A 72,089-nucleotide genomic window follows, 5' to 3' on the forward strand; every position below is an offset into this window, starting at 1 on the left:
AAGAAAGGTTCGGTGAGCCTTCTGTGGAAATGTTTAGAAATTGAAGTTTTATAAATACGGTTATAGGCGATATTTGTTGTCGGTACGGTAAGAGATAGGTCGTTTTGGGGCTGCCCTAGATCGATTAAAAAAAAAAAGATCTAAATCGATCACCCGTCTGCCCAATTTTTCGAAATCGAAGTTCCAAAAACGTAGTTACAGACAAATTTTGATGATGTTTCGAGTAAGGGGTTCTGGGACTCTCCCCAAAAAAATATTTCGAAACTTAAGTTCTAGAAAACCAAGTTTTTAAACAATATTCAGTGATGAAGGATTTAAACGCTATCCCCCTTGAATTTTTCGGACCTTTTACTTTTTTTCATTTTCAGGTTTTTACGGGAACATTTGTACAAATGTCCGGAAATTTTTCGTAATCGACGTCTTAGAAACGTGACTGTAGACCATGTTTAGGGTAACGGCAGGGGTTCGGCAACTTTTTAAAATTGAAGCTCCAAAAAAGCAATCTTAATCGATTCTTGATGTTGTTAGAGTGCGAGGTGTTAAGTAGTTCTCCCGTGGAAATTTTTCGAAATTGAAGCCCTGAAAACGAGATTTGCGACGCTCATTAAAGCTTTTGCGGGGGAAGGGGACTTCCGAAGAGTAGCATTATGAAGACTTTCTAATTTTTAGATCAACTAGGAAGAAGGGGGAAAATGCGGCGGGGGGGGGGGGGAATGTAATTAACTGATCAATAATCCGTCACGATTTATTTCTAAGTTTTTTTTAAAGCGATTTAGATTTTCTCGCGACATTCTTTTTTTCCGCTCATTAAAATAACTTCGTTTTTCGAAGGTGCTTTCTTTTCTTCTCTTGAATTATAAGAAATGTTTTTGAAAAACATTCTATTGAGCCTTCTGGGGGCAAAGGCCATATGCCCCCCCCCCCCGTTGCGCCACTGAATTGCAAAAGCTTTAAATGTTGTGGATCAATTCTACACCGAATAAATACAAAAGACAGTTTAAACAGGTTTGTGTTCAAAAACAATTATTTTAAAAGATTACTGGAAAACGAATAAAATAGCAAAAACAAAAATTTATGAGACTAAAAATGATCCTAAAGTGGGTAAATTGAACTACGAATGGAAAGCTGTATAGTGGCATATCGTTGAGCTTTTAAAGTAAGTACGATGAAAAATATTTACTCAGTCCCCGAACTCGAATTTTGATGTTCTTAACTTCTTGGAGTCTTATAACTTAGCATAATTTATAACCTATGATGGAGCATTTAATTTTTGTATTTTTCTATAGTTATCTTTATATTCCCGCAGAAACGGATCTTTGATTTTTCAGAACCGGACCCAAACCTAAAGCCTGCCACCATTACCCATCTTCCTTTAAATTTTATATCGAGGTCTAACGAAAAAACAACAGAAATAGGGTAAATTCACCTCCCTCCCGAAGTCGCTACCCTGGAAACTAGTGGTTGGGGTGCAAAGGATATCAGCTATGTACAAAAGGCTTGCTGCCGGGTGTATCCGGCAGTGCGATTCCTGCATTCATACTAAGTAGGCATGATTTCAATTATTAAGCACTAGCAGTACCCGCACAGCGATGCCCGTGCTAAAAATTCAATAGAAGTCCGTTGAATAAAAAAAATTGACGTCCCTCCCCCTCTCATGTGAAATGATAATTTTTCTTCGTATAAAATGCGTACAAACCTTTTCAAAAAAAATAAATAAATAAATAAATAAATAAATAAATAAAATAAATAAAAAAAAAAAAAAACTATTTAAGTTTCGTTGGAATTTAAAACTTTTCGTCAAATTATTAAATTAGATTTACAGTTGCTTTAAAACTCTATTTAGCGAGTGAAGCGTGGTTTTTACTGAAATTTAAAATATTTCGCCAAATAAACAAAAAAAAAAGACATCAAATAATATCTTTCAAATGTAAAAATAGTTCCGCAACTCTATTGTTTATCGCCAAACTCGCCCGGTAACCACGCCCTCATAATCCATCTGTCTAACGAAAAAAAAAAAAAAACATCCAGCGGAACATTCAAAACTCATCATCAGGAAAAAAAAAAAAAAGAAGAAAATGTCGTACATTTCACTCGGATAAAAACAAACCAAAAATTTCTTTTATTTAAAAGCAAATCGCCAAAACAATGAATTATATTTACGGTTGCTTTAAAACAATAATCGTAGACTGAACTGCTCAGCGCCTAACGCGCCAAGCGACCACGCTACCGGAACCCAGCCCTTTTGCGAGTGAAGCGGATGTTTTTTCTTTGGCAATAATAAATGTTTCGCCAAACAAACAAAAAAGTATAAAATCACATTAACAGTAGCTTTCAAATCTTTATATATTAAGAGCTGCGTTGCCCGGTCTACCTTCAGAATAAAAATTGTGTCAAGTGACATATATTCAACAATCAGGCCTTAATAAAAGAAAAAAAAAAAAAAACACCATGCAAAATTACCCTTCCAAACAATGACGACAGATATTAAAATACTTTTAAGAATTTAAAATGCGAAAGATGGATTTTAAAAGCGTAACCATGGAAACACGAAATAAAATAAGTTTAAGAAATTAAATGCAAAATAAGGAAAGAAACAACGGATTCAAAAAGCGTAACCGTGAAAACGCGAAAATAAAATGGTTGACAACCTGAATCAAAATGACAATTTTCGAATTTGATTTAAAAACGCTTGTAACTAGAGGTGTGATATCGATGGCAAAACATCGATCTTTCAAAACATCGATGTTAGAAATTAAAACATCGATGGTATGATACATCGACCAAAAAACATCGATGTTTTAAAACATCGATCTTTTTGTCAGTGCATAACATACATTTTTGAATCTACTACATTAAGTTAAGCAATACAAAAGAATACGTACACGACGAATATATTGAAAATACTGAACCTCAAATCATGAATATAAGTTAATAGGAATAATTTCGCAACATCTTGGTATTATAGTAGGACAAAAATTGATAATAAGACAAGCACCGATTAATACAAACTAGTTATAGTAATAAGGAAATATTTTCAAACTTAATGAAACTAAAAGTAAATTTACATCAAAAAAGAATCTAAGAAGAAATGGTATCATAGCACTCACCACCAGTTTAATGTTTACTTTGTCCCCCAAGAAGCGCATTTCTCTTTTCGCAGGCTATCCCGCCAGTCAGAGTAACATCTCTTTCCGATGGAACAGAAGTTCCCATCACTATCAAATACTTTAAAGCAACTTTTACCAGCCTTAAATTTTTAATGTTATAATTTTCACCGTAGTAACGTATAGCATTTTCCCTTAGTTTAAGAACTGGAGCCTTGAAATAGACTGCAAGTTCTGGCACTAAACTACTAGTGTCAGGTTCTTCCAATAGCTTTGACCTCTTCCTCACTCTCTAGTTAATCTACTATCTTGTAGTGACCTTCCCAAAAATCATCCTCTACACAGAAAAATTGATCTTAATAAAATGGGTGCAAAAAAAAATGATTTTTTTTTTAGCAACTCCATAAGTAAACTTAATTACCTAGCGAGAAAATTGGAGCAAATTTTATGATAATTTTAAATTAAAATTCAAAAACATCAACATCGAAAAAGCATTGAAACCAAAACATCAATGGTTCAAAAACATCGAAAGTGAAACATCGATGCTAAAAACATCGATGTTTTAACAAAAACATCGATGTTTCCAAAACATCGACATCGATGTCGCACCCCTACTTGTAACTTTTTTTTCCTTTGAAGATAGAAGCTAAGTTTTTCGACCATAGGTCGAGAGAGATATGGAGTAAAAAATGTCGCTTTTTCAAATGGTGTCAAAAAGAAAACTATGGGACAGTTCCTTCACTTTTAATTGATAGATTTAATAAAGAAAGTAGTGCTTTAATTTCAGCCAAGCCTAAAAAAGTTCGAGCTAAAAACGCAAATTACTCCCGCCGTAGTTAAGTTAGAGCATTGAAACAAATTGTTTAGAACCCGGAAAATTCTACAATTTTTAACGATACATAATATTAATATGTGCAAGTAATTTTTCACCCCTTTAATAGCCAATAATAGGCAATTTAAGTGAAATTTGGGCCTTCATTGGAATAAAAAAAGAATTATTTATCATATTTTTTTTTTCGAATTATAGCCTATGTTACTCAGTAAGAAAGCACCTTTCATATAGTGAAGGAATTTTTCGAATAGGTGCAGTGGTTCCGGAGATTACCTCGAATATATAAACACACAAAAATCCGCCCTCTCTCTTCATAATATTAGTATAGTGCCTAGAAGGAGGCCCTTTTTAGGCACTATAATATTAGTATAGATTATAGATTGCCTGTTTTTCTATTTCAAAGCATGTATCAAGTACTGAAAATAAATTGTGTCAACTATTGGATGGTCTCGTTTTAGTTTGGTGTGAACTCTGACCCAATGTTTTTTTTTTTATTAAAACAAACACACACACACAAAATTTTTGCATTTTTTTTTTTTTATTAATCTAATTTTTTCGTTGCATTATAAGAGGGGGCTAGCTGGTGCAGTCATCATTTATTAAAAGTTTCCCCTTTTATGAATTTAGCTAGGTTAACAAACAGAAAAAAATCATCTTAAAAGCATCAACTACTGGTGGTTTTACCTTACTCTGCTTTCTGAACAGTTTTAGGTTTACTTCGGATTTTGTGCTTTGGAGAAGAACATTCATCTAGTTCCTCTCTTTGAATCCGCTTTTGTCATCATCTCCTCGCTTTTACCTGCGCCTTTCTTCAAGTTCCAAGTTTTATAAAACAAAAGAATTTTCCTGCACTTTGTTTCAAAATTTTTTTAATACACATGAGATTTTGGGGGGAGAGGAACGTCCTCCCAAATAACCTCCATGGATCCGCCTCTGCTATTGTCTGATCCAGTGGTTGGAAAAACTAAATTTTTTTTGTAGCGAACTACAACTACAACTACTTTAGCACAAATGTAGTTAACTACAACTATAACTACTTTTTTCAAAATGTAGCAACTACAAACTACTTTTGAAATGTAATCGCTACTTCGCTACTTTTTAAAAATTAAATAAATAAATAACATACACATACACACCGTTTGAGATTGAATGAAAAAATTAACAAAATTTTCAGATTAATATATTGGTTCATTTGAACATGGAATATTGCTATAAATTATTTATTCTTTCTTCCTTTACTGAAACGATTCGTCAATCGAAACATTTTTTACCAATTGCACGAATATTCCCTGCAAGAAAGGATTTAAAAGTGGAAGGAGTTCAACCTTCAAATTTTTAATCCTTTCCTGACAGCAAGGCCGTATCCAGAAATTTTTTTCGGGAGGGGCCCGGATTAGCACATTGCCCAACACACACACCATATAGTATATAGAGACACACCAAACGCATAAAAATGTTAACATAGAAGACTTTTTGTTTCGATTTTTAACGATTCCACTGTTTGGACTGTTGTTATTTTATTTTAATTTCTTATTATTTTTCTTATTCACCTTGTAGTGGTTAGGATAACGCGAGGGTGTCCCTTTAAGTCGGATGTAGAACATCCATAATTTCAGGGGGTCCGGGGGTTTCTTCCCCCGAGAAATTTTTGAAAAAAAAAAAGTCTGTATTTTGAGGCCTTATATTAGGTAATTGAAACAACGAAAATATGAAAAAAAAAATAGGCAAACAAAGTTTTTTAAAAGTTATACATTCTTTTTCCAATCAAGATCAAACAAAATAAAAATTGCTTGCTCGACAAATCATGGAAATTAATGGACAGAGAGGAAAAACGAGAGAGGAGAAAAGAGAAGCACCCCGTCATCTGCTCATATCGACTTTTAGTGAAGCTTGTTTTTGATCACTCCCCCTATCCCCACTTTTTTTCATTAACTGCCCTACAGTATGAAAATTGTACAAAATAGTTTAAAAGAAATAGTGTAGACATGCAGAAAATAAGAACGGAAGGGTAATATTCTGGTCATTTGGACAATTCATACTTTATTTTCTTGATGAGATACAAAATTGAAGAACTTTTCAAGGAATTTCAAAAACTTAAATAATTTTCAGACTCTCGAACAGTTGAAATTATTTGAAGGTCTTATAACTTTGTACGACACACCCGTTTTAAGTTAATTAATGCAACGAAATATTTCTCGAAACAAACTTTTTTTTTTCAATTACAAGTAGTGCAGAAAATGAAAAAGAGTAGAGTAAGTGTTATTTTTTTTCTCATACTTAAGGTATTAACAGTATGCCGTAGAAGTAAGAAATTAAAAAAAAAAAAAACAAGCAATAACAAAAGAACTTCCATGATACTGAATTCGGCATTAAATAAATGCAAGACATGAAACATATCAGTCACAAAAATGATCTTGAAAATTATGCTACAAAAACGCGAGAATCGTGATTTTTGCATTTTTTACGCAGGGTGTATCAAGGAGCTGAATTTGGAACATCTTGGTAACAAGATACTCGCCTAATTGGAAACTAGGGGCCTAGTCTTTGGGGAGTCCCCGGCTCGAAATCAGTACAGTGTAAGTTTTATAAGAGTTTTAGGGGGAGGAGGGCAGGGTCGTGTACAGAGGGGAGAAGGGACACCTGTTAGTCCGGGCTCGAGCTTAAATGGGGCCCAATATCTTTAAACCTGGGGTTCAAAATATAGGTTAATAATATGGAGGGGGCCCAAAAAAGGTATTTGTAACAGCCCCAAAATTTCTGTGCACGCCCCTGGAGGAGGAAGTGCACAGAAGTCAGTTCGGCAGACTTTTCAAGTCTGCCGAACCAGACTTTACCAAAACTGACAAAGGGCCTGCCTTGACCTTGGACTGCCCTGAATTGAATTGGGAAAGAGAGCAGGAAATCCTAATTAAAGGTCTAAATTTCAAGTGTGCCTTGCGGCTAATGAGAAATAGAATTGCTTTTTCTGTATTTCTTCAAAATATTATAAATCTTGAATAGTAGCAAAATTAGGAATTAAAAAAATAATTCGTTATTCTCCTTTTCTGACATTAGGAATTAAAAAAAAAAAAAACCTTCTTCTGTTTTACGGTACAAAACATTTCGGGTTTGGGCTGTCAGGCGCCCCTCTGGATACGGCCCTGCCTGACAGTAAATAGTATTTCATTCAAGAAGAGCAACTCGGCTACTTGAAATTGAGATAAATCCAATCGTAATTTAATTTAAATTTTACATAGACTAGACATACCTATACATAAAATTGATTTAGATGATGAAGTGCATCAACAAAAGAGAAAAACTTAAATTTTCATTATATGAGTTAATTTTAAAGGAACTTATATTTCATAGTTAGGGATTCATAGGATAACATTAGTTATTTCATAGGAATTTATTGCTTTTGAGCTTCAAGCTAGGGTTCCAGACCTGGACACCATTTCTTTTCTTACGCCCCTGATAAAATGAAATAACAGCATTTTTCTATTTTGCCAATAACCTCAAAAACTCACAACATTTAATAATTGACTTTTAATATGTTAATATATCAACACTCAATCAGTAAAAAGGACAAAATAAAGAAAAATGAAAAATACCCCAATCGGTACTACTAATTATCCGAAACATGAAACATAACTAAAAATGATTACTTTACTTCAATGTGCAATTTTTAACAACAGTGGACTAGGGCTACAACGCAATTCGACTAACGCGAAATGTCTATATAGAGCGAGTTTTACTCGAGGAACGAATTTTGCAGCTGACACGAATTCCTCACCCGCTACACGAAAATTTTCTTAACGGAAGCGCAGGGCTTATATCACCTTCTTTCTTGGGTACTAAATATTAGTTCGACTGCATGTGCAAATGGCATTAATACCGAAAGCTTTTTGCTTAACGGGCAAAGTTTGCAGGAAACGGGAAAAAAATCGTTTCTTTCTTTTTAAGCCATGCTCTATTCAAGGCGAATATTGGGAAAATGTAAAAGTTTCTATGCCAAATAAAGTAATGGCGTCAAACAGATACAACACATGACGTCAAAATTATATGTTAGAGGTCAGCTCGAATTTTTCAGTCTTACGAATCTGATTGGTGCAACTTTTACTCGCGTAAGACTTGCACCAGTCAGATTCGTTTGAAAACGCGTTTTTTTTAAAACTTGATTCAAAAGTAGTTTCCAGAAATCGCTACAAACTACTTTTTTTTGTAGCGAACTACTCGCTACTCTACTTTTTTAAAAAAGTAGTGCGCTACACTACAAACTACTAAAAAATGTAGCTACTACAGTAGCGTCGCTACTTGTAGCGCGCTACTTCCAACCACTGGTCTGATCGCTTTTCCTGGAGCCTTCCTTCAAGTTCAAGTTCTATAAAAAAGAATTTTGCTGCTGACTGTTCTAAAAATTTTCAGGTACACATGAGATTTTGAGGAGAGGGAAACGTTTCTCCGTCCCCCTCAGTGAATCCACTTCTATTTTATAATTGTTTTTTTGGAGCTTCTGTTCAAGTTCCAAAACAGCAGAATTTTCATGCACTCTGTTGTGAAAATTGCTAGGTGTATATGGGATTTTGGGGGGGGGGGAGGGGAACTTTCCCCAGTTCCCCTGCTGCTGTTGTCTAATTGCTTTTCATGGTGCTTTAGTTGTGGTTCTAAAAAACAAATTTTTCTCCCGTACTTGTTTTCTGAATAGTTTTAGGTACACTTGTTTTTTTTCCTTGGGGGGGGGGGAGACATTCCCGCAGCTTCTCTTTTAAGATCCGCTTTTGCAATTCTCTCCTCGCTTTTCCTGGCGCCTTTCTTCAAGTTCAAGTTTTAAAAAATGGAAGAACTTTCCTGTATTCCATTCTGAAAATTTTTAGGTACACTTTTTTTTTTGAGCTGGGGGACGTTCCCCCTCTGTGGATCCGCGCCTGGTCAAGGGGAGGAGGGTGAATCCGTACAGGTTACTTAAAACTTTCGGGTCGAATGATAGCGGCAAATTTAGAAGTCTACAAGTCCTCATTTACACAATTAGACATATAAGGAGGGTTAAAAATAATGCTAAACCCATAATTATAAATGTCCAAACCGTAGAATCATACAGTAAAGAAAACAAGAGAGTATTATCGAAGAAATTGCAATCGAATTTCGGAATGAATGAAAAATCCGAGACATGTGTAAAAGCGTAAGAAATGGCTAAGATGTGTAAATTTTGAACCTAATTTGTAGAATTCTATAAATATGCATGTTCTTGAACTCAAAATCCATGACCAGATGTCAGTTTCCATGATTTTTGAGCATTTTTTTTGCTGAAAATGACTTTCTGTGACTATTTTCGATCATACTCGAAATCCATGACTCTTCCTGCCTTTTGAGGTGTGCGGACACCCTCTCCAATGAACATGAAACACCAGCTGACCTCCTGGCAGCTGTTCATAGCCTTCCTCCACTGCCTTGTAACCAACTGGCTCATAAAACTCACCCGGATAACATTACATGCCTGCACCATATTCAAGGACCACAGAAACATCAGTTTTTCTCTCGTAAAAAGTTTATTATTTAAATCCAAACTTATGACTGTCTGTTACACTGGACCCTTGTCTGTTACTGGTGACCGTACCCTAAGTTGAGTTTTAAATATTTATTTATTTTTTATTTTCAATAAACACTAAAAGTTCCAAGTAGACAAGAAATTTTCACACCAACTTCCCAAATATATTTAATATTTATGAATCAGTAACAAATACAAATATTTATATTTATGTATCAAATAAATATATATCAGCAACAAATACAAATATATTACACTTCTGAACTTACAAATGAAATAAATAATAAAAATGCATGATGCAAGATCATAAAATAAAATGCACATTTATACATTGATTTTTGTACAAGAAATGGGAAATAATTTCAATGATGATCAATATTACAAATGCAGAATTGCAAAAAATAAAAGATAAAAACAATAAAATAAAATAGTAAAACAAAACATAAATTCTTAAATGACATAAAAATCACTGAGCTTTTTGACTTGTTACTAAGGATTGCTTTCATGTTATCAACATGTAATGCTTTGAGCTTTTAAGCTTTATAAAGCAACATCACATATAAAAATTCTTTCAATAACTCGTTTCTATGAAATACAAAATGCAGTAGAGTTTCAATGTAAATACAACAAAATAGGTTTAGTTAGGTGCTTGCTTAGGCAAATCAAAACAGGAATGCACCAATTGAACAAGTAAAGTTCCTTAAAATTTGTTCTATTGTTAGTGTGCCAACATAGTGTTGAAAAAAAAAGGGAGGGAGGGGGTGGGTAGAGAACAGGGTTCGCTGATATATACATATCAGTCGATATATATATATCCAATATTTATTTCAAAAATATCATGATATTTTGATATTTATTTTTTTAACTGCGGTATTTTCAATATAAAATTATATTAATAATAGTAATATTATTTCTTTATTTTTAAAATCAACCTAAAAGTTTTGTGTTACATTTTTATGATGTATTAATATATCATTAATGTAATAAAGTAATAAAATAATCCTTTTTATTTTATGTTCTTAAAATTATTAGTAATGTAACAATTTTAATTCATATTAAAAGTGCTTAATTATTTACTAGATGTGTTTTTGTCATAAAAAAAAATTGCTTATGACTGTGTGTCGACTAATGCCTATTTTTTACTTCTGAATCATATAACTGTGTAAACGCATTTAACAGAAGAGAAATGAATAAAACAGCTGATGCAAAATTAACTCCATCAAAACTAATAAAAATGTAAAATGAATTATTACATTTTAATAATGAAACACCTTAGTTTTAAGTCTACATATTGAAATAATAATGTAAGAAAATGAGTGATTTGAGGATGCATTCACTATTTTGAAGACTTTAGTTTGTGCTGATTGAAAATATAGGATACATATCAAAATATCCGATGTATATATTTAAAAAAATCGGATATTTTCGATATTTTCAAAGCCTGGGGTTAGTATAACAATATTTTTGCAGACAACATTTTTGAAATAAACATATTTAAACTTGTTCACAGTGATTCTGCCCATGACATATGGATTGATATTTTAACTGAGTGAATTTTTAGCATCTTACTCTATGTTTGACCTTCAGATTGAATCCCTTCATTTTTTTTTCTCTTTAAATATACATAAAAAAAGGTTCATTTTCTTGACAGAAGTAACAAAATATAGTAACTATTTTTTACTTTAGTTAGATAATATTTGCAATAGTTTCAGACAAAATAAATGATGAAATAAACAAAGAATAAAATTTCTATACTCAAAGTATCACTTAATTTCAACTTAAAAACTGAAATACTCATTGGATATAATTTTTTCAATGAACAAGCATTCATTTTTAATTAAAATTTGTAATTAGTTTAAAAAACAACACTGCTCAAACTACTTAATAATTACAATACTAAACTGGATAATAAAGTATGAACTTTATGGGTGTGATTTTGTGACATACATTTTGGGATTTTGTGTGTAAATGACAAAAAAGAATAAATAAAAAAAAGCTGTCCTTTTTTTTTGGGGGGGGGGGCAGTAGCAAATACAAATTAATCTTCATGGCAATCTTATGAGCCAACTAATACATTCAACTTCAAGAAAATTATGTTCAAAAATACCAAATTACTGCTAAAGGCAGCCAAATCATTTTTCATTAACACACAAGTACCTAATCTTGCATATTACTTTTTAAAAAGGCAACATGAAACATCTTCTTCTTCTTTTTTTGCACAACAATACAATTTCATATCTTTCAACATCTCTTTCCAGAGTTTAAGAAGATTTCATGTGATATTATTTTGTACTAATAAAATTAAATCAGTTGTTTAACTAATAAAAATGAAACAAAAAGATACTATTGACTAAGAGTAATTTGATGCACAATTCTGCAGAAAGGAAGAAATTAATTGGCGAATGCAGCACTAGCCAAAGCCAAGATGGCTCATTTTTGCTCTGAAGCAATAATGCCATGCAGCTGTGAGCCTCTGTGACATAGTGCAGCTTTTAAATCTTACTTTAAAAAACAAAGTAAGATTTAAAAGCTGCATAGTGCACTATGTCACGGAGGCTCACAGCTGCATAGCAGTATTGCTTCAGAACAAAAATGAGCCATCCTGGCTTTTGATACTGGTGAATTTATGTATATATTTATTTCAAAGTGGAGAAGAAATTGCAGGAGATATTATCTTATGTGTGGAAGGGTGGAAGATAGGGTTAAAATGCAAAAAGTTTCAGCAAAATGTGAAAGTTTTGGCAGGTGCGTAATTCAGGTGACTGAAATAAATGAGAGAGTAAAATTTGACATAAAAATATAAAATCAGCAAGCAATGAAACTTAACCTCATCATTTACAGCTCAAATATAAACTTCCTCTAAAATTTGATTGCAAGGCAAGTATGCGATAAAAATGTATAAAACATTGATAAAAAAGCAAATTCACAAAAACTTGCAAACATGTGATTTTTGGGACTGCAAGGAATCCTGTTTTTCAATAAAAGAAACACGTGACTAGAAATATTGGAAAACTTCTAGTCAGGTGAGTGACGTGTTTTTTAACAATGTTTCACACATTTTTAATTTTTAGTAAGAAAGAATTTATTTACCTTAGTCTGAGCACTGTTTCTGAACACTGTTACTTGAAACTCTATTAGACATTTTTTATAATGCAGTAAAATCTCAAAGTTTAACAATTGAAGGGCTCGGGGCAGAAAAGTGACAGTCACAAGAAGTGACTTTTCGATCAAAATTCTTGTTTCTCATAACTAAAATTGAAATAAAAATGACAATGGATTATGTTATTTGGAGAAAAACATATCTGATTTTAGTATTGCAGAATATAGAATATATAATACCTTTGAAAAATTCTACAAATATTTTTTTTTTAAGTTGGAAATTGGCCTACTGAAAAATTGACGTCAAGTGGCATATCACATTCTTGACCTGAACCCTTCAATTCAAATAGCATGAAATTATAAAGTCAGAACAAACAACGTAAGTAGAAGCACAAATTTGTAAATTACAGCAGACACGTGTTTCGGCGTTACAGGGAACGCCTTTTTCAATGCAAAAAATAATGAGCTTATGGATGAAAAGACATCCCTGTAACGCCGAAACACGTGTCTGCTGTAATTTACAAATTTGTGCTTCTACTTACGTTGTTTGTTCTGACTTTACTATTCAGCACAAAGGTATTTATTTATCTTAGCATGAAATTAGTTTAAAATAATGACAATAATAATATGAATACAATTAAATAACACATGCCATCAGAATACTTTCCCTCTAAGATTCAATTTGATAAAAGTTTCTATAGCCATATTTTCACTCATGATCTCTGTTTGAAATTTCATTTGAACTAAACAGTTCTGGAGTTAATGAGAGGAGTCATGGAAAAAGGGGTCAATGCAAAGGCCTCGATATTGCCCATAAGCAAGTGCAGAGGCGGCAAATAGGGGGGGGGGCGAGAGGGGGCGGTTGCACCCCCAAATTTTTCACTCAGAATAATAAAAAAATAGAAAATTCAATTAAAATAACTTAGAAAATCATTTGCCTGCATTTTCGGAGCAGAAAAACTGATGGAGAATAATTGTTTTCCTTAACTAAAGAAGTAGTCTTCATATGGGTTAAATTTTTCAAAATTGCATACTCTATGTTATGATGGTGCATTTTATATGAGATGCCCATACAGTGTTGAGACTGCGCAATTTTTGCGAGTAAACTCCATGTCATTTTACGTAAATTTTAATGCTCATATTATAATTTAATGATTAGCTAGTAAGTGTTCAATGATTCCTTGTACTAGAAACACATTGTAGCAACTCGATGTATTATATGCTTTCTTTCAAACTCTTGGGAAAGACATGCTCTTTTTGAAAAACATCCCACATCAAAAAATACTTTCACATCTACAAATATATCTAGAGGCTCTTTACTAGACAGTCTCTGAGTGACACTTGATAGTATTCAAGAGTTAAATCTATAAAAGTCCCCTGGAAGAATTATTGTAAAGCGACGTTTTCAATGATAGGAAATCTGATATCATTTTAATAGGTATAACTTAGTTTGAATTTTTGTTTACTTTGCTTATACTGCAGAGCGTTTTTGAACAACACTACACTCTATCACAAAAGTTTTAATCCGTTAATCTTAATTCTTGGATTGACAATTGAAACTCTTAGTAATTTTCGCACTAATGCATGCTTGAACCAGGTGTGTAACTTTGTGACTGAATTTTCCATAACAGTTTTTACTATGTGCCAATGTACAAGAAGTGACAAAACCCACTTGAAGTTTTAGTCAAAATAGTAAATCAATATTTTGAATAAAATGATCAATTTAGTTTCTTAAAAATTGAGACAGAATTTGATGAGATATATTTATTATTGGTCTTAAGTTCAATATTAGGTAGATCGGTTATAGAAAAAGAAAAATATTACGCTTATAAGTAAAATTTATATCATGAGGGAAGAGGAATTGTTTTGTGAATTGCGATTATACTTTTTAATGATGCAAAGAAAATACTAGCCCAATTTAAAAAGTTTTCTTGGTAACTTTAAAGAGAGGAATCTAAAGGAATTGTGTTTTTTAACATAACTTTCTTGCTTCCATTGTTTTTTGACTGTTTCAATCAGGTCAGTCATTTGAAAGATGACTTTTGTGTCTCAACTTCAATATTGCCTTATTATTCTTAACATTAAAACCATTTTATTATCACTTTCTGTTAACCAATATGTATTTTATACCGTACTGAAGAAATTCATGTTCATCAAATGCGACCCCCCAAACAAAATGCTGAAATGCGGCCCCTGAGCAAGTGTGTGAGTGTGATTGCTCAGTTTCATGTAGCGAAAGTTAAGCCTATTTTCGGTTACAGTTAGGCTATCTGTTCAAAGTTTATTTATGTCCTTAGTATTTCTTTCAGGTCTAATTTCCTCTGACTAAATGGAGGCTACCTGGTACATAGTGGTACATGAGTTCTCTTCCAAGCATTTTTAATAATATTTGACAACTCCATTAAAAATTTATTAAGAGAAGGAAGACAAAACAGTCTTATCAAATGAAATCAAACATTCTGAAATTTTCAGAGGCAGTTTGTTTACATTTCACTGTTGCCATTTGACAATAAGTAATAAGCTCAAATCTTGAGATTAGACATCTTAGAGTTTTATTAATATAGATATGTAACTTTATAAATACTGAATTTAGGTAACAACAAATTCTCTCATACATACTTATGCTGTCCTTTAATAATTAAAGAGTGAGATGCCTTCTAATCATGACTTAGTGGTTTGTAATTTACTTTTGCTGTAGGTCCCCTAGTGCTCCATAAGAACATTATGTGCTATGCCAGTTTAGCTACTTGGAAGTAGAAAATGGTTTGCCATCTACAGTCAAACCTCATTATCGTGATACCCGGATTTCATAACACTCCGGATGTCACGTCACTTTTTCAAAGTCCCGAACTTATGCTGTATTATTTTAATATTAAGTGGCTTCAGATTTTAGGACAGTTTTTTTGGTGCAACTCTGGTTATGACGACACTTTAAGCTGCGCAGACTGAATCAAATATTTTTTATGTACTGAAAAATTTTCAGTAAAATTAATAAAAACAGCTGTTGTTGTTACTTATGTCACTCGGGAACCCGAGCCCGAGTAGTGATGCTACTCGATTTTAAGGCAGAGGGGTTACGGCTTCCGTTTTAATCGAGCGCCTATTTCTAGGTGAAAGTCCGATTTGGCTCAAACAATGCAATAGATGGTGGCACCATCTATGGACAGTTCGATAATTTAAAACCAGACCAGAAGCCGAATAACTTTCTGGTCTAGCACCCCCAGAGGTATCATTTCACTTGGAGGACATTGTGACCACGAGCATATTTAACGTCGCACAGTCACCATTAATGATGACGGTGGATCTTCCACCAGCAAGGATCAAACCCGAGACCCTCTGGTCACAAGTTCAATGCCTTATCGATCAGGCCACCACAGCCCTATGAAAACACCTGGAAATGTTTGTTGTAGGAACTTGGGACTCTGACAAGAGATTTGACCAGGGATGACAACATCTTAAGAATGGCAGAGGGCGAATAGATAAGTTTTGAAAGGGACAGATTTCAGATTTTGACAAGATGAGGGACAATAGAAAGGAATTCAAAGCAAGTGGATTGTAATACTGGATGAGGGAAACAGCAGAAGAAGAGAAAGACCATAGCTATCTGAAGCTGTAGGTGGTCACTACAAGCTTCTCCAATGAGAGAAAAAGAGATAAGAGCTCCTCATTAGATTGGAAAAGGACATACAACTTTAAAGTAGATTAAAGAATTACAAAGGGTTTTTTTCACCTTTGAAAAGTGGGGCTAGCTGTCAAAATCTAATCAAATTGCGGACAAAAGTGAAAAGTCTTAAATTAGTTTCTTTCTTGCTGATAATTTCATGGAAAAAAAGAATGTTAAAAATGTTATTTAAAAGTTTAGCAAACATATTGGAAAGCATTTTAGAATTGGGGTGGGGGGGGGAGAAGAGTGCAGCATTTTTTAAAAAAATAACTTTGTTATGTCTACCAATAATTCAAATTTACATTAGTTAAATATAATTAAATATATATATATGTATATATATATATATATATATACATATAGATACTATTAATTTCTTCATTAAATCTAATTTTAATGTCAACTAAAGTTTAATTATGAATTTTTAAACTATTCCGATTATGACGTCGCTCCGGCTATGACGGCACTTTGTTGACAGTCCCAAAGGTGTCGTGATAACGAGGTTTGACTGTATCTAGTTTAAATCAACCTAGTTCCTTCTGGGTTCAAAAAGTATAGAAAAAAATATTGATGTGGACACCATATCAGGCAATGAAAAGCAAAGGGATATAAGTTTTGTTTTATAGTCAAGTTTAATTTTCAAGTTTTGAGTAAAACACGCTTAAAGATTAGGTTCTAGGTAGGCTGTCATTGAATTTTTTTTCTAAATCATGCTCACCTACCAGAGATACTGTGTACTATCTCTTGCCCCAAGACAGAGGAGAGGTTCACCTTCCATTTGTATTGCACGGTTCCCCTTCCATCTTTCAAATAAAACTTATTTTAATGAGTTCTTACAATATTTTTTGTAAATTAATAAAGTATAGTAAATATAGAGAGTGGCACTTTCAAATTTAATGAAACTTGATGTTTCGTTGGTATCTGCAGGGCTCCCAACACATTTTAGCTTTAGAAAAGGGTAAAAGAGGACCATTTTCAATCAAAAAGAGGACTAAAAAAAGAGGACCTTGGGAGGACCATTCATTTAAACCCAAGGAAGCACCAAAAGGCAAATTAGCTGCATGCTGCTAAATCTGTGAAAATAATTCGTTAATTAACCATAATACTGATTTTTAATGATATAATTCCTTTATCACCTTCTGCAAAACTGATCTTTTTATCCATTGAATAATATTATTTACACAAACATTTGGATGAGAGGGGGGGGGGGAAGCACTTAGCTCAGCACTCAAGGCTCCTTAGAACTAAATAGGCGTAATGATACATTTTGAGTTGAACCAGAGATGCTGGTAGTCTCACTGAAGGATAGTTAGTCTTTAGTTTAAAATTATTTTGTGTTTTTCTGTCTTGTAATGCTTCTTAATAGTGTTATATCCCTTCTCAACCGATATGAATCTATCACACACCAAACAGATCTATTGTATTGAAAATTTTCCTAAAAATGTCTGAAATGCTCAATCACAAAGAGAAGCAGATCACATGAGGCTTAGTTTCGCAATTTTCATATTCAAAGTATATTTTCAAGAATCATATAGCTTACATTAAAAAAAAAATCATGATTGCAGGGCTATGAGTGCTTTGAGCTTTTATGAGGGGAAAAAACCAATTCCCCCCTTTAGCAGATATCATGACAATGAAATGATGTACAGAAATTCAACTTCATAAAATTATATAATTCACTTTGTTTCAAATACAAACGCTATTTTAAAATGTTATGTGCTCAATTGTTTAAATTTAATATCCCCCCACACCCAAAAAAAAAAAAAAAAACAGTAATAACCGAAAATAAGCTAGTAATAATCAAAATTAAGTTTCCAAAACTAAATAAACCTAAATTACACAGCACTAAAATTTTTAATTTTTCAGTTATTTAAATAAAAATTAAATCGAATTAATCTAACGTAGCATGTAAAAATAACTTTTAATTGCCATAAATATAAAAAAATATTTATAAGATGCAAAACGATTGAAAGCTCAGAGAAACAAATTTTCACGAACCAAGTTCAATGTTGGCTTGTTTCCCATAAAATACATTTATTTTCTACTAAATTAAACATAAAACATGCTAATCTAAAGTGGCATATGGAAAAATAATATTGGATTAGGCAAAATATTTTAATTTTTAAATGATTCAAAAAGATTGAAATTTCAAACACTAAAAGCAATTTTTCGCGAAGTCCGAGTAAGTTCAATGTTGCCGTGGTTTCCAAAAATATTCATTCGTTAGTTATTGAAATTAAATGAAAAATAAGCTAATCTAAAGTAGCATTTGTCAAAATTACTTGCAATTGTCAAAAACATCGAAATGTTTACAAGATGCAAAAGGATTGAAATTTCAAACGCGAGATGCAGTTTTCCGCGAAGTCCGAGTATGTTCAATGTTGCCATGGTTTCCAAAATATTTCCTTCGTCAATTATTGAAATTAAACGAAATATGAGCTAAACTAAGGTAGCATATGTTAAAATAACTTCCAATAGTGGAAAACATCAACATATTTACAAGATGCAAAAGGATTGAAATTTAAACGCGAGAAGCATTTTTCCGCGAAGTCCGAGTCAGTTCAATGTTGCCGTGGTTTTCAAAATAATTCCTTTATAATTATTGAAATTAAACGAAAAATAAGCTAAGCTAAGGCAGCACATGTCAAAATCACTTCAGATTGTAAAAAGCATCAAAATATTAACAAGATGCAAAAGGATTAAAACCTCAAACACGAAAGCAATTTTTCGCGACAAATCATATCGAATATCGAATTCAGAAAATTGCACTAATGAAATATTTTTAAAAGAATTACAAGCACAATGCAATGTCAAAGAATTAAAGCAATAAAGAAACTTTTTATACTTTTTCAAGGTTTTCAAGAAATTAAAAATGACCTTTTTTTTCCCCCAAGAACGTTTCAATGGTTTCAAAGGTTTTTCATGGGCGTACAACCTTGTTTAACACTTGCTGCCGTGGCGTGTTTGGGTGTATAGTAACTTTTAACGAAATGAAAAACTTTTAAAATCTGATATTTTAGTAAAAACAATATAAAAGCGGACTAATCGGACCAAAATGTTAAAAAACGGTCTAAAACGGACTCAACCATAAAAAACGGACTTTGGCGGGAAAAGCGGACCATTTGGGAGCCCTGTATCCGACATCTATTATTTCAATAACAATAAGTAAATGTATTATGTAAAATAAAAAACTTAAGTACTGCAGAGGGAAGAGAAGAACTCCAACGCTTAACCCTGTTGCCCCTGTTGTCATTTGTGGTGAATTGATGCAGCAAAGAATTTTAGAGCTTCATAACAGAAATACAAACATTTAATAATAGTTACATGGGAATTTTAATAAATATCGCCAAGTTAACACTGGATTGGGAATTTCCTTTCTAGCCCTAAACTTGTTTCTGATTTCGCAATATATTGCAAATGGTCAACTTTATAATATCCCTTCAGTTTATATTAGGAGAAAAACAACTCAATATTAACATTGATTAGGCAAAAAGACAAGTAAAGAGCACTTTTGGAACATACGATCACAACTAAGAAGAATCGCAAATCGATGCAGGCCCCTAGGAATGAAATTTTAGCATTCTATGGCTAACCATTTTTTAGTTATGCATGATACACAAGCATAAACAAATGCCACAACAAAACATGCTAAAATTGACAAGAATTTTCAGAATGGATATTTTGATTGCCCATATGTTTATTTGCACATGAGTATGTACAAACATGTTGAAAAAGCAAACTTGAACTAGATTCTATATGATTTAATGTTGAAATTGTAGTAGAAACTTTTTGTTAATACAATGCTTGCTTTACTTCATACCACAAGTGAGCCAGATATACCTTCTGCAGGGGGTTTTTTGATCAAAAATACCTTCTGGGGGGATTTTTTAAAAATCAAAACAGCCCCTTGATATGATAAACTACTGTATTAGAATTTACATTTATGTTAAAACCAATGGCTTTGGGGGGTGTTTTCACCCCCCTTTCCTCACTGCGCCACTGCTTCATACAATAAGTAAAAATACAATCTCAAGACAAAACTATTGAGACATGAGGTCTCCTCAGATAATAAATAGTTAATTGAAGATTTAAATAACATAAAAGATTACAATAAAAACTTGGCCAATTTAATTTCAGAGATTTTACTGCATTAACACTAAATGCTGGTACATATTTCAACATATTAAAGGACAGTAAAAAGTTCCAAGAGTTGCTAAAACCTATTTTCATCATATAAAAACATTTTTGAACCATATATATTTAAAAAACTGTACAAAACCATTGTTAATAAAGCTCAACAAGTGAATAAATAAATATATACAATATTATATATGTTGCACAGTTGTAAATATTTGTGTTTCATTCTGGTTACTTATACCAGAGTCAGCTGAAGCCAAAGCTTGTAAAGTTTCTAAGGAAATACCTTGGTCACTAGGCACTTGTACTGATCCATCAGAATTTTGTAAAATAATTAAGTTTCCAGGCATATACCCTTGTACTAGTTGTTCATTTGGAGGTTTGTCTGAATTTCCTAAATGCGACCAAATGCCAATGAGTTGGCCATCAGGCAGCATTACATGTCTTAGAACAGTTGATGATTCCATAGATTTACTACTTTCAGAAGCAATATCACTGGCAGTAGCCTGTAAATCAACAAATTATCTTAAAGACATGGAAGAATTCTATTTAATTAAAAACACTTACAAAATCAAACAGACTGAGGAAACATTAATTCATTCTGAATAAAGTACAAAAAATAGTTAGCAAACTGCATTAAATTACAATATTTAGTTTTGATACTAAAAAAGCAAAATTTCTGAGGAGAAAAATATCTGTAAAACACTACTCCTCTTCAAAAGCATTTTTTAAAGATTGATCATGTTCATTAGATTCCTCCTCCCTTTTAATGTTAAAGAGAAGAAGAGCGGTACAGCTCATTTGAGGATATACATCATTTTTTCCCCTTGCCTTTTTGTTCAAATATCATTATATATCTACACAAAGTTCCAAAGCTAGATTGCCATAGTGATTTTGTGTTATACACAAAGTCAATTTAAAGCACAGAACAAATTCCTTTAAGTTTCCATAAAAAACATTTTATTGTTTGATTGTAATGGATATCCAAGGATGTCCTGACACACTGAAAAGTTTTAAAATCGTCAATTGTCATCCGCCGTAGACCGCTTGTATCCCCCCCCCCCAAATGCTGCACACCTTCAATGACCCCCTATTTTTCAGAAAGGACCCCCTTCATAAGCTGGGTCCGCTCTCGGTTTGGGATGGTTATGAAATAGGATGTGGCATACTTACTAGAAGGGTTTCATCTCAATTTCATACTTTTAACACAGGTTTCTTAAAAAAAGCATGTAATGCAAAGTAGTTTTAAGGCAGTAAAATACAAAAGTTCAGATTGAAAAATTTTTACATAAAGAATCGAATGTGCAACAAAACCATAAACCTTTACCTCAAATGATTGTCTTTCTTCAGCACTGCTTGTAAGACGACCTTCAGACGACACAACTGCAGACATTTCAGTTCCAGAAATAATGCTTGATGAGTTTTGTAAAGAGCTAGAAGCACTTGCTGACATACTTGAAATAATGATATCTGGAGTTCCAGTTCGTAAAGTTAAGCTTCGAGAATTAATTGGCACATTTCCGTTGTGAATGCTATTCACATTTGCAAGTGCAGCATTGGATACAATGAGTTCTGATGTTTGAGGGTTATCAAGAATGACGGTTTGACTTGTAAGTTCTTGGCAGGTGTTAAAAATATCCATATTTGTATCGGCAGGCAAACCTTGGAAAACATTTTTAGGAGTAACATTGCTATCACATACCTCCATTTGCACTTGTTGAATGTCTGTTTCCTTACTCATGACTTGAGTTTGAGAAGGTAGCTCACTTAAGATAGAGTTAGTATTTACAGAGAATGAGCTTACAGCAACAGAAGGATCACTAACTGACAACAGCTGTTGTGTCTGTTCGCATCCAAACTGTATTTTTCTTACTTGCATATTTTGCAAAGGAGAACCCGTATCTGTTAGAAATGTATTGACTGGTTGGTTTTCAGATGAATTAATTGCACTGAGACAACCAGAAGACATTGAGCTAGGAGTTACAGTAGTTGAGCTATTGAGATCAAATATGTGCTTTGAGCTTATAACATTGGAATTATCTCGACATAAGGCTGCACTCAACAAGAAATTTTGCCGTTTTTGAAATTCAGAGTTTCGTGGAAAATTTTCTTCAGGCAAATGTAACTCAAGATTGTCAGTTTCATTAACTGTATCACTCAAAATTTGCTCTGGCAAGCCAGGGGTGATATCTTCAACATTTGGGTCAATCCGTTTCCTTTTTAAGGGACTAATGTCATCTGATTTCTCTAAACCATCTGCTAAGTTTTCCCCAAGGCTCATAAAAACTTTGTCTGTTGCTCTTTTAGCTTCAGACATACGAAGGGTATTTTTAACACTGTATGATCCAGTTTCTAATGACAAGGCTGCAGCTATTTGCTTACTTGAGATCTAAATACAAAAATATAGTATATAAGTGGACAAAATAAGACTGAAAGAAATAATATGTCCTCCACACATTGGAGATACGAAAAATGTTTGCAAAAAAGACAAAGCTCTCAAGAATACAATTTTTCAACATACAATTAGTTATCAATACATCAAAAGGGAAGAACATCAAAGATGTAAAATCAGAGCAAGGGTACCAGCAAAAGCAAAGGGTTGCACCCACATGAAAATCTCCAATTTTTTTGTTTTTTTTTTTTTTTTTGCTATTTTTATTTCTTAAAATCATTTTTTTTTTTCATTTGCTTACTAATTTCATTATGTTTTCTTTGAAAGCAAATACTACCGCATGTTATGAAATTGAGAAAAATAATATATATATATATATATTGTGGTTCACACAAAAAAAGTATGAAATAAAATAAGTGTGTGATTTCTTAATTACATCAGGGGTAGAACTGATTAACTTGTAACAAATAGGACATTTTCCTTGAAAAATAAAGGATATAATATAGGACACATTATACGAATACTTTTTCTACAAAACAAATCAAGAATAAATAGATAACACTCTTCAATAGTTCACCAAACCAATGCCTCACCAAAAGACTTGATTTAGATACTGTTCATTCAATGTTTTTCACAGCGAGAAACTGAATTTTTTTGCAAATTCATCTCTACATAAAATACACTGCCAGCTTAGTTTTTCCATCCGAGGACTCCAGTTTTGTGCTTTTTAGTACTCATCAGCCCGGAATAGGAAGTAACTGAGCTGAAGGCAGAGAACCTCTTAAAGGAGCTAAGAGAGCCAAACAAACTGGTAGCTAATGTAGAATTAGCACACCAGATGAGTGACCACAGCAATGGTGCGGTTCAACTTAAAGATTGAAGGCAAAACTAGGTATTTTGCAGTAAGTTACCGCCCTAAGGCAGGGCTAAGGCAGAAATACATAAAATACACCGCCATCTCAGTTATTTCATCCAAGAACTGCACTCATCTGGTATGTGAATTCTACATTAGCTACCAGTTTGTTTGGCTCCTTTAAGAGATTCTCCGCCTCCAGCTCAGTTGCTTCCTATTCTGGGCTGATGAGTGCTAAAAAGCACGAAACTGCAGTCCTCGGATGGAATAACTGAGCTGGCAATGTATTTTATGTATTTCTGCATTAGCCCTGGCTTAGAGCGGTAACTTACTGCAAAAAAATCATCAGTAATTTGTATTAAAAAGTATGGCCCAAGACAATGAGAAATAGTGTATGACATTTTTCTGTTACTTAGTAGCTGCATACTTTGTGACAAATCTGATTCTGTAAAAAATAAAACATGTACTGACTGACTTGCATTTCAGGTACAGATTTTAGCAGTTTTTTGCTAATCTGATTTTGCTAAATAAATAAGATAAAGATCATCCAAAATTTTGCTAACAATTTTAAGAGAATAAAAATGATCTGAACTGCTAAATCTTAAGATTAAAGAAATAGAAGAAGAAAAAAGGTTTACTGGAAACTAAAATTGGAGCAGGAAAACTAAGAACTTGAAAATAGTTTTGATTTGCTTTAATTTATACTGCTTTGCATAATATTCCTATTCAATCATAGGATATAAAAATAAGAACCATCAACTAAATTCAACTTAAGTGTATTTCAACTGGCTTATGCAACTTCCTCCTCCAAATAAATAAATGTATAAAACAGTGATTAAATTTTTCCAATAGGAAAATAAACAATATACTACAAACGAAAAATTGAGCAATTGAGAACTCATTTACCCAACCAAATAAAAAAAAAAAAAAAAAAAAAAAAATAACTGCAATGATTTAATTTTAAAAAAAATAAATAAATAAATAAAGGTTGAAAAAGAAGGAATTAATAATAATAAAAAAATAAAAAAAAAAAAACAGATTTAAGCTAGCTAGTAGAATGCAGAGCTTGATAATGTAGACAAATCCGCACATGCGGTGCGCGGATACTGTTAGTCCAAATAAATGTGTTTGATTTTAGAGGATTGAATCTGTATTAATTGGTAAAAAAAAAACTCTAGGGTTTATTTTTCATTATGGCTATTCCAGAGTTATCTCTGTTTTATTAGAAGCAAGTTCTTATGCTTTATATAAAGCTAAACCTGCTAACAAGGGTTATGGGCTTCCCAGCAATTGATGAAAATGAACTTTGAGTTTTTGCCAAGAAATGGTTACTCAACAGGTATAACAATCAACTTTGAATTTTTGTCCTTAAATGAAAGTGATAAAAGGCTTAGTGATACTTATCATAATGATCCCTTATCCAGTTATTGCTGATGTTTAGTATAAGTGATAAACTTCGTAAAAATTAATCAGTCTTGAAAATGAGGGAACTTGTGTTAGTTACTGTTGGTAGTCTGGTTCAATATTGATGTTAGGCATTGGATGTCTGTGATTGTTATCCTCGGGGAGGCCGTCCACAAATAAAAAATTGGAGTAGTGTTAGTTATTGAATTTCAATATTGATATTAATTGCTGGAATTCAGTTTTCGTGAGAAAAATAATCAAACTTGAAAAAAAAAAAATGTTGTGAAAAATTGAACTTTGAAATTGTGGACTTGGAAATTTGTTTTGCAGTTGTTGATTTTGGAAGTTTTTGGAATTTTAGACTTAGCGATTTTTTTGAAATGGTGGACTGTGAAATTTTTTGAAGTTGTGAACTTTGAAAATTTTTAAATTATGGACTTCATTTTTTTTTTTTTTTTTTTTTTTTTTTTTTTTTTTTTTTTTGAGGACTTAATATTGTTGAATTAGGATTACGTTTTTTAGTGGATTTTGAACTTAGAGTTATTTATTAACTGGCTTTGGACTTGAGTTTGTTTGTTAAAAATGACTACTCAGGTTATCAATATCTCAATGCTTTGAGGTGATAACTATACCCAATGGTGTTCTGATGTTAAATTTGTATTATTAGAACAAAATGCTTGGGAATAGTCACTGGAGGATTACCCCTAAAAAATGAGAAATCAGAGGTCGCTGATAAAGAAGTAAATGATTTCCTGGCTAGGCTGCTTTTATCAATAATTTACTTGACTATTGAACCAAGATTTTAAAATATAATAGAACGCTGTTATGATCCAGCTGATTCTTTTAAGAGAATTAAAAGACATTTTTACCCTGATAATCGATTAGTGCATATGAGTTTGAGTAATTTTAATACCTTTATATTTAGGTAAATTTTAAACAAGCGAATAAAATTTAAATTAAGAATTGAGAGAGGAAGAAATATAGATGGTATAGTAAAAGCTTTTCATACAAAGCTGCACACCACCTATTTTGGCTCTAAAAAAGTTAACTGTCATTCAACTATTTTGACTGTCCATATGCTCTTAGGTGCACATGGGAATGAGCCAAAAAAAAAAAAAAAAAAAAAAACTCAATATTCATACGGGGGTGAGTAAAATAGAAATTTAGGCTGCAATTTGAAGGACATTTTTCTCTCAATTACAATACTCTATTTACTATGTAAAAAAATAAAAAAGAACAGAAAGAAAAAAAAAACTCTTTTTTTTTGCACATGGCATGCATTTTTTAAAATTTAATCTATTTTTTTGATGCAGAAATTGTTGACACAGTAATTTTATTTCTAATTTAATGAAACGAACATTTGGTTGATGAACAATAAAACAATTGTCAGAAGGAAGTTTCAAAAAATTGTAAATTACTCTAAGTCATGGAAAGATAATGCAGAAAATCAATTTCGAAATTTAAAAAGAGAAATATTTAATTATTGACAAAATTCCAAATAATTACATTGATGATTGTTTTCCTAGGATCTTCTCCAAGAGTTGCAGGTGCCAAACAAATCATACTTATTCTTTGCATTTCTGCCAAAAAGATTTCAAATTCTCTGAGCATTCCAAATAAATTCAAACCATCTGGTTTCTTCTCACACTTCATCAAAAAGAAATCCCATAAAGAAACACTTTCTGAAAATTTTGGAAGTAGTTCTTCAAGTAGCTCTTCATCTGAAAATCCTTTCAAAACCTACAAAACAGTAAGTTTGGATTGTAGAGGATCTATTTATATATCTATTATATTTAACACATAAGATTAAAAAAAAAAACATTAATAATAATAAAATTGCACACATAGCAATCACAATTACATAATTCTGTTTCTGGGTTACAAAAAACTTCTTTTTCAGTGCAAAAATGAAATTATGCATAAAAAGACATTCAAAGTTTTTTTTTTTTTTTTTTTTTTTTTTTTTTTTTTTGTATTCTGGAAAAACATGTCTACAATTCTGAGTGCTGTTTGTGCAATTCTAATATTTTTTATATGTTTTCAGCTTTTCACTTAAAAACAAACATTTTAATTATATCTAAAACATATTTAGATTTTTAATTCATTTAGTAAAATTATGTACTAATGCAGGGGTTGGCAAGTAATTTTAGGAGGGGTCTGGATACTTTTGAAACTTTCCATCGAGGTTCAGAAAAAAATCATGGACCTCATTTTACTTCTTTATTTACATTTTCAGTTAAAATAATATGAAATACAGCAAAAGAACATATTTGGATTCGAAAATTAATGGAAGAATTTAGGTTTCCAGTCTTGAGTCAATTTTTGAAACATATTCAGCAGGGAGTGTTTACATGAAGATGCTTTGAGCATGTTTTCTTCTTCAAAGAATTATTTTTTAAAATGAACTTTAACAAACATATGGGAAGCCAAATATTAGCATGTTAAATGGCTCAATTTTCAGCAATTTTGAGTAATTTTTTGGAACACTTTTACTCTAAAATTCTTCAGCCGATGCACTTGCAATGATATGTCTTTACGGGGGTGAAAGGCACCCGCAATATTTTTAGCTGGATTTTGAAAGAGATAAAAATTAAATGTATTCCCTCGGGAAACATATTTGGAAAATAACTTAATATTTTTTCACAGCTACAATGCAAGTTAATTACTTGAAAGCCAATCCAAGAATACAATGATATGCAGCTTATTGTGCGACCCATGTGTGCAAACCATACATCACCAGAGCAAAAGAAATTGTGTTATTTATAAAGAATAAGAATTTCAAAAATCCATTTGAGAAAAAGACAACAAATAACTACATACATCAAAAACAAAAAATCAATCCTAAATCTCCCTATGCTGATGTAGGGGGAGAGATACTTCAGTATTTTTTTGTTATTTTAGAATGTTAAATGAAGAATTAGTAAAATATGTCCTACTTCCTGCAGTTTTAGTCTCCGTTTGCTCAGAGAGGGACTGACAGTAACAGAAGTTTGCAGAAGTGAAGGACCATCAGACTCCAGTCTCGAAGAGACATTGGGAAATAAACTCGAGTTGTTTTGAACACTTGTATTGCCACCAGAGCTACTCAAAATGGAAGAAGCTAATGAACTGTTGGAATTTTCATCTAAAAAGAAATATTTCTCAATTTAGTTATATATAAATGTACTTAGTGGATAGACATTTTTCAAAATATTAATGCAACTCTTTTTCTCATTTTAGCTTTAAGTATTCTCAAATGTTAGAGGAAAGAACTCAAATCTGCATATCTTAGATTTAAGTGAGGACTTCAAACTCTCGAGTCCAGTGTGATACAGCATTTGTGTCAGAAGTTCTTTTTTTCCTTAAACCAGGATCCAAAACATACTTGTTGGTCTTCGGAGCTAGAGAGCTGTCCAGAATTTGTAGTGGAAAAATTCTGGATTAACTGTCAGTTCAAACTGAAGAATAATCAGGGGTCAGTGTTTCAACTCTTCTGGTAGAAATGCTGTACCAACTTCAGCTGAAAGGTTTAGTGTTCTCTTCGCTATAATAAGAAACTCTCAAATAATAAAACTCCAATCATTTCTCATTCATTTTATTTAACAATTTAAACATACCTTAATTATTTGACATCACTAAATAATGCAAACATAATTCAGACATAAAAGTGAGGAATAGACAAAAAAAAAAAAAAAAAACCTCCAATGATATAAAAATGCTTTTGTACAACAAAAAAAAAAAAAAAAAAAAAAAAAGAAAAAGAAAACAACTCAAGTAGTTTTTTAAATAACATAAACAATATATAAATATTTTCAAAGGTATGCTTAAGTACTTCCTAAAAGAGTTTTACAGCGCAACAAACTTTATAATTCGTCACAACTCTATTAACTAGAGACGCACAATTGAGAGAATTGCATTATCGAAGGTTCAGTTCTGATATCGAGTGAATTTGGCAGTTGAATGATCAGCAATTGTTCAAAGGATTTCAGAATCATTTGAACTTCCAGCACTTTCAAGCAAAATCTCTCAGTTATGCCCATGACTACAAAATATGAAACTGAATATGTTCACTATGGACTGTTTCAATAAGTCAGGGGTGCCCCCCCCCCTCAGAGCAAGGGTGCACCCCTAAAGATCACAAAGACTCCCCCAAAAGTAAGAGCCCCCTCCCCCCCGAAAAATACCCTTTAAAATTTCAATTGTGCCATGAACCTCCCGGTGGGCACCTATGAATAAGTAATTGAAAAGATTGGTCAAATTCATCAACACAATGTTGGAAAAGCATAATTTGTTTGGTGCATTTTTATAGTTACAGGAGAGACAGAACGGGCAATAGCCATAACTTTTTCAAACAATTAAAAATTGAAAACTCTCAGAAATTTAAAAATAGTCAGAGGGATCCCTGATAATCAAAAATATTCAGGCTTCTGTTATTAATATTATAGAAAAGAAAACAAAAGTTATGTAGTTCCTGGTGTCTGGTGATTTCTCTTTTGAATGTTATCAAACTTTCTGAGAAATTTTAGAATAAAAAATGTTTTCCGCCTGATATCAGTGTACGAGAGATTAGAAAATTGAACAGCTTCCAGTTTCGTATTCAAATATGAGTATTATAACATTGCTGCCAACTCTATAGAACGAAAATTCAAAAAAATATTGCCTCTGATATAAGTGAAAAAATCCTTATAAAACTTCTCATAAAAATAAGTAAATTACTTATTGCATATATATTTTGTACATAAGTTAAATACTGAGTTGCTTATATACTTGAATGTGTAAGCGCTTTTAGTTTTCAACAAGTTCTCAAAAGTTCTGATTTTTTAATCCAAGGAAACCAAATACAATCAGCTTTCGATACCTCGACATTGCTTAACTCAATTTTCGGCTTATGTCCAAGTTTGTGGGTGGTCCCAAATAGGGTTGTGTGGTTTAAACCATGTTGGTTTAAACCAAGTGATTTTTAAAAAAAAACCATTTGGTTTTTTTCAGAAATGTTTTTCTTTTTTTGAAAAATATCATTGTTTTCCCCCAAATGTTTTCATAAACTTTATTACTTTGCAAATAGGGGAGACAGGGGCAAGATGACGAGCCGGGCAAGATGACGAATGTCTTATTTTTTCCATTTTCCACTAGGAAACAGCGTCAACTGGATACTACTGGCTCTCCTATCGGCTGTTCATTCAGCAATAGTTTAAAGACGCTGAAATTGTCATATTTGTGTTAGTTCTGAAGCTCTGATTGTTTATCGCTGCTCCGTTATAACTTTCATGCATGTGTAAATAAGCTCTGCTAAAGATACAGGAATGATAGATTGTTTCTGTTTAGTATTTGTGAATAACTTAGTTTATATATTGTCTATTACCATGAATAAACGTTAATTAATCGCCTTTCTTTATGGCAATGAAGACGAATCCTTTCAAACAGGCAGTCCGGGGCAAGATGACGGGCCAAAACACGGGGCAAGATGACAATACTTTTTCTTTACAAGTCCTGCTTGTAAAGAAGAATATTGTGACCCTTGAACAGAAGAATGGTTCTAGTGCTGCAATGCCAAGAGTAGTGGCGTGAAGAATGTTCCAATTATGAAAATGGCATTTTTATTTGCGACTATTTTTAGCTGCACAATTAAACGCTTCAACATTACTTTGCAATTCATTACGCTTAATTTGATGCTTTGTAAGATGTAAAAACACATTAAAAATTTGTTAAACTATGTAATATATTCAAAAAAATAACTTGTGTTCAACCTTTTTCAGTGTTGTCATCTTGCCCCCAGGCCAAAGTCATCTTGCCCCAGTACTGGGGCAAGATGACAATTTGTTAAGGTTATTAAAAAATAAAAATATCCTTCATTTATTTCAATTGAAAAATTAAATGATACTATATTTAAAACTACAAAGGACCACTCTAACAGCTCATATAAAGGAAATTTTATTATCCTTAAAAATATATTAATAAACAACAAAAATTCTTAGCATAGTCATCTTGCCCCGGTCTCCCCTACATATTATTGCAAAGAGTAAAATCTAATAAATGCAAAGTAACTATAACTAGCAAAGCTTTATAGATAAATTATAGATTAAATAAATTTAGAAACTTATATTTTTTTTAAAAAAGATAATGCAGGTTTCCTAAATAGTTTTTATTTTTATTTATTTATTTATTTTTTTATCTCCGCAGCTTTCCTATTAGGTACATAAATATACAAGGCAGACCAACTAAGGTTTTCTAAAATTACATGGAAAAAAAATCTAAGTAGCTCTTTTATACTTTTTTAATTATCATTATTTTTCAGTCTTTTGCATTTCAAATAGTCCAAAAAGCATATTTCAACCAAAACTTCATATACTACCTAATTTGCTTGATTACTTAATATTTATTGTGGCAGATTATGTACCATTAAAGCGATGCATAGTGTAAAAATATCTTAACACTAGAATATTTAAATGACAAGAGAGAAAAAAAATAACTAAAGTATGAGAACTTAGTAGGCATAGCATTGCACTTATACATGCACACTTTTTGCATCCTCGATAGACAATGCAGTCAGGAGACGAAAAGAAAATGTATAATAATATGAAATCAGAAAACATTCATGTAACTCTGTGCTCTTATAAAAAAAATTTAATGCCAAATTTTTACCTTTCAAAGACTTTTTTTGATCCCAATATAAAAAAAAAGAAAGTCTCATGTATGTATGATGGATGAATCAATAAATATTAATTTTTATGACAGTCTTCATAATTTAAATATATTAAAAGAGTACTTTCATTTAATTTTGTACTGAGGCTTTTAATTAAAATATTTTTTTTTTCTTGACAAAAAAAATTGCATTCCTAAATGCACTAAACCTGAGGAATACTGATTACAATGGAAAACATAACGATTCTCTTAAAACCCATGTTGTCTTGTTTTTAAAATTGTTTTCACTGATACAGAAGGTAAATAAATTATTTGATTTGTAATCGCTTTAAAAAAAAATAAATATATGCATTGATCTTATGATTTTTAAAGTTGTATAATGTACCTCAGACTTATGATTCATTTATAGATACTGCAAAATACTTTCCATGTTTAAGAATTTGATTTTAATTTTACTTTAATTTTTTTATTCATAGTAGAAAGCTATGATTATGAGGAAATTAATTTGCAAGAATTTAATCATCGTTATTTGTAATTAATTATGTCTGAACTATCAAAGTAAATTATTTCTTTGATTACTTATATCAAGACCCATTTACGTATTGTATTTTTTAGAATAATTAAAAGATTTTCAAACAATTTTCTCCCATAGAAATCTCTAAGTATGTGAAAATGAAATTGCAAGATTTTACTCTTAGTTTTTAATTAATTACAAAGAAATTAGGTACAAATATGAATATTAAACATTCCTTAACAATCAATGTATAAAATCTTCATAATTTTCCTAATGTAAAATAGTTTTTCTTACAAATAGTAATATAAAACAAATAAACCCTGTTTAAACCAAAAAAATCTGGTTTAAACCAAAAAAACTCGTTTAAACCAAAAAACAGGTTTTTTGGTTTAAAAAAAATGGTTTTTATACCAACTCTGGTCCCAAATAGCTGTAAGTTTAGTACAGTTGAATCTTTTGTTGCTAACTCAAAGTTCATTTCTTTTACTTTGAAGTTTCAGGCAGCTAACTTTGATCATTAATTGTCTCTGTTTTTGGTTGTTTGATTTTTAGTAGAACTTGACCTTCAAGTGTCTGAAAAAATTATTGCTGCAGAATGTCAAAACTATGCAAACCTTTAAAATTTTCTGAGAATGGCGTTCACCTGTTTGTCTACATTGCCTGAATTTGCTGCGGTCATATCCAAACCAACAGCAACATCGTGCCACGCTGAACCGAAATAATGTTTGAAAAATTTCTAATATGTAGAAATTTACCTTGAGTGCTAACATCTTCACCATCTGGCATACTTCCATGACTTGGATTTAAACGATAATGACGAGATAAACCTCCTCTCCCAATGTAAGCTTTACTACAAGAGCTACAAGAATAATTTCTCTGTTTTGCAGTTGTGACACCTAAAAAGAGATAAACAATTTTTAAATTAAAACTAGCTACGTCACCCCGCTTTGCACGGTCCACCTCGAAAATAAAAGTTATGTCAAGTGACTTGTGTTCAACAATCAGGCTTGAAAAAAAAAATCAGTAAAATTTTGCGGCAGATTTCGGAAAAATAACCAAAAAGTAAATATTTTAAATCTCTGATTACATTAGAAGCCTTTAAAACAAAACCCAGAATGTTATTTGCTCATATTTGAGACAAAAAATGGTAACAGATCTTTCGTCTGAATGATTTTCTTCAAGCTATAAATTTTAATAAAAGCACTGTTGCGGAAAGTTGAGATGAAGCACTAAATAATAATTTGAATTGAGGAAAGCCTTCAAAAAATAGGGATTCTATGTCGAAATCTAAGTTTAATAATTAATAGTTTCTAACTGATAACTCCACTAATTATTATCAGAGGATTATGTTAAATAGAAAAACATAAAGACGAGAAGATTACGAACCCATTGATACCTGGTTTGATGGTCAGTTCACTGTCGTTCGGGAGAAGGAACTTCAACATAGATACATATACGCTCAGTTTTTAATTATATAAGATCTTTGATTGATGACAAATAACAAGAATTTTAAAACTTTTCAAAAAATTTTTCTTTCTTCTTAAACTCAGAATGGTTCAAAAGGAAAAAAAGTGAGCTACCTTTCAGATAATAATTCAAACTAGGGTTGACAAAGTGGACCCAGCCTAGAAAAACCCGCCCGGGTTTTCTGAGTGGGTCCACCAACAAAAACCCACCCGGAGTTAAAGATCATTTCTGAGTTGGTTACCAAACAAATATAGTCAATAATTATATCTTGCCTTCTAGTATTGTCTCTCATGGCATACTTTTAAATTTAACTACTGCTTATTTGAGCAGTTTCTTTAGAGTTTACCTATTCTAAAAGTTATAAAAGTAAAAAAACTACAAACGATTTATATATTACATTTACAATTTAGGTTTTGTAGACAATGAACCTAAAAATATTTTCTAACATAATTTAAAAAATAATACGTAAACTGAAAGGTATACCTGGTGGAAGACTACTTGATTTATTTCCTCGATTCCCACCTTCTTCATCACTCACATGGTAATCTGAATATCCTCCGTCCGAGTCATCATATGCTTCTTCGTTGAAATCGAGATGATGAATTCTTTTATAATCCTTCACCATGTAAGATGGAGGTTTAGAGATCCGCCCAGATCTCGTCCTGGGTCGATGTTTCTTTTTCTCCTCGCGTTCTTCTCTGGAGAGCAATGAATTTCCTTTTTCATCTTCTTCAAACCTTTTATTGGCTGGTCTTTTCGGTCGCCCCCTGCCCCTATTTGAGGTCTGAGACCGAGGTGGGATTCCTGCATAGACATTCAAGTCTGAAACTTTACTTTGCAGTTCTGATGGATGGACAACTCGACAAACTATACGAGTGTTCGTGGAAGGATCGTAGAGGATGGATCTTCCTCCATTTTGTATCACCTTTTTCGCGTGCTGGCGTTGCAAGACATGTGTGATTTGTTGCAACTGCGCTTGCGTTAGCACTTGTGTGGAACGATATGAGTTACCTTGCTGGATGATTTGAATTGGATTGTCGACAGATCCTAATGGTGCTGAAGTCTGTTTAATCAAATATTGAGGAGTTGAAACGCTACCTGAATTTTCAGGAAGGGTACGAATTTCTTTGTCGTTTGAGTTTGTTTGTGTGTCTGAGGCTGTTGGGGTTGAAGACTGTTCCAGAGAGTTTGCAAATGACACAGTATTTTCGGATAAAACTTGAATATCATTGTTGACAATAGGCGAATCAGTAAAGACATCAACGCTACTGTTCTCTCCAACGCACGACAAAGATAAAATGTCACTACTTAAACATACCTTTCTGGAGTCCGTTGGTGGGAATGAATTTTGCTGAACATCATCGGCAGCAACAGTAATATTATTGTTCGTTTGGACAGACTGCATATTAATACTCTCTGCAGTTTCGGGTTCAACCATAATATTACTGTCGACAGAATCAACATCTTGATTCTCGATTACATCATCAGAGACACTGTTATTAGTAGAAGCAGAATGTATGTATGAGTGATCAGTGAGATGTTGTATGTTTTCATGCATAACAGAGTGATGTGAATGATTAAATGTGTCGGAAAAATCACCAGAATTTTGTAGATCTTGGTTCAAACTTTCTGAAGTATCATCTTTATTTGTGTCATTCACAGAAAGAATGTTACTAAGAGATCCGATTTGGGATATCCTCTCAGTCGATGGCGCTTTTCCGATCAGCATGAGTGTTTGTTGTGAAAGTTCTTCCGCCATGTTTGTTGTATTCATGATTTGTTTTTTTTATTTCTCATAAGGCGAGTTTTCAGATATAGATAACAGAAAATAAAAACATAGCAGTTAAAAAATTACTAAACTAATTTTTAAAATATTTCTAACACCATTTAATTAGTTTTAAAAATGTATTTTTTGATGACAATTTTGTAGTACCGCACATATTATTGAAATTGCCAAAAGGGCAATAAAGTTTTTGTTATGGAGCGAGAAGTAGGCGGAGAATGTGTTATAAATACGTTTAGAATTACGGAAGAAATACGTTTCAGGTTAGCTGTCCCTGGAAGTTGTATACATTTTAAACACGAGTACGTAAATCTGGAAAATAGATTAAAGATCAATAATTCTGTGCCAAAGGGACTCTAGTTCACGCAATCAGGGCTGCGTTCGGAAATAATCCACCCTACATTTTAAACTAGAGTGTATGTCTTTTCACGAAGTGACAAAACTATGGGCAACGGTTCTGCAGGCTCATAAAATGCACTTCAAGATGAGAAAACTGCATAAGAGTTAACGAAGCATCCAGTTAGCTGTACTCAAGCTACAATGCTTTGTCTTGCATTTTTTTTATTGTCCCAACTAGTTAGTTAGGCAATTGTACCCTTGTTTTATAATGTTATAGTATTGCTTTTATCATAAAAAATAAAATATGACTTAGTAATTGTTTGCTATCATGGTAGTTTAGTGCAGAGAAAATAATTTTTGTCACTATAATGTACAGCCTAATCGAATGTCAACGAACTATAATGTACAGTACAAATGAAAAAAAAACTATCTTAATTGAAATATTTAAAAATGTACCTAAAACAAATTCAAAATAGTGTTACAAATAACTTACGTTTTTACCGCAATACTAACCTTTTTTTTTTGCTTCCACATACGTTATAAAGTACGCGAGTAAGCATAATCAGTCTGTTTGCAAGCAAGTCTATAACTCTTTTATGGTAATTTTCACTTTCTTCGGTTCAGTTTAGCAACCGCTGCCAGGGTCCACTGAAGATCAGCCACAAAATTTGCGATATATTTCATTTGTGGCACTAAATATCATGTTGTAATCATAGAGATTACTTTTGTTGATGCTCAATGCGCAAAGATAATTGAATATTAAAAAATGTCGATTTTAGAAAAACCCTAAGTTAAAACCAACTTTCGGAATTTTTGTGGGTCACAAAAAAATTTTTTGCAAGAAAAGAAAAAATATGTGTCCTCTATAGAAATGAAAACAGTCGGAAAAAAAAAACAAAAAAAAAAAAACGTTTTTTTCCGAAGGAATAAATTTCCACTTCAGAAAAATTAAAAAAAAAAAAAAATTCAACTTTTCAGGGTTTTAGTTGAAATTTTCAACAAAAAGTGATTAGAAATTTCTCACGCTTAAATTATGATGCAATTCCCTCCCTCCCGTTTTATGTTAAAATACTGTCTAGCGTTGATGCAAGTTGTTGTATGACAATATAATTTGCCATATAGATCAAAAAATGTTTAATAATATTTTTTACTAAAAAGCTTAAACCAATAACCTTAGTGAAGAATTTATTTTCCCTCTTCATAAAACAAACAAGCATAACTTTAATCACAAAACAATGTTTCTGCTGACTGCGAACCAAATGTACAGGGTCGTGTGGCAAAAAAAAAAAAAAAAAAAAAAAAAAAAAAAAAAAAAAAAAAAAAAAAAAAAAAAAAAAAAAAAAAAACTGGGCAAGCAATTTTCCAAGAAACTTTATTAAAAATAAATAAACTAACAAAACACAAAAAATAATAATATGAGAAGACCTTTAGCAATCATTAAATTTAATTGGTTTCAAACTAGCAGCCTTTTGCAGTAAAACACAGATGCAACTGCTTATTGAAATTTTCATTCAAGGGCAGCAAGTCCTTTTATCAATCCTATTCCCTATAAAGCAATTGGCTTAGAGAGTTCAATTTTATGTGTAGTTTAGGGTAGACTATTGACTCTAAAATAGTCATTTGTCAGCAACATAAGGCTGAAAACGTCATTAAAACTAATACATACAATGCTTAGTAATTCTACCACGGTGTGTTTTTTATATTAACCGAATCATATTAAATTGCTAGTATGTTTTTCATGATTTTCTATGTATTTAATGAGTATGTTGGTGTACGGAATGTTTTCCGCAACTGAATAAATGTTTTTGAAAAGTATTTTTATTCTCCAAAAATACAGCTTCCAAATTCTTATAAAGATAAAAAAAAAAACTATTTCTATTGTGAAAACTTTCTGAAGACATCAGAAAGCCTTCTGTATTTCTGTTTTCTTGTCAGTCTTAAATGTCGGTATTAGTAATATGGAAAGTTTGTATTTGGATGAAATTTTGCTTTTTAATTTCATTCACATTGATGTTTTTTTCCTGAAATGTAATTTTACACCCCCCCCCCCCTTTTAAAAGTAAAATCTACTTAAGTTAAACATTGAATGAACACAAACGATCAGTAACCATGGCGACGAAAATTTGACTTCTTAGTAAATATTAAAACAACGAGCTAGAGTTATTCTTGTCATCATGACAATCTGAAAAATCAGAGCAACATCAGCTTTGTTCAAGTAAGGATAATAAGCATTCGCAATTGCTCAAAAAAAAAAAAAAAAAAGAAAAGAAAAGAAAAGAAAAGAAAAAAAAAACTTATTTTTTTCTGGAAGAATAAATATTGTCCTGAATTTTAGTAGTTTTCCAAAAATGATAGCACTGTTGGAGAAATAATATTTAAGCAACGTACTTCAAAAAATATAAAACATGTTTTTAAATTGTAAAGACTATTTGTACAAGCTTGATTCGCTCTGAAAAGTATGGAATAACACAAGTACATGATTGCTTGATTAAAACACTCAAAACCTGCAGTTAATCACAATATCCATATATTTAAGCTATTTCCAAAACAGCTAATTAAAAATAAGTGTTTTAACTTTTTTTTTCATTGTTTCTGGCAATAAATAAAAACTTGGGGTAAAACGCAGGAATTATGACACAAAATGTAAGCTAGGATATAGTCTTTAATAAAAATAAAATTAACCACGATTCACATTGCTGCGCTAGAAAATAAAAATTATGCTATTTTGTTTCTCACGTAATGTTTTAAAAACGGTATAATATCGTACATGTCTTAAAAGAAGGAGTAATATTGCGACCCCATAAGAAACGTTTCACGTTTCTATTTGGGGTCAAATTATGCATCGTTTTCCTCCTTAGGAAGTTTTCTAAAGAGAACTACAGTAAAATCCTATTACAATGCATACTAATGCAACGAAATACTTGTTTCAACCAAATAAATTTCCAATCCCGATTCTGAAATTCGATGGATTTTACTGTATATTATGAATTACATGTTCAATGTGTATCTACCTTCTAAAGAAATTTGACGAGTCTGGCTTTTAAAGACACAAATAATTTTCAAAAACGTTTGTTGAGCTGTGGAAAGCACTTTATGTGTGTACCATTTGTAGTAACATAAAACACATGTAAAACGATGCAAAATACCTAGTATCTGGAATACGATTTAATCTATATATAAAAATATTTTTCTACTGGAAGGGAAAAATGTCAACTTTTCGCATTCGACAGCATTGTAACAATGTTCATTATATTGTTAATAAACAATTTGACTCAGAAATATCCCTTTCCAATCTATTTCTTTTCAAACCACAAATCTGAAAAAAAAAAAAAAAAGCAAATGTTGCTAATTTAACAGCTAATAGCACGCATCTACATGGATTCACTTTCAAAAGCACTTGATTCTTCACGAAAGCCTTAGGAAAAGAGGAAAGAAGAAAGGACGTCCAGCGAAGGTCATTGAGGGGAACTAATGAGAGGGTAATAAATCTTACACCTCATTAGTGCTTACCCCTCAAAAAGGGGAGGTTACTATTCTAGGGCGGGGCGAATGCAAAAAGTGAACGTATTTTGAAATTTTTTTCAATAGTTAGAACATGATATTTGTTTAAAAAATGGTCGCATTATTTCAAACAAGATCTCAAAAGAGAGCTGGAAATATTTTGCGTGTCAGGGCGTTCTTAAAATTTCGATAGCAGGAGTTACAGATGTTTTACAGAGCGAAATGTCCAACAGTACCTCGTTTTCGAAGAAATTCATTTTTTCTCGAATTTTAAAAAATCGGAGAATGGACACATCAAAAAAGTAAAAACTAAAAGAAACAGACATGGTCTTGAAAAATACTCAGAAAAAAAAAAAAAAACGGATCCGAAAACTTCACAGGAATTTGTAAAACAAGCTCCAACTTTCCCCGTAGGTTAACATTAGATCCGAATCTGACTCTCAGTGAAGAGCACCCTTAAAGGAAAATGTTCAGTGTGTGTACAATGCTGAATTCTCTTAGACCCACAGGAGTACAATAACTTCTAAAATGTCCTTCTGGTTCACTTTTTGAGTCATTTTACGGCCCCCATCCACAAAAAACTAGAGATTTTTTGTCGCTTGTCCTGATTCCATCTCAGACCAAGCCTGACTTCGGATTTTGGCGATATCTAACACTTTTTAAGGTGCTTGGAGTGTGTACCAAAGGGCGCCCAAAATCAAAATTTTAGGGGGGGGGCGGCTCTGATATTTTCCACATGGTTTAGCAGGATATTTTCCCCATGGAAACCGACTTTAGTACAGATTAGAGCTAATAAAGTTTAACATTTTTGATAACTAATTCATTAATGGCTGGAGAAAAAAATGTTTTTACATTTTTACAAAGACAAAAGTATTAAAAGGAAGGGAGTTCTCATTTCCAAAGGGGGGGAATTGAGCCCCCACTTTCTCCCCTATATGGGAGCCTATGGTGTCTACAGACCAAATCCTATGGTTCGGGGGATATGAACCGGTTGAACGGTAAATCTTGAAAGGTATCGATTGAAAGGTATCTCTTCCAGCGTAGACTTACGGGCCCGTCTCAAAGGTTTCTGGCATCAGGCCCGTGTCCAGATTTTCATAAAGGGAGGGGTTTTAATCTTACCTGTGTGGGGGAGGGGGGAATTCAACCCCTCACAACCTTTAGTTTTACGACAAATTGTCAATCCCAGTATGGCGTTTATACATCTGTAAGTATTGCTGCCCCCTCCCCTTCCCCTAGAAGGATAATTCTGGCAGGTAACCAAAGTATTCCTTCATTTTACAGGTTCACTTTAACAAAACCTTGTTTGTTTCTTTTGAATTAAACCTGTTTACTATGCGGTTTATTGCAAAAAGAATTAAAAACTCTCCACAAATTATTTTTATAATGTAAAATGTACAGTAGACTCTCGTTTTACGCGGGTTTATTTTACGCGGTTTCGGTTGTACGCGGTTTAGGATTTGACACCTTTATTTTATTTTACGCGGATAAGTTTCGGTTTTAGGCAGGTAAGGCAATGCAAGCAGATAAAGTTTTTCCCTCTTTCAAAATCCAAACTCCTAAACATTGCAGATTACGCGTAACCAACTGCATTTTGGCGTGCTAATAATCAAGCTTGGGCCACTGGAGACATTTTATACGATTGGTTCCAGAGCTCTTTCCAGAAGTAAAGTTATTAAACTCACACAGTTCAGAACTCACTGGAAGAAGAGCTTTTAGGAGTGACAAAGTAGGTCAAAACCAACGAGGATACCGACGTCGGTGACGCACAACCAAAAACGTTCACATTGAATTTTTTGAGCCATTCCTAGACAATAGAATTGATCTTTCTGATTGTTTAGTGAAGGAAAATTCTATCTTGGAAATGAGGCAAGTGATCATGGATGCGTTATTGCTCTGCAAAGAATTACAGGGAAAAATTCTTGATGACTGCCAAAAAAAAAAAAAAAAATCATAGCCAGCTCATCTTTATAAACAGAACACGAAATTAATTATGCATGTTGTGTATAAAAGTCGATATAAGTATACCTTAAACTTATTATATAATTAGTCATCACTAGAATGAAGTATTTTGTTATCTAGCGAAACAAACACCTATTTTAACACTAGTATTACACTGTAAAAACGATTCAGAAACGTTCCTGGAAAATAATGGGCAGCTGATGTGCCCAATTTCTTCCAGTAACATATCTTGGAAAAATCAGGAACGCTTTCCGTTAAAAGTCAGTAACCTTTCTGACATTGATCTTGAAACGTTATGAAGACGTGCGAAATCTGTCCTGTTAAAGGCAGTCATGTCTCTAGAACTTTCTAGAAAAATTTAGTAGGTTAAGTGTAATTGATTAGAACCTTGCTAGTTTACCAAGAAGGCTCCATAAAAATCAGAGCGACCACGGCCAAAGCTATGCAAGAAAGAACCAAGCATGTCTCTTGCCTGCAAATCCTACCTTGCAAAGCTGTAGCTATCCATTGACATTTTCGCTCTCATTGGGAGCTTAGTCAATCTGGACAGGCCGTAAGCAACCTTAGGCCGATACACTTAATAAACACGCTCATTCAATCTTTAAACTGGTTGCTAAAAATATTTTCTACAACAGTGAAAAGTCTGCACGCGTGCAACTTGTAGTGATTCAGAAAACTTTTTTGTGATGATACTTGTTTTTACGGGGAAATGGTGAAAACGTGTAAAATCCCGAGAAGTTCCATGGAAATAACCAGTAACGTTTCGGAATTTTTTTACAGTGTAGGTCTCAATTAACGCGCCATTTCCGTGGAACGCAACCCTCGCGTAAAACGAAGGTCTACTGTACATCAGATTTTATGTTCTGAAATAATGCTTAATACGTTCTTACTTGTAAACTAAACAAGAACGAGCTTTTTGTAGATGGAAATTACATTACTAAACACAATCGCCAATACATTTTCATAGCTCAGCATATGCCAAATTCATCATTACGTCCTTACAATAAGCAATATTAATGCTTTGTATTGGTAGCTCATTCAACGGTTCTACCACCACAGTTTTTCCAAAATATTATTTCAGTCGGTAAAGCTTTAACAATTCTAAATTATATAACATTTGAATGGAATGTAAAACTTTTCAAGTTAAAAAAGAAGAAAGAAATGTAAGCGTTCAGGGTTTAGGTCCAACAGAATTACTGAGTTAAATTACAGAAAAACTTCAGAGAGAAAGGGAAAAAAAAAGCGCTAAACGCAGACTTTCACATTAAAGTTAATTTAAATCAATCACTTTCTTCATTTGACATATATTTGTTTCCCCAATGGGAGGGGTTTAACCCCTAAAACCCTCCCCTTGCACACGGCTCTGTCTGGCATCTTTAGAGTCATACGAATGCCCGAATTTTCGGAACTTGCAAAACTTCTGGTTGAGCTGTTTTTTCCCTTAGTCGCACTTATCGGTCACAAATTCCCACAAACGACTGCTCTAGTGGAAACATGAGGATTTCATTGAACTCACTTTTGGATGACATGACGATTAACTGAAATGTTCACTGTTCTTGTTTGTACACTTTCCGGACATCGACTATCATTTCCAAGCCACTTGAAACCATGGGCGGATTTATGGGGGGGGGGGGGGGCAGAGGGGGCAATGCCCCCCAGTTTTGGGAGGACTTGATGTAGTAACAACACATCTTCCAAAAATTAAAAAAAATATTTTTTTTTCTTTTTTGAATATTTTAGAAGGGTATGGGTGGATTTATAAGGGGGGATAGGGGGCAATGGCCCCCAGTTTTGGGAGGACTTTATATAGTAACAACATACCTTCCAAAATCTTACCACAAAAAAATCCTGACTTTTTCTTTTTTGAATAGTTTAATGAAAATGAAGAGAAAAGCGAATGTCCTTTTCTGATGGGAGAAAAGAAAAGGAAAAAAAAAGAACATTAAATACAAATAAAACAGCTGTCACTGGGGTGCTAAAAACGTGTCTAAATTCACTATTTTGGACTAAAACCATTTGGGCAAGTATATGAATGAAAATATAGGCTAAACGAGCTTTACATTAAGCTGCAACACTTATAATAATTGACGATTATTTTGACAAATTAGAACCTAAAGCAAAGGAGGGAAAACTCACCCCGCCCCCATTCTCGCTAACAGAACGATCTACTCGTTATGATTTGTGTCCACATTTCAAGTATATTTGTGCACAATATTTATGTTCTTGGTAGATTAATTGGCCCTTTAAGAAATTCTAAAAAGCATAGTTTTTTTTCCTTCTCTCTCTCTTTTTACTTCCTTTTACAAAAAAGGAAGTATTGTATTCGCGAAAAAATTTTCACTCAAAAATCGCCCTTAATTTCCATTTTGCTCACCCCCAAATGAATGTTGAGTTTTTTTTTCGATTCGACCACATGCGGAAAAGTGCCTAAGAATGTATAGACACGCGAAATATCCATTTTGACCATCACCGAGGTAATTACAACGACTTTTCTCGTGACGTCTGTATGTATGTGCGTATGTGTGTATGTGCGTATGTGCGTATGTGCGTATGTGCGTATGTATCTCGCATAACTCAAAAATGGTATGTCCTAGAAAGTTGAAATTTGGTACATAGACTCGTAGTGGGGTCTAGTTGTGCACCTCCTATTTTGGTTGCATTCGGGTGTTTCTAAAGGGGTCTTTTGCACCTTTTTGGGGGGAAATCATTGTTAATTTCGATGCAAACTCAAGTGGTGTTATAATTTGGCGGTCACTTGGCGATATATCGCCAGTCTTTTGGTTGCCAAGTTTTGTCGCCAACTTGGCGAAAAATTTGGCGATTTTTTTTTTTTTTTAAATCTGCTTTCAATGTGGCCATTGCTAGTGATATTTAAAGAGTTAGAGAGAGAATCCCATTAAAATTGCAATAATAGGGAAATAGCATTAAATTGGTGTAAAAGGAAGTCATGTGATGCACACATCAGCTCGTTTAAGAGAGAGAGAGAGAATAAATACTATCGCAAACTGAATAAATTTCAGTTATCTGAGTGTTCTGATTAAATGAATCTTTTTACTTGGAGGGAGAGTACAATTTTATTTACTTTATAAATGCTGTTTAAAAAGTAAGGTTAGTCATAATCATCCAAGTCTAAGTGAGTCAGTCATTGTTATTATTGAAATCTAAATAATTGAGTCATTAAAAGTTTTGGAAAATTTTGCTGAAATTTTATAAAAGTCTATAAAAACCTAACAAGGATTGGTAAAATCGTAAAAATCCTTTAACCGTAAAAAACTGACGAATTTTCGTAAAAATTACAAAAAATCAAGCAAAAATTTGCAGGTAAAAGTGAATTACAAACAGGGCCAAATTTGCCTATAAGATAAACAAACTATTGCTTAGGGCCCCTGCTTTGAAGTGGGTTCCTAACTCCCGAAAAAAATTCATGATTCGTTCCTTAAAAAATAGAAATTGCTTGAAAAACTAATTTCATTTTTAAGTACTTGAAAACCTTGAATATTTCAAAACGTGTGACTACAAATCTTAAATTTTAAAATGTCTAACAAATGGTAGAGGGGGAGGAATGCCAAAATATGTCAAATTCAGCTCCTTGCCACATCCTGTATTAAAAATGTAAAAATCATGGTTCTCACGTTTGTAACATTATTTGAAATAAATTTTTGTGACTCATATGTTTCATATCTTGCTAGTTATTCAATCCCGAATGCAGTAATTTGGAAATTCTTTTGTATTGATTACTTTTATCTTACTTCTTCTGCATATTGTCTATCTGTTTAGCACGGAAAAAAATACACAATACACTACTTATGTTTCTTTTCGTTTTCTGCCCCACTTGCAACTGAAGAAAAGTTGCTCTCATGAGAAATCTATGGTTACTTTTCTCTTTTAAATTTAAAATAGCTATTTCTCAAAGTTAGAACAAGACTGTAAAAATTTACAATCAAGTACTAAAATATCAGAGACTGGAAAGTACAAATGAAGTGCGCTAAATAATTTTACTTATTTTATTTATTCTAGAGTCCTTGAAAATAATTAGATAAGACTTTGAAAATCCTAAGCAAAATGGGCTCCAATTACTTCTACTTCATATTGTTAATCTTTTTAGCCAGGAAAAAAAAAAAATGATACACTACCTCTATTCCTTTTCGTTCTCTGCACTCTACTTATAATTAAAAAAAGGTTGTTATAATGAGAAATCTATAGTTTATTTTTTCTTTCAAACTTAAAATGGCTGTTTCTTACAAAGTTTGAACTAAACTGTACAACTGTATAATCTAGTTATCAATTTCTATGTCTATCCAATTAACCTCTATAAGGCTTCAAAATGCAGAATTTTATATCCATTTTACAAAAATTCCTGCGGAGGAGAAACCTCCGGCCCCCTAAAATTGGAGATATTCTATTTCCTACTTAAAAGGGAGACCTGCATCACTCTCTTGATACCGAAAGGACAGCATGAAAACACACATTAATCAAAACGACACACAAAAAAGTAAAGCATGGACTTATGCATCACAGGAAAAAGACAAAAACATGGGAGTGGGAGGGGCAATGAAAATGTTGCTAAAAAAAATTCTGCCCCCCCCCCCCCCCCAGGAACTCAGTCCTAAATCCGCCTATGCTTGAAACGGCATGCCGTTTCAAATACTGTTTGTCGAGGCACAACAAGCAAACGAACTGTCGTTCTACTTGGTTAAACAACTTAAAATAGCAGTTATTTCGCTTAAAATTGTAAGAAAACCGAAAAACAATACATAAACTAAGTACTGTTTGACCGCGGATTGTATGTAATTTGGCAATCTGCCAAGTAAAGACTATTCCATCTGAATTAATCTAGCAGGGAAGAAGGGAAAATAACGATGGGATTTTGCTGCACGCTTTTTATAATCTAACTAGTGCCTTATTCATTTATTGCATTCTCTAAAATAAAATAAAGGAAAACAAAAATAGTTACCATGGAAACAACAAAAAGAAAAGAAAATATTTTCATTTCGTTCAGGAACGTAAAAGCAAAATGGTAAGCTCAAAACTTGGTTGTTAATAAATAAATCAATCAATTTTTGCCGTGAGAATACAAATCGAATATACTTTAAACTTAAAAAAATTGTAAGAGCAAATTTTCATTTTCACAAAACTAAGGCTAAATAATAGAGAGGCAAAAGTGCACATCTGTAGCAAATCAACTAACACCCTTATAAACTAATAGATACGTCCATTTCCGCCTATAAACCGGATATCAGCCTTTCCATGTAATCGATGGTCAAACAGTAATATATTGTAAATTATTTCCAAATAAAGTGAGTCACAAAAATAAATTAGGTACTCATTAAAATGAAATTACCTTTCTTCCATTCGATGATGCAATTTTTGTCCGATATTTTCTTTACCGCGTCTTGTATACTGCCGTGATAAGCAAAAAAGGGGACTTTGCAGTTGGGCTCAAGCTGAGATATTGTATTTTAAAGAGTGGCTCTTCCATATGTTTGACTCAGATGTCTTTTTTTTTTTTTTTTAAAGAATTTTTCAAAACAATAGCTCTTGATCAAATGACCCTAAAACATTTTATTTACGAATTAGTAAAATACGAAACAAAGAACAATTTGGTTATAATAACTCAAATTTGTTCAAAAGGGCTGGTATGACTACTTTTACTACTGTGCTTAGCACGGCCGTATGAATAAACTTAAATTCCAGTTTAATTTTGGTTCAGCTTAAGAAAAACCAATTTAGTTTTGATTTGGACTTAGACTGGATTTGAAAAAATCAAAACTCAATAGCTTTCATTTTCAGACAGTAACATTGTATTATTTTTCTCTCCCCCCCCCCCCAAAAAAAAAATATGAATCATGTTTGAAAGTAGACATTTCAGAAGTTTCAAAGGCAATCTAAAATAGAAAATGTAATTGTTATGGTTAGACACACATTACCCAAAATTATTAACTGAGTACGACTTGACTTATTTCTGGGTTTGACCATGAAAGCCCTCTACTCAGTTATAAAACAAAAAGGTTTTTTCTTCTAATTAAGAGCCATTGTCTGCAAGGATCAGGCAGGTTGTGATTGTTGACATTTTCAATTTTCTTTATTTTTGCAAGTGTTGTTCCTTATCATGAGTGTAATGTTTGTGCAAAATATGAGCTTTGTCTGCCTTACCGTTTTTGGGAAATTAAATTTTTTAATTTAGGGGGCGTGGCACATTTTTGCGTGTTTTTCAAATTTGCAGATTTTAAAGTTCTTGTTGCTTTAAGCGCCCCTATAATGACATGGATTTTTAAATTCTATACTATTATATGGTCTTCTTAGATACTATTACAGCTGTCAAATCGGTGTCGCTACGAGGGCGACGGCCACGAACTCCGTTTAAAAATGACCGAAAATGATTTTTTTTTCTATATTCAAGGCCAATTTTCTCAAAGCGCCTTCATGATGACACCAACATTTTTAGATCATTTTCTAGCCACACTTACATACATCAAAAATATGTATCAAAATCGGTGTCACTATAAGGGCGCCAGACGATATTGGAACTTTTATTCGATAAATCTCACAAAAACACAAATATTTAAAATCTAACTACAACTGTCGCCCTCATAGCAGAGATCTGATACTAAATTAGGTTGATAACCAACATGTTTGCCTAACATTTGCACACAAAAAATCGGTGTCACTCCTATTATTTTTGGAAATATAATCGTTCGAAGTTAGTACGTTATGGCGTTGTTTTATATTTATTTATTTAATCTTTTCACCCCCAGATAGTTTTTTTCAACATATTTATTTTTAATTTAATACAAAAATGTGTATCTTTTAACATAAACAGCCTTGAGCAGTAAGAGCGTCTTTTTCTTGAATAGAAAATGCCCGTTTTGATATAGGTACAGGCAGATGTATTGTGCATAATATGTCTAGATTATCATACCAATACTCATCTTGTTTTTTCGGCCAAACAAATCTATTTATTCCAAATGTTCTTGACATACATTTGACCTCAACTTGCAAATGGATTTTATACGAAAGATGTATAGAGAGAAGCTCTTACAAACATCTTATATAAATGCTTCAAATTTTCAACTAATAAATACCCCTGCATTGCCAAAAGTTCAATTTAATGATATTGGATGGTCCCTATCTTTACGAGTTCAGCTCAAGTTCACTTCAAAGCAGAAGGAGTATTTATAAGAACAATTTACGATTGGTGAAAATACTGGGAAAAAACAACATCCCTGTCAATTTGCACACTAGATGAGAAATGCAGTTCGTAACGGGGAAAAAACTGTTCGTTGCTTCAGAGTATTGCACTATGAAACAAATCCTATCCTTTTTTTTCGATGGAAGAAAGAAAAAAACGAATGCATTCTCAATACATCAAATGAGAATATTGAAGAAAGTAAACATTCAGAATCTGAAACTGAATTTGAGGATAACGTAGACCAAAACGAAGAAAACATTAATAATCAAGTCAAACCAATTTCAGAAAGACGGTCATCTCTTATTGAAAACTGCTAATTTTGTAGCACTAAAGCATGAGAAAACATGGTATCCCAGAAAAAGAGTAGAAGTTGACCATTTGCAAGTTTATGTCAAATGCATGTCAAGAACAATTGGAATAAATAAATTTGTTTGGCCGGAAAAAACAAGACGATTATTTTTATAATAGTCTAGACATGTTATGCAGAATAGATCCACCTGGTATCTATATCAAAACGAGCATTTTCTATTTAAGAAAAAGACTCTCTTGCTGCCCAAAGCTGTTTATGTTATAAGGTACACTTCTTTGTATTAAATTAAAAATAAATATGTACAAAAAAAATCTGGGTGTGAAAATATTAAATAAATAAATATAAAAAAAAACGCCATAACGTACTAACTTGGAACGATTATATTTCCAAAAATAATAGGAGTGACACCGATTTTTTTTGTGCAAATGTTAGACAAACATGTTGGTTATCAACCTAATGTAGTATCAGATATCTGCTATGAGGGCGACAGTTGTAATTAGATTCTAAATATTTGTGTTTTTGTGAAATTTATTGAATAAAAGTTCCAATATCTGCTGGCGCCCTTATAGTGACACCGATTTTGATACATATTTTTGATGTATGTAAGTGTGGCTAGAAAATGATCTAAAAATGTTGGTGTCATCATGAAGGCACTTTGAGAAAATTGGCCTTGAATATAGAAAAAAATTCATTTTCGGTCATTTTTAAACGGAGTTTGTGGGCGTCGCCCTCGTAGTGTCACCGATTTGACAGCTGTAACAGTATCTAACAAGACCATATAGTAATATGGAATTAAAAAATCCATATCATTATAAGGGCGCTTCAAGCAACAAGCACATTAAAATCTGCAAATTTGAAAAACCGGCAAAAATGTGCCACGCCCCCTAAACAAAAAATATTATTTTCTCAAAAATGGTGAGTCAGACAAAGCTCAAATTTCGGATTTACATTACATTTATGATAAGGAACAACATATGTGAAAATAAAAAAAAATAAAAATGTCAACAATCACAAATGCTTTTAACTGCCTGATTCTTACAGACAATGGCTCTTAATCTTACCTTTATGTGTATTTCTATCAAGCAGAAAAAGAAGATGTCTGGATAGCATATATTTTTTAATGCTTAACCCTTTATATGTTACAAGAAACACAGAGCTATTAAGAAACCCAAATTTTATTCATAAAAAAATCAAATTTTCCATTTTTCCAATTTTTCCCGAAAAAAAACCGTTTTTTTTTTTCCCACCATTTCAAAATTTCCGGAAATTTTACATCTCTAGTCCTCTAAAATCATTCAAAGAAATCACTGTAAAATTTTTAGCGAAATCAAAAATGGCACGTGTTTTCTTCTGGCTACACTGTCAAAACTACGGGTGCCTTTGACTAACTATTTGGCTCCCTGGGGTGAAAACACCGGGCCTCAGGGTGCAGTAGAGGCTAGGAAGTGTGATCAAGGTGAATGACGCTAATAAATGTGAAAACGGACCTCCTAAATGCATGGGTGAAACGCTGGCGCATGCGCTCTCCGCTCTGACATCATTCAACCACAATCAATGGCGGACGCAAGAATAACTACGCACATGCACTTTCCCATTGAATGAAGTACGAAATTGGATTAAAACTTATAAGTTTCTGCGATTTACTCTTCAAAGTTTCGCGTATGTACATGCATTTGATCATAGTGTAGCTTTTAAGGCTTTCGAACATATTTAAAATTGTTTCAAAGGTACGTTGATTCTTCAGTTAGCCGTTATATACATTTGCTATTCCTATCATGCATAAATTTTACCTAAAAATAGCTATCAGCACCGGATAAGTAATTTAATAATCAAAACGCTTAAATTAGATGATATTTGAAGAGTTATTTCAACTATTAATTTTGACTATGTGGTTTTACTTGCTTGTATTATCAACAATCTTGTGGATTTTTAACTAAGAGATTCATTGTTAGCAATGTGATGCACTCAGCAAGTGAACGGAAACTCTAATTACGATGATGCAAATAGCAAAAACATAAAAGCACGAAAAAAAAAGGAAAGCGGATTGAGATTTCTTCTCCGTCTCGATTTTTTTTTTTTTTTTATTATCTCGTGTCTAAGTTAACTAGCTTTCCTCGGCGTTATTGCTTAAAGCGAATGACTGAACTTTTTTCGTCACTCTAGTAATAGTAAGAATGAATAACTCGTTAGAATTTGTTTTGGCTTTTAATTTATCGAAAGACTTTTGTTCTTTTATATTCTTTACGGATATTCAAATGTCGAATCATATATACGTACGTACTAATATGGTGCTCTTTGATTAAAATTTCGAACGTGATGAAAGGTTTTATTTTTCCATGATTGCAACATAATTGAATATTTATTGTTCGTGTAAATGATTTACAAATAGTACCTACGTTCTTCATTTTCGGTACGATCGTGCTGCAGTAAATGTCAATAACATATTAAAATTACTGAGCAATCCAAGTGGATGTACGAAAATTAGTGCACGGCAGAAAAATTTAAGTCATGAACACTTCTAAACTATGTTCGAAAGTTGAAATGTGATCAAATGCCTTAAAGTACAAGTTTTAATCATTTTCAGAACTATTCAATGTGGAAAATGTACCAAGACTTAGCTTTTTATAACTCAAAACAATAAATAATAATGTATACAATTGTTTACGGAAATGCACACAAAACCGAGGGGGGGGGGTGCTCAGCAACAGAAAACAGAGGGTGCCAATGTTCTGCCATAGGGTTCCGTTTTTCACCGCGGTGCACGCTGGGTGAAGGGTGCCGGTTTTTCGCCCGTGTTAAGGGTGCAATTTCGGCACCGTAAAGAGTGCCGCTGGTGAACAAGCTTTTCACCCTCGAAAAGTGCCAAATGCAACCTGTAGTTTTAACAGTGTACTCGCTCTGATGCCTAAGAAGCACTCGTCACGGAAGAAGTCGGTCGCTCCTGGGGACAACAGCGTAGAGGCTCTTCTTAGGGCTGGCGGGGTTTAACCCCGTCATCGAAACCGTCCCCCGGGTCAGCACTTCGTCTTCTCCTGGCTTACAATTCTCTACGACCTCCTCTCGGATTCTCGGAGTGATTCCTCAGGCAAACGGCGCAAAAGCAAGCCTACTGCTGACGACGTCCTAGCTAGGTACAAGTTCAACGAAGACGAAGTCAGAGCCACCCTGGATGCCAGTCAAGATAGAGTACGACTGAAGGAATTCTCAACTTCCTCGACCATCTTCATCACAGCTTGGAGAGATCCGATCTTAATTCTTACGGCGACTCCCACCGGACTGTGCACAAGGTTATCCTCAGACTTTGGAGTGAAGCTTTTGATAAATTGAACCAACACTACCCCCTCTCTGACACTTCCTCTTCGGATGCAAGGGACGAGGCTGACGACGAAAAGGCTCGAATCACTTCCACTTCCGTTCCCGATAACAAAATTATTTCCTCTCTTCGATATAAGTTCTCCCCACTAGTTCCGGACGACAGCGAAATTCAAGCCGAATACAGCCTGCAATTCCCCTCCTGCTAACCCTTGTAAAGCAAGGCCCAGGCCCCCACCCATCACCATTGCCAATGTCACGGAGCCAACCACGCTTCTTGATGAGCTCGCCAAGTTATGCGCTGGGACCATTCAAGAAAAAATCATCAACGAGGATCTCCGTGTCTTTCCCTCCCTGGACGACGATGTAGATCTCATCGAGCGATATCTCCAAGACCACCATCATCAATACCACAGTCGCACCCTCCTCTGCAAAAGGCCCCTCAAGCTTGTTGCTCGTGTACTCTCCCTGACGTTCCCCCCCCCCCCCCCCGACGACATCCAGCAAGACCTCAGAGGATATGGATTTGATGTCACCACAGTCCTTCAGATGAAGTCAGGATCCGAGCAAAGACCATTCCCCCTTTTCATCGTCATGCTCAACAAGAACAATGATAAAGTTGATGACATATTTGGGGTCAGTAGCATTAGCATTGGCTACCTACGCATCACAGTCGAGCGCTTTCACCCCAAAAGGACGGCTATTCAGTGCTATCGATGCCAAAGGTTTGGTCATACGGCGGCCAAATGCTTCCGATCCCCCGCTGCCTTAAGTGTGCCCAAGAGCACCGCTCCTACGAATGATCCAAGGACAAGACTTCTCCGGCCGCTGTGCCCTCTGCGGCGGCGCCCACACAGCAAAAGCTCCCGTCTGATCTCAACGACCCAAGACCCCACGGAGCTTTCCCGTGCAGCATGTCAACGCTTGGACCAGGAGGACCCCAAGTGCCACGCAAAAGACTCCCACTGACTTCATCCCAAGACCGGTTGCCCTTCAGCAGCTCACTACTCCCGACTCAAGCCAAGTGATGACCCTCCTAACCCAAGTCCTCTCCCAGCTCCAGGCTCTACAGAAGCAAATTGATGCCCTCATAAGCAGTCTCGCAGCCCTAGCGAGACCATTGGCTTTCTTATACCCCCCCCCCCCTCTTTTTATCCCAAAAGTGACTTCGGCACTTTATTTTCTATCCAAACACCCCACATGAAGTCAGGTAAATGTAGGTTCCCTCTAGGCCTGTTATTTATAGAAGGCTAGGCTACCATGTGCGTTTGTTTTGCATACTGAGCCGTAGCAGCGGTGTTCTTCTTCTCGGCGTAAAAGTTATCCCATTGTAAACTCGGAAAACAAGGCCACAATACGGCAGGATTAAAGGGCAATTTTATTACTTACGGGGAGCAGATCAAAAATTTCGGCAGCGACTTGTGCACTTATTACTAGCCATTCCAAGAAATGTCCACTAATAACAACCAGGACCTTATAATACTGTAGTCCTGCTAACAGGCGTTTCTTGGAATCAGAGCTCAGGTCCCAGGTGCTGAAATGTTATCTGTGGTTTCTTTCCTTCGTGTTGAACAACCTGCAGTTTAATGTGGTGGAAGCAAAGGATTTTCGGATTCCCTTGTCTTTTTCTTTTCTTTCTTTCTTTCTTTTTTTTTTTTCAGAAAGAAACCAGGGAGAGATTTGCTAAAATATTTTAAAAAGAGCTTTTTACAGGAAAAGTTGTGTCCCTGTCAGGATAAGTATCCGCATCCGTATCCGCGGACATCCGAGGGAAAATAAAGATCTGTATCCGTATCCGTATTCGTTACTTTTTGGCGGATCTTAAACGGATCTTTTCTATTCTAAAAATTCTTAAATATTTGAATAAAAGACTCTTAAATTCCGTTTAAATTATGTTTTATTCCCTATCTAAGTTATAAGGTATCATTTTCGAAGCCAATTTGCACCCTCCGTCACAAAAAGTAAGGGGTTATAAGTTTTAAAAGTGTATATCTGTGTGTCTTTTTGTAGTATTGTAGCTCCTAAACAGATAAACCGATTTTGATCGTTCTTATTTTCGTTCAAAAAATGACTTAATCGAAAGTGTTTTCTTGGCCTCGTTTTTGTAGAACTTTAATTTCCGGTGATATTAATTAAAAACCAACTTAACGTTTTTCACAATTATGGTAGTAAAAAACTACCCTTACGCTAAAAATGTTGGCCCTAATTGAAAGAACGAAGTTTTCTGCGTTTGATATTTATTTGGAACTTCCAAGTTATGTACAGTAGGAGTTATAATCTTGTTGAGTAAATTTTAAATGCAATTCGAAGCCTTTATACGCGTGATTGGTAGCGATTTCATAGTCGGAAGATAAGGTGAAAAAGCTCAATAATTTAAAATTTCTCTCTTGTCAGTTCATATTTGTTAATAATGTGTGTTCTGACCCGCGAAATTCATCTTAATATGAAGTCGACCCTCTAAGATATGTTTTTTTTTTTTTTTTTTTGAAATTTCTAATTTATTGGTTTTTGTTATTGATTTGGTGTTTGTGTTATTCTTCCTTTTGGTTTTTCTCGGCATCCTTCAAAAAAAAAAAAAAAAAAGACTAAATTCTCTATTTACGGTTTGTAAAGGTGTTTCCGGCTCTGCTATTTCGTCGGTCAGGGTAAGTTGGGTGGAATGGGTCAGCGCTGCATTTATGCTGAAATAAAACGCGAAAAATTATTTCTAGCATGTCCAGAAGCTGCTTTACACTCTTGCTCCTGTATCCTACATCTACTAAGCTATCTAGAAATAATTTTTCACATTCTATCTAAGCATTAATGTAGCGCTAACCCATTCCTTCCAACTGCCCCTCAATTTTAACAGAGATTTCTATCATAGTCTTGATTATATTTTCGCCGTAAATTATTAAGAAACAGTGCCATTACCCTCACGGGAATATTTTCCGTAGCAAATTTTACACTTGGGTAGTTTTATTTATTAGGGTAGGGATTTGGGGAGAAAAATCTTAAGATCCGTATCCGCAGATCTTGACACTGATGCTCCGGATCCGTATCCGGATCCGCGGATCTACTTTTTTTAACGATCCGGCACATCACTAGTCTCCACACTATAATAAAGGGAGATTTAATGGTTTAACCAAAGAAAATGCGGGTGGGGTTATTTAAAAAAAATATCCGTAATGAGGGGTATTCGTACTTAAGGGATTCGGCGAAATTTTCACTGTATTTGCAGAATTAAGAAAATTTATAATACGCTGTTAAATAAAAAACTAAACAATTAATAGACTTTCGCGGTCACTAATTGTTTAATGGCAAATCAAATATATATGAAAACTGAAAATTTCTATGTATATCATATTTTATGTATAAGAAATTCGTTAAGAAACAGGTGCATAAATCTTCAACTACGTTTTTTATAAACAATATTGGTTTAGCAGTCCAGTAACTTTTTCGAGTTAAGCATTCCTCTTTATAAAAAAATGCCTAGAAGTAGTTCCAGGTTTTAAAATAAAAACTTATTCGTTAGAATTTGCTTTGTTTTATTATGACGATCAGAGACGTAAGAAAAATTGCGTTACTGAAAACTTCTCGCCCCCCCCCCCCCCGCATGAATGAAATTTTGACGATCACTATAAATTGATGAAATTTGCTAAGTTATCACTCGTAAATCTGGTCCTGTATAAACCTTGACAAATAATTTCCGCGAGCATAAATCTCTGCTAGTTGTGAGATTTTTCTTAATAATATGTAACGAGTAGGAATTGAATAGCGCATCTCCCCCCCCATGCATACAATATGTACCACAGTTTTCATGACTTAATTTAATATTTTTTTTAGTATCACTTAAGGCGAATTAATCTACTTTTCGCTACATAAATATTATGCATAAATATGCTTTGAATGTGGACGTAAAGTAACATTTCAAGCAAATTAAATACTAAACTCAATATAATATAACCGAGATGCTATAAAATGAACGACTTTAATTAGGATCATCGTCATAATGATTATAACTTGATGGCAAAATGTCATTAAATAAACCCATACCCAGGACCGCGCCAAGCCTGATCGGCGCCGTCGTGCAAATGTCTTTTAAGTGCCTTTATGCTCTGGCGTTGGAGGAAAATATAGTCAACACCTGTAGGGAGGTTTTGCAGACAAATATAAAACGAAAATAATAATAATAATAATAATAATACGTTTGGCATTTAGTTTATACAAAAAAAAAAAAATGTGAATATTTATTTTCGCAATATGGTGTACATTTTTGCTTCATATCTCGAAATTATTCCGAGTTCAGCAGCTCCTCTGATTTGCTATTAATGTGTTTTGGAGGAAGAAAATATTTTAATATCTAAGTTAAAGCCACTTTGAATATCTATCTAATCTCTAAGCGATGAACAATTAATAAACTTTTATGCCTGTCAAAACATGACAACAAGAGCAGTGGCGCAACTAGAAAATAGTTTAGGGGGGGGGGGTACAAATTGAAAAAAATAACTTTTTTAATAAGAGGGGTCCGGGGGTTCTTCCTGGAAAAACTTTGAAACTTGTAGTTTGAAAAACGCCATTTTAGACGGTCTTTGCTGGTGTTATGGGGGGGGGGGGAGAGGTACAAGGGGCTCCGCTGAAATTTATAGAAGTTGAAGCTTTAAAACGTGATTATAGGCCATATTTATTGACGTTGGAATAAGGGATAGAACTCTAACAGATCCTTTTTTATATATCTACTAGCTGACCCAGCCACGCGTTGCTGTGGCAAAGAAGTTGGATTAAAATAAACTTGAACTCATTATTTTGATAGAATCAAATAAATATTTTTAATAGAGCTTAAAATAGTATAGCCGATTTTAAAACATATGAGATTGATAATGGGCGTTATTCAATTTAAAAACGATTCCTAAATGTTCCTGGAAAATTATGGGCAGCTGATGTGGCCAATTTCTGCCAGTATCATGTCAAGCCAAAACCCGGAAAGTTTTCCGATAAAAGTTAATGACCTTCCTGAAATCATCTCGAAAGCCTCTTGAAAAATTCGAAGATCTTCCCGTTTGAAGTTAGTCGTGTTTCTGGAACTTTAGTGTAAACTTAGGAAGGGATACAAAAAAAAAGCTTAGCACCTTTCTGATTTATTAAGGAACTTCTATAAGCAGTAATGCAAACATAGCCAATAACGTTTCGGATTTTTTTTTTTTTTTTTTTTTTTTTTTTTTTTTTTTTTTACCGTGCAGGCTGAAGAAAGTATTTATTGAATTCAATAAGGACTAACTAAATTTTCTATGGAAAAAGCACTATACTTACAAGCACTATACTTACGCTTAGTAAATTTTGTAAGTATAACTTCCGCAAAAAAAAAAAAAAAAAAAAAAAAAAAAAAAAAAAAAAAAAAATTGAAAGTGATAGTAAATATCGAAACTGATTGTAAAATAACCGAATGTAGAAACTAAGCGTAAACCACCATACACTTTTAGATTCTACACTACATTTTATTCACATTAGCTTTCTCTATAGTTTGTAATCAATAACTTCTTTACAAAATACACTAACTAAATTAAAAATGTATAAAAATTACATTTTTTCAATGAAGTAGATAACATTGACTTCGAACTATTGTTTCTATTATTTGAAAACTGAAAACTGTCTAAGCACTAACAAGGAGAGGTTACGGTCTCGGAAATTCAGATCGGGATGAGATTTGGCAGATTAGTAGTATCCCTTAAGGGTACTCTCAGGATAAAGTAATAAAGCGCACTACCCATAAAATTCCGAGAAAACAGCCTTTAAAGATTTACGCGCAACTTATAAACTAGTAGAGATTATTCAGAAACAAGTGTCCGGTGGTCATGTGGGCAGCGTTCCGTGCGGCCGATCGGGGTTCAAATCCACTGCAAGTTTCTTTTTTGTTCATTTATAAAGTGACTATTACCGCTTTTTGCAGCTTGAATTGAAGGTAATTCTTAATTTTAAAAATATGATGTATTTTTAATGTGTGATAGTACATTAAAACTCTATTTACTATTCTCACAAAGAAGTGATTACACATTTTTAGATATTATAAACTTAGACGAAGTAAATGATTTTTGCAATAAATACATAATCAGTTTCTTTGTGGATGAGTTAGAATATTGTTTTATTGCACATAAGCAGGTAGTCAAATTTTAAAAACCCTAACCGTACTTATTGAGCAATGATTTTGCTCCTTGATTCTGTTATTTGTAAATTTATCGCCTGCTGTATTTTACACTGAATATTCAACTCTTTATTTTCTATCTATTATCGTCTGCAATGATCATATTTGTTTTCATCATTAAATTTATTTATCGTCTGTGCTGTATATTAGAATGGAACATTCTATACCGTGAAAAAGGATTTCAGTTTTTAAAATATTGTGAATCGAAATGGTCGATCATTGAAGTAACCCTGAAACAAATAAAATCTGTTGGCAAAATGGATCAAAATTCATTGCACAGTGAAATGTTGAAGCAGAGATTAAAAGATGCGGTCGTTTATTACGAGAGCTTGCTTACTGAAAATCATTTGATTGCATCAGAATCATCAAGTTCAATTTCACGTGAAGCAATGTTAATGGGCGAAGAAATTTATGAACGTACTATGGATATGCTGGTTGAAAAAATATTTGTAACTGATGACGAACTTGCTCATGAAAATGAAAACTGTGAGGAGGAACCTTTTGAGCAAGTCGAAATTCAAAGCTCATCAGCTGAATACGAACCAGAAGAGAAAAAAAGAAGAGAGGTAGAGCATCTTCCTTTGGATTACAAAATTAAAGTTGTGAACATAGCAGCGGCTCACCCCACATGGAATCTACAAACATTACAAAAGAAAGGATGCAGTCGGTTTAAAAAAAATGAATATTTATCGCAATGGGAGAAAGAAATAAAAAATGGAGGAAATCTATTCGATAAATACGATGTAATCAATTCTTGGACATATGATCGTTTTCTAGAAGCTCGAGAGAATTATCAACAAGTTACTACTCGGAACTTGCAACAGTGGGCTTTAGCAGCAGCACGACAGTTTACAGATTTTGAATTTAAAGCATCTGACAGTTGGGTAAAAAAATTCAAAAGGAAGCATGCCATTCGTCAACGAAAAGTCACAAAATTTGTATCAAAAAGAGAAATTGCGACGATCGAAGAAACTTTGGCTTCTGCAGACACTTTTGTAATCCAGACGTTAAAGTTGATACCGAATTTCGAAAACGATTATGTTATCAATACTGACCAAACAGGTAAGCAATTAAAAACTTATTTTACGATCTTCAGACCAAGGGCGGATCCAACTTCTGGTTTAGGAGGAGGTCATTTTCGAAAAGGGTAAAAGGGTAATTTTTGTGCGAAATGGGCGATTTTTTTTCGAAATATGTCCCAAAAATGCAATTTTATTCTATATTTGGTCATTTGAAAGATGGGTCATGGACCCCCCCCCCTCACGACCCTCTCTCTGGATCCGCGCCTGCTTTTGGCAAAATATTTTAATTCCCATTTCCTTTTTCCAGGATGTCAGTATCAGTCGGTGTACAACAGGACTTTGGCTCAAAAGGGAAGAAAACTATTTTCGTCAAAAGGCACGACATGAATAGAGTAACGCATTCATACACCGCTCAATACTCTCTTACCCTGTCTGGAAAAGTTCTGCCCCTTGTATTTGTTTGTTTACAAGAAGCAACTGGTATTTTTGGCCCCCGAATTCAAAAAACAATTGATGAATACTCGCAAAAATATAAAAATATCATAATAACATCTTCGAAATCAGGAAAGCTAACGACAGGACTATACATCGAATTTTTGAACCGTTGCTTGAAGTTTTATGTGGGAAAAGAAGAATTTCTATTGATTATCGACTCTTGGGGAGGACAAACAAAACCTGAACTATACGACCAAATTTTCCAGGATGATGAAAAATCTCCAACTTGTACATGCAGTTAAAGTGATTCCACCAAAATGTACTCCACTTGTTCAACCTTGCGACGTCTATTTTTATAGACAGGTAAAGAATTTAATAAAACGGATACAAAATTGCACGTATCTCGTTGAAAATAATAGAGAAATAAATACCCGTGAAGACTGCATAAAAATACAATCAATTGTCCATCATCAACTGTCATCGCCAATTTTTGATAAAATGATTCGATATGCCTGGTATACTTCTAAACTTTCTGACAAAAGAGAAATTTTCCTGAATGTAAATGAAGTATGTTTTCCAACGACTCTTTCACAAAAAAGCTGCTCCTGTAAGCAATCTTCCTTTATAAATTGTGCGAGATGTCATAACAGTTTTTGTTTTCCATGCTTTTATGATAAATATCATTCTGGTGTATGTACATAAATAACAACTATATTGTTAAAAATCATCTATAAATTAAGCTCTACAGTAATTTTGTAGCCAATGTAATTCAAATTTTAACTTGTATCGATTTAATCTATCTCCATTTTCTCTATTAAAGTGCTTTACGTGTTTAAAATTTCGCATTATCTTCAATTCAAATTGCACAAAGCTGTTACAGTTACTTTATAAATAAACAAAAAAGAAACTTGCAGTGGATTTGAACTCGGATCGGCCGCATGGAACGCCAGAACGCTGCCCACATGACCGCCGGACACTTGTTTCTGAATAATCTCAACTAGTTTATAAGTTGCGCGTAAACTTTAAAGGCTGTTTTCTCGGAATTTTATGGCTAGTGCGCTTTATTACTTTACCCTGAGAGTACCCTTAAAGGATACTACTAATCTGCCAAATCTCATCCCGATCTGAATTTCCGAGACCGTAACCTCTCCTTGTAAGTTGTGCACAATGTTCTTGATCAACCAGTCTTTTGCTAATACGAAAAGTATGATAACTTTCCACGTGTGAGTAGGCAATATTTCGTTGCCCATAAGAGAGATATTTATGTTTCAAGAACAAACCGAAAGAAGACATTTTTTGTTCTTTAAATCTATTTATGGTCTTTGCAAAAGCTAAACGAATCAAACATTGAAGCCTTTCAAATGTGTTTGAAAATTATGACGCTAATAATGGATTACGTGGCAACACAAACATTTCTCCTTTAAACTTTTCCGACAAATATTGTTGACTTTATGTAGAAACGTGTACCGTTGCGTAATTTAGGTGGGTTTAAATCGCGAAAAAGAATAAATTGTTGAGCCAATTTTCAACCGGAAATCGTGTAGACGCATTCCTGGTGTATCCAGGGAATTTAAAAATTCATTTGGAGTGTTTACTGCTTTGTTTTCATCGACAACTTGTTCAGCATCAATGGAGAGCTTTTTTTTTAAAGCCGTCAGTAATGGCTCATTATTCGCAATAATTGTAGCTAAGACAGAGTCATTGCTCTGTTGTTATACGTTGCAAATCAGTGTTAACTAAGTCGGTGGCCCAACTATCAAGTGACGGCATATCATAATAACTAAGTGGCAAATTTGAAATTGAAACGCAAAACCTTCAGTTAAAACTAAAGCTTCATATTCATCTCTGGTGTAAAATCTGGATTTGGACATTTGTGTGTTTGTTAAACTTTATGAAATACGTCTTCAAACGTGAAAGTAATATAGGTTTCTCCTTAAAAAATAATGATTGTGTTGGATAGTATGTCGTCAAAATTGTTTTAAACAGTTGACGAATACTGTTTCTCCTTATGTCAAACCTGCATTAGAAAGTGTCAACTCCCAATGACTTTGTGCTACCAATAAATACAACTTGCGACATGCATCAGGATATGTATTTGACAGTCGACAATTGACGATCCACAAATATTCCTGTCTGTTCGGGAATGTTTACCGAAAACAAAACTGCTACAAAACCAGCGCGATTACAGAGAAAAATTAAATTTATCTGGAAATAGACTCTCAATTAGTTCACTTTTCGTCTCAACGGCAGTGCAGAAATTGTCTGGCTATTTGTTGTACTGTATATTTTGATACAGTTCAATTTCACCGTTTCCAATACTCAGCAATTGCTTAGAAAATACTTGTGCGATTAGATTATTTTGCGTTTATACTCGCATGTTCATGGCCAATCGCATTATCTCGTCATTACGCTATAAAAAACGTTTTTTTTAAACATGCGTTGATTTCATCGGAATAACTGGTAATGTCTGCCGGAAGTCCCCAGACAGTATTCAGACAATTTCGCCTAAAAGTTTATCGTTGCCATTCAAATCTTGCATAATCCTATGATGTGCTTCGAATGAATGCTTTTACTCATGAGACATAGTACACTCATCCCAAATTATAATTTCACTCTCTTGCAACACTACAGCCATACCACGTCTTTTTTTTCTTTATTGTACACATTGTGTTTTGTTTGTTATGAATATCTAATAGGCAACTTTAAAGCTGAATGTGCTGTTCGTGTACCATCTAAAAAAAGTAGCAGCAATGCCTGACGATGCAATTGTCACTGCAATTTTCTGTTGCGAATGTATCTTTGCAAGAATTAATGATATTAAAAATTTCCTGAGGAACAAAATAAAGAAAATAATTGTTTTCCGCTTAAATTCATTAACTTTCCTGAAATAAACCTGGAATATTTTTGAAGAATTCAGTAGTCTTCTTGGTTAAAAAGGCAGTTATGATTCTGGCACCTGCAGAGAAGCCAAACGCAGGATTAATATAATAGCCTGGAACCTTCTTGCTTTTCTAAGAAAGCTCTCAAAGCATTAATACACGCATTGCTAACGCGAAGACAGACTCTCAAGCAAGTAGCTCGAATGTAGTTCCTCTGCAACTCTTGCAAAGCTTCGTGATCCAGATAACTTTTCGCACTCATTGGGTGTTGAGTCAATCTAGACAAACCGCAATCGCTCCGAAACCGATACACCTATTAAATACGTTTAGTTAATCTTGATACTGGTGGAGAAAAATACTTTTCACAACGGTGTGAAATCTGCAATTTGTAGCAATTCAAGGAAACGGTTTGAAAAATATAGTTGATTTTCTCAGGAAGTAAATAATAACCTGTAATATCCCGAAACGTTATATGGAAATTCTAAGCAACATCTCTGAGCTTTTTTTATCATGGTGTTTTTAGCAGTAAGTCATACGATGTTAGAGTTATATCGATTAATTAACTTACACCGCCATCTATTAAGAATTTTTAGAACTAAACAATGAGTGCGAAAAGTTATCTGGATCACGAAGCTTTGCAAGAGTTGCAGAGGAACTACATTCGAGCTACTTGCTTGAGAGTCTGTCTTCGCGTTGGCAATGCGTGTATTAATGCTTTGAGAGCTTTCTTAGAAAAGCAAGAAGGTTCCAGGCTATTATATTAATCCTGCGTTTGGCTTCTCTGCAGGTGCCAGAATCATAACTGCCTTTTTAACCAAGAAGACTACTGAATTCTTCAAAAATATTCCAGGTTTATTTCAGGAAAGTTAATGAATTTAAGCGGAAAACAATTATTTTCTTTATTTTGTTCCTCAGGAAATTTTTAATATCATTAATTCTTGCAAAGATACATTCGCAACAGAAAATTGCAGTGACAATTGCATCGTCAGGCATTGCTGCTACTTTTTTTAGATGGTACACGAACAGCACATTCAGCTTTAAAGTTGCCTATTAGATATTCATAACAAACAAAACACAATGTGTACAATAAAGAAAAAAAAGACGTGGTATGGCTGTAGTGTTGCAAGAGAGTGAAATTATAATTTGGGATGAGTGTACTATGTCTCATGAGTAAAAGCATTCATTCGAAGCACATCATAGGATTATGCAAGATTTGAATGGCAACGATAAACTTTTAGGCGAAATTGTCTGAATACTGTCTGGGGACTTCTGGCAGACATTACCAGTTATTCCGATGAAATCAACGCATGTTTAAAAAAAACGTTTTTTATAGCGTAATGACGAGATAATGCGATTGGCCATGAACATGCGAGTATAAACGCAAAATAATCTAATCGCACAAGTATTTTCTAAGCAATTGCTGAGTATTGGAAACGGTGAAATTGAACTGTATCAAAATATACAGTACAACAAATAGCCAGACAATTTCTGCATTGCCGTTGAGACGAAAAGTGAACTAATTGAGAGTCTATTTCCAGATAAATTTAATTTTTCTCTGTAATCGCGCTGGTTTTGTAGCAGTTTTGTTTTCGGTAAACATTCCCGAACAGACAGGAATATTTGTGGATCGTCAATTGTCGACTGTCAAATACATATCCTGATGCATGTCGCAAGTTGTATTTATTGGTAGCACAAAGTCATTGGGAGTTGACACTTTCTAATGCAGGTTTGAATAAGGAGAAACAGTATTCGTCAACTGTTTAAAACAATTTTGACGACATACTATCCAACACAATCATTATTTTTTAAGGAGAAACTATATTACTTTCACGTTTGAAGACGTATTTCATAAAGTTTAACAAACACACAAATGTCCAAATCCAGATTTTACACCAGAGATGAATATGAAGCTTTAGTTTTAACTGAAGGTTTTGCGTTTCAATTTCAAATTTGCCACTTAGTTATTATGATATGCCGTCACTTGATAGTTGGGCCACCGACTTAGTTAACACTGATTTGCAACGTATAACAACAGAGCAATGACTCTGTCTTAGCTACAATTATTGCGAATAATGAGCCATTACTGACGGCTTTTTAAAAAAAGCTCTCCATTGATGCTGAACAAGTTGTCGATGAAAACAAAGCAGTAAACACTCCAAATGAATTTTTAAATTCCCTGGATACACCAGGAATGCGTCTACACGATTTCCGGTTGAAAATTGGCTCAACAATTTATTCTTTTTCGCGATTTAAACCCACCTAAATTACGCAACGGTACACGTTTCTACATAAAGTCAACAATATTTGTCGGAAAAGTTTAAAGGAGAAATGTTTGTGTTGCCACGTAATCCATTATTAGCGTCATAATTTTCAAACACATTTGAAAGGCTTCAATGTTTGATTCGTTTAGCTTTTGCAAAGACCATAAATAGATTTAAAGAACAAAAAATGTCTTCTTTCGGTTTGTTCTTGAAACATAAATATCTCTCTTATGGGCAACGCAATATTGCCTACTCACACGTGGAAAGTTATCATACTTTTCGTATTAGCAAAAGACTGGTTGATCAAGAACATTGTGCACAACTTAGTGCTTAGACAGTTTTCAGTTTTCAAATAATAGAAACAATAGTTCGAAGTCAATGTTATCTACTTCATTGAAAAAATTTAATTTTTATACATTTTTAATTTAGTTAGTGTATTTTGTAAAGAAGTTATTGATTACAAACTATAGAGAAAGCTAATGTGAATAAAATGTAGTGTAGAATCTAAAAGTGTATGGTGGTTTACGCTTAGTTTCTACATTCGGTTATTTTACAATCAGTTTCGATATTTACTATCACTTTCAATTTTTTTTTTTTTTTTTTTTTTTTTTTTTTTTTTTTTTTTTGCGGAAGTTATACTTACAAAATTTACTTAAAAAAATCCGAAACGTTATTGAGTAAAAATTTTCGATAATTGCTTGCAGTTCTGGCTAAGCTTTGGCTATGTTTGCATTACTGCTTATAGAAGTTCCTTAATAAATCAGAAAGGTGCTAAGCTTTTTTTTTGTATCCCTTCCTAAGTTTACACTAAAGTTCCAGAAACACGACTAACTTCAAACGGGAAGATCTTCGAATTTTTCAAGAGGCTTTCGAGATGATTTCAGGAAGGTTATTAACTTTTATCGGAAAACTTTCCGGGTTTTGGCTTGACATGATACTGGCAGAAATTGGCCACATCAGCTGCCCATAATTTTCCAGGAACATTTAGGGATCATTTTTAAATTGAATAACGCCCATTATCAATCTCATATGTTTTAAAATCGGCTATACTATTTTAAGCTCTATTAAAAATATTTATTTGATTCTATCAAAATAATGAGTTCAAGTTTATTTTAATCCAACTTCTTTGCCACAGCAACGCTTGGCTGGGTCAGCTAGTATATGTATATATTATTCACCGGTAAATAATATGCAAATGTGCTTACCATATTTTTAAAGATATCATAACATGAAGCATTGGAAATACCAAGAACAATAGCTAACAATCACAAAAAGACATATTGCACGAATTATAATATATCATATTCTCTGCAAGAACCAAAATGGGGAATAGCAAATTTCTTGTACTGCTTCGTTAGCTCAACCTTGTGAAATTATAGACATACCGAAATAACATTCATGGCTCCATTCATGAAGAAAAATGCTAATGTAGGCATTAATTAACATCATGTGTTTTCAGTGCAAATAGCATATTTAGACACAACAAGGCAATAATTTTTCCTTATAGATAGGCAGCAAGGAGGATTGCTTGCTTTAATGAGCAGTATAATTTCACCGCTACTTTTATAGATATAATGAAAAATTCAATTTTATTTTTTTGATTGGAGATTTTTCCCCTCATTTGGAGCATTTGTGATTGGTAGAGCTCGGTGCCTGTCTGACTCTGGCGCCGTCGTGCTCCGCACGACCTTGCACATAGGGACGACGCGGCCCTGCCCATACGTCATTTGAGTTTTTATAAATTAATTTATATTTTTATTATAAAATACGTAAAACCTGTAAAGTTGACCACCTTTGTAAGTTGACCACCTGTCTATGTTGACCACTTTTGTCAGGAACGGAATTTGTCCTATCTTGTATAATGAAGGAAAACCTCTGTAACTTAACCACCTTTCTATCTTGACCACCTGTCTATCTTGACCACTAATGTACCCCAAATTTGGTTTGGAGTATTGTAAAAAACATTTTTTAAGTTGACCACTTGGTTTATTTTTTAAAACTTAATTTAGCAAGTTATTTTATTTTGTTATTATTTTTTTATAGCTTTCCAAGAATATTTTTATGCCAGACCAGCATTTTACCAACTAAATAAAACAGCAGCATAATTAAACCTCCTTGTAAGTTTAACCACATTAGAAAACTACTAAGAACCCTTTTATTTTCCAAATTTGTTTTTCTTATGTTGTTCTATTTGAGATTACCTTTTGTGTACTCTCTGTTGAATGAAAACACGGTCAGTAGAAAAGTACAATGTATTTTTTTTTCAGTTGCAATATTTTGTGGCAACACTGGAATTGTACTAGAGTATAAGTTACTTGCATTGCAGTATTTCTGGTGCAAGGGATTAAGAAATAGAACATTTTCATTTTCAACTGCCTTTTAAAACTATGAGAGTCCAGTTTGTTGCTCTTGGTGTTATAGTTTTACATAAAATGGCTTCAAAAAGAAAGTTAGTTGAACATGAGATTGATAAAAAGTATGAAATATTAAAATTAATTGAAAGGGAGAAATCCAGAGAAAATTAGCTGACACGTATGAAATTTCCAAAACTAGTGTCTAATAAGTGCGCCAAACTTCAATAAGGAGTTATTTTGTTGAAAAGTAGAACATCGTGGTTATAAATGTATTAAATGTATGTGAGAAAAAAAATAGGCGAAAAATTTGTTATTTTTGATTAGCTACGAATTTTTAGGAACTATAAATATCAAATAACTTTTTTAAACAATGATTTTTTAAAATTTTTTTTTAATCAATTTACTGAAATTTTAAATTTACATGACACATTATACGTCATTCTGAGAAAATAACCTCTAAAAATATTTGAATAATATTTTAAATTATTGTTTCAAAGTAATGTTAAACAATGAAAGTGAGTTGATTGGAAAGAGTAAGTGTCATTTAGTCAAAAAATGAATACATGGTGCAAGAAATGACAAAAAAAAAAAAAAGAAAAATCATTACCCCCTTTATAAGTTGACCACCTGTCTAAGTTGACCACCAAAGTACTGCACCGCAAGTGGTTAACTTACACAGGTTTCACTGTAGTAGGTAATTAAGAAAATCATGAATTCATAACACATAAGTTTTATTGAAAAATTCAGATTACCATTTCTTTGCGGATTTCAAAACAGTTACTGATTTGTTCTTCAAGTCATGATACTGTTGAGGTGACATTTTGATACTCTTATGCCCTCTTCCATTAATATCATGGTTTTGCAAAGAAACTACCATGTGATTTCTTTCATTTTGCATTTTTTATAAGCTGAGAAAGAAATCTATTTTTTTGCAAAAAGTTTCCTGGATCAAAATGACTTTTTAAAGCACTCTTACGCATTTCTTAAAAAATGTTAATTATTGATTCTATCAGAAAACGAACAGCGATATTACGTTCCCCTGTCAATCTGGCCTCTGACTCTAGAATTACATCTTTAGCAAGCAAAAATGTTTTCATTCAAAATATGCTGTGTGTTTTGTGTTCTTTTTAACTAACTATAAAAAATGCTATTCGCAACTCCAAGAACTATAGGGGGCACTGCAGTCACTGTCTAATGGCCGACTTAAAAACTAAAACAAACGCATGTGGTAACGAAGAAAATGCTAAAAGTGTTGTGATTTTTGTTCGTATGTATGATATTTTTCGCTTTATTCTTTTTAAATTAATTTTCAAAGTCTTGTGGATATTCTGGCCCACGTAGAAAGAAATGAGAATTCAAGAAGCATTACTAAACGTCAAAGATTAATGCAAACTACGTAGTTCGTAGTTCTAAGCAGCTATTTCCACGATGTTGAATTCGATATTTATCAATTCTTGATAAAACTAAATAATTGTGGCCTGACAAGAACAACAATTAATGTTAGAAAATTCAATATGACATTACAAATTATTAACAAAAGAAGATGATACTTCTTTGCTTTGCTTGGCTAGCGCTTATTGTTTTGCATTTGTTGCTGAGTTATTTCTCTCGAATTCTCGAATCGGTTAATTTAAAATTTTTCTGTTTCGATTTTTCTAATTTCTGAGTTACGATTTAATTATATCAAGTTATGCAAATCATCTACAGAATTCTTACGGATATATGGTGGTAGTTTTCTTTTCAGTTGATTGACCATTATTTCTTTTTACTTATCGAATTCTGTAATCTTACTACCATTTTATTCCACTCATGATAAAAATTAAAAATGGTTTAACTAAAAACGCGAAATCTCGCCAAGGCTACTTTGCTCGCACAATACTAAAACTATAACCCTAAACAAATTTGGCGAAACCTTTCAGCTGAGAATAAAAGGAATAAAGTAAAAGCTTTCTCGGTGAAACATTTTTCATTTTGTTCTGCGATAATATATTCAAGAAAATATTTTGCATACCGTCCATTCCAACTAAACGCTGCTGTAAAAGATGGTTAGTTAAATTAATTTAAGATTAAAAAAAACTCATGTTCTTACAAATTCATACAAAACAATAAAAATTTTTACCTTGTATAACGTTATCCAAGTTTGTTAATCCAGTTTTCGCTTTCACCATTTTCAATCAACTCATATTTTAGAAGGAAATAAGGAAAACTAACATTATTTTGAGAAGCTCGAGAATACTACTAAGGGACGAATTAATTTCTGTAGCTGAAAGCAAACTAAGACTCATCGATTGCGTTAATAAATACTCAGAACAAACTGCCTGTGTTTACGTCAACAGACACACGTGGAACGCAACGTGGCAATGTTTTAGTTTCATCGGCAGTTTTGTAAATCACCGCAAGGTAGCGTATTCGAGCGCTGGAGTTCCGAATAGAGAAGTCAACTTAAAAATGATAAATAAAATAGTTAAATAATCCTTTTGGGCGGGCAAGGGCCCCTGGGCCCCCTAAAATCCGCTATTAGTTGCCCTCTTTACCCTTCTCTCCACTCAGGGCCTGTTTATTGAATAGGAAAATTAGACTATGGTCTATGTTATTTGAGGCCTTCAAATGGCTAAAACTGTTTTAGCAAATGGAAAAAAAACTGTTTGGCTACAAGGAGACCCGAAAATTGTTAAGCCTTGGGCCCCCGATATATTAATTGAGGGCCCTTGGTCAAGGTTCTGGGGCTCTAGGGGGCCTAAGAACCAATATAAGCATTTGAAACTAAGTTTGATTTACGGAAAAATTTAATAAAATTGAAAACAAAGCTCAAAAATTTTCGGTGCCCGTTCTAACTACGGCCCCCTCCTCTCTTCTCCCAATCCGGAGCCACCCAAAAACTTCTCTTGGCTGCCTTTTCTGCGCCTCATCTTCTCTCTACTTAGGGCCTGTTTACTGAATTGGCCTACTAGGCCGTAGCAAAGCCCCTGCTATTTGGTTACCCCAATTGGCTAAAACTATTCTAGCAAATGGAAAAAATTGTAATGTTTGACTACAAGAGGGCCCCGAAAAAGTGTTTGACCTAGGACCCCAATATCGTAATCGTAGCCCTTGTTCCATAGGTTTTTGGGGCTCTAGGGGTCCTAGAAAAAATATTAGCATTTAAAACTAAGTTTGATTTTCGAACATTTTTATAAAATTGAATGAAAACAAATCTCAACAATTTTCGGGCCCCTTCTGGCTCCGCCCCCCCCCGCGGTGCGGGGTCTTTCGGTACTAGTTACGCCACTCAGTTATATAGTTTATCGTTTGCCAACATTTAATGATCTGGATGCCGTCGGACCACAATGACGGATCTACTCATTTTTTGGCAAAACTTGTCTAACGTAAATATTTTTTCATGTTCAATTTTAAATCTCTCTTGGGCCCTTATGTTGTGGGGGCCCTCCCATTTGCGACATTTGAGATTTGGTAAATCTGCCACTGTCAGCCCTTTAGCAGCTAAAACAAAAGGCCATGGTCTCCATGACCTTTGAAGAATGAATAACAAAACCTTTTGGTAGGGGCCCCATAGCTGTTGTGTGTGCCCCGGATCCCACATGTATGATAAAGTTCCTGTTAGACAGCAGTAAAAGATGAGATAGAAAGAAAAAAAAAGGAAGGGAGCTCCATTTTTTCAAACTTTTTCTTTTCTTTCTTTCTTTTCTTTTTTAATTAAAAAGAGAACTTTTTTCTTACATATTTTCAACTTTAGATTTCTCCGGGGCCCCTCAGAACATCGGGGCCCTTAAGCAACTGCCTACTTTGCCTATTTAGTAATCCGGCCCTGCACTGCATATTCTGCAATTTACTTCGAGATTTGTTGTCGAGAAAGGGAAAAAAAAGCTAGCAACCCAAAAATACCACAGCAAGTATCAAAAATTAATTACTATAAAAAGTTTTCATAGGTGAAAGTTTCGTAGTGTGAAGTTTACGCAGCAAAAAAAAAAAAAAAAAAAAAAAAGTCAGCAGAATTTTGAGTTTTTTTTTCAGCAGAATAAGAAGCTTGTAAATGTTGTTTACATTGATTTTCAAAAAGCTTTCGATAAGGTACCGCATGTTGCTCTACTCAGCAAATTAGCTGATATAGGAATAGGAGGGAAAACTTTCATTTGGGTAAAAAACTGGCTGACCGTAAGGAAACAAAGGGTTGTTGCAAGGGGAAATTATTCTAATTGGAGTGAGCTTTTAAGCGGGGTTCCTCAAGGACAGGTGCGGATCCAGAGGGGGGCCATGGCCCCTCCCAAAGCCTTGTGAATGTAGGAATGTTTTTAAGAAAAAAACTATGAGAAGATATCAAAATTTAACACATGTGTTTTGCTGAAAAAGTATAGGCCTTAATTGGGAGATAAATTATGTCCCTATTCTCAAAACAAAACTTTTATTTCCAAAAATTTTCTCCATCTTTTACATCATTTCTTGATTAAAACTACAGACACTTGGACGATCTCTAAATGCTGCTGTTCTCAGAGTATACCTATTGTTCACAAGACCAAAGAGCGCCTAAATTTTCTTTTTTATGGCTTTAATTTCGAAACTAGGGAGAGAGCCCCCTTTTCCCATGTCCTTTCACAAATGCCTTGATATGTAGCAAAAAATTGCATTTATTTGGAAAACATGTCAACGGAAACTAGCTTATCCAGCCCTTATCACTTAACTTGCTTAAAAGCAACTTAAATGAAATTTTTTGGGACTTCAATTACAAACGATTTTTGATAGGACCCCCTCCCTCCCTCTCGAGAGGAGGCCATTTTGGATCTAGTTTTTTGTGACATAGGTAGTTTTGTTCAGGGGTTGAGTGTAGGGGAGCATATTGGAGATAGTGATCATAACAGCATTAGGTTCCGGGTTAAATTTGAAGTGTGCAAAGATGATAATTTTAGGTTTGTGCCCAATTTCAGAAACACCGATTTTGTTGCACTTAGGCAGAGCTTGAAA

General features: G+C 33.5%; 1 protein-coding gene across 1 annotated transcript; it reads right to left on the reverse strand.

The window, feature by feature from the left end:
* Positions 1-20,548: 20,548 nt before the first annotated feature.
* On the reverse strand, positions 20,549-35,370 carry LOC129224336 (uncharacterized). Its single transcript, XM_054858776.1, has 6 exons — positions 34,095-35,370; positions 32,900-33,040; positions 27,946-28,133; positions 26,516-26,749; positions 21,688-22,749; positions 20,549-20,866 (listed from the first exon to the last, which is right to left on the reverse strand). The coding sequence occupies exons 1-6, from the start codon at positions 35,368-35,370 to the stop codon at positions 20,549-20,551; spliced, it is 3,219 nt and encodes a 1,072-aa protein (XP_054714751.1).
* Positions 35,371-72,089: the final 36,719 nt, after the last annotated feature.

The sequence above is a fragment of the Uloborus diversus genome, chromosome 6, assembly GCF_026930045.1.
Source record: "Uloborus diversus isolate 005 chromosome 6, Udiv.v.3.1, whole genome shotgun sequence".
Classification (NCBI taxonomy): Eukaryota; Metazoa; Arthropoda; class Arachnida; order Araneae; family Uloboridae; genus Uloborus; species Uloborus diversus.

Coding starts and splice junctions, on each gene's coding strand:
- LOC129224336 (XM_054858776.1), bottom strand. CDS start 35,370: ATGGCGGAAGAACTTTCACAACAAACACTCATGCTGATCGGAAAAGCG. Junction 33,041..34,094: donor ATCAAGTAGTCTTCCACCAG/GTATACCTTTCA, acceptor ATCTCTTTTTAG/GTGTCACAACTGCAAAACAG. Junction 20,867..21,687: donor AAGAAAGACAATCATTTGAG/GTAAAGGTTTAT, acceptor GTTGATTTACAG/GCTACTGCCAGTGATATTGC.